We start from the raw sequence: 72,089 nt of genomic DNA on the forward strand, positions 1-72,089 counted from the left end.
ATATTCATTTCATGTTGCTTAAAGATGTGAAAAAGACCAAGCCGACCAGCTTCTGGTGTTTGACAAACCAGACTGCTGTTGGATCATATTTGAACAGACAGCTGTGTCTGAGTGTGCCAGGGAAAGACTTCCCAGGCAACCGAGTAAGGTCAGTATAAATTCTCTAGCCTAGTAAAGAGCTGGGATGTATGTTACCCTCTGAAAACCTAGTGGAAAGTTAAATGCACTGCTGATTCTTTCATATGCACATTGATTCATTCAGACATCATCCATTCATTGGTCACTCAACAATTACTTCCGGAGCTCTAATCTGTGCCCATCTCTGCTGCTGGAGCTGGGCACACACTGTCCTGGCCACCACAAAGCCTGAAGGCCAGTGGTCAATTCTGCCCATACCTGGACTTTCTCATGCACCAGTCAGAACCTGTCCTGAACAACCTACTGGCTGAAATTCTTGCTAATAAAACAAGATTGTTCAAATTATTTTTTAACTACAAAATAAGCAGGGAAATGAAGCATGTATATCCTGAATTTTAAGTCAAACAGAGGTTTCTGTCTAACCCAGGGATGGAGCTAACATTGCCTAATATCTAGTCTCATCCTCCCTCCATCCTTTTGCAAGAGCAAGCCTGTATAAAGCACCATATCCCTATAGTCAAAGAGAATTTAACTTAGATTCTATCTAGAAATAAAACAAACAAAGCAATAAAATCACAATCCTATAAAAGGCAATACTTTGTTTTCTGGATAAAGCTTTAACCTACCAATAAATAAGGGCAAACAGTATCTGAATTCCAAGTCAACTGACCACTTAGTCCACTGAATGCAAAGGCACCTGTCTTCCTGACATACTGATCACAAAACAGTTGGTCAGTCAGAGCCTTCCTAGCTCTCACTGCATATAATTCTTAACAGCTTATTTACTTGACTGTTTAGAGGACATCAGATTGTAAACAACAAACTAGTAGGAGGGTGAGAGAAGCTTTTAAGTCAAACATGATGTCAAGACAAGTGCAAGCTGATAATGTGGCAAGAAGAACTGGCATTAGGCACACAGCTACTCTCAGCCATTAACCATCTACTGCAACCTGAAACCCAACCTGTTTATACCCCTTCACTTGAGAGATGAAATAACCAAAATCCACGAGAAGTCAAGTTCTAAGATGACAAAATATATGCTACATTTTCTACAGATTTCCAATCACAAAGAATTTTAAATAAAATTCACATTTGGGTGCATTTTCAAGTAATGTATTTCCAAATAGTACCTTACTGTAGAATGATGGTTTGTAGAGTTTGTTAAAGTTCTTAGATGTTTATCAAACCCTTCAATCCTCATAGCAACCCTACGAGCAACCCTCGCAGCAACCTCTACTTGAGGCAAGTAGATACATGTTCATTTATTTTGTCATTGTTTGTTCATTTTTTTCATCTGTGGTTTTTTTTTTTTTTTTTTCCATTGTACTGGATCTTCACTGCAGCATGCAGGCTTCTTGAGCTGTTGTGCATGAGCTGAGTTGCTCCTCGGCACATCAGATCTTAGTTCCCTGACCAGGGATTGTACCCATGCCCTCTGCATTAGAGGGCAGATTCTTAACCACAAAAGAAGTGTCAGTCAATGAACATTAGTGCAATAGCTTCCTATTCCAGGCATTGTGCTTGGCTATTATCCTGTTCTCAGCAGCCCCGAGCCACAGGTAGCCATTAAAATTAACAAAATCTAAACAAAACTACACTTTGAAGACTACATGTTGGATATGGTGGCAAAGGAGATGAGGAGCATGAGGGTATCTGCCTGTCCTGATCCAGAAGATGGCCCAGTATAACCCCTGCTCCACACTTAATCCCTTCTCTTGTTAGTCACTTTTGTTCTGTATCTTGGGTACATCCCATCCACCTACCTGCAGGTAGCATACTGCCAAAACCAGTTAGGCAGGTGACTGTCTCTCCTTCTCACCAGTGATTTCCAGGAACCCCATAGCCACAATTGGTAACCTATGCTAAAGTTCTACAAATGGTTTGAAAACTTCCTTTGTTGTTGTCAACTGAGAACATTCCTATTGAAGCAACCTAATTCCCTTTCTCTTCTTTGCCTGGACCTTCAGTTTTCAGAGAGAGCATCAAGACAATAAAACTCTCATTTCTCAAAGATGCACTGCATCACCTTTCACCCCAGCTATGTTCACTGCTGCTGCCTTCCTCCAGAATAAACCTGCTACCTGATGCACCTCCCCAGGGAACACTCATGTCTTTCTCTCCACCAGGAAATCACATGTTGAAAAGGAATGGTCTTTGGTAACTCAGAGCTTTGTGAAAGTTTAATTTCTTTTTTCTTTTTTAATCTTTATTGAATGGTTGTTGGTTTTTTTTTTTTTTTTTATTTTTGCCTTACCATACAGCATGTGGGATCTTAGTCCCCTAACCAGGGATCAAACACATGCCCCCTGCATTGGAAGCACAAAGTCTTAACCACTGAACTACCAGCAAGGTTCAAAGTTTAACTTTTTAAAGAAGAAAACAGAATCTGCATGCAGAAGAAGTATTACCATAGCCTAGCAAGAAAAAAATAGAGAAACTAGGGTAGGTATGATGTATTAAGCATCCCAGGGGTTAACCCTAAGGATAATTTGAGGATTTTAAAAGGATAAATGTAAAAATAAATAAATAAATAAAAGGATAAATGTTCTATATGAAAGAAATTAAAAAAAAAATAATAACAGCAATGCAAAGAGGTGATTCTGTGAGCCAATCAGAAGATGCTTAAAGAAACTATGAAAATGACCATCCTAAGCTCAAAGGAAAATGTAGACTCTGTTGTCACCATCAAAGGCTTATTATAGATAAGGACACTGAGGAAGTATGGCAGCCTCAGCCAAAAACTGAAACTGCCTGGCCCTGAATGTGAGTTCCGAGGAGGTCCACAGCAGATGGAGCCCACAAGGGGTCATTCCGCCCTGGGTACACTTCAGTCCACCAAGCTGAAGCCTTCCTTTCTCCTTCTTATTGACCAGCCACTGGTTTCCAGAATGTAAACCTGTTCCCTCTTAGACTACAGTCCCGTTCCTAACCCAGGTGATTTGGGTGTGATCTACATATACAAAGTATGCATCATGTATATTATACAGAGGAAACACAACAAAATCTGGGAGTGGTACGGATGACACAGGCCATCAGTGTCAGATAAATTTCTAGACCTGAAACCAAGTCTGTAGACACAACCTAAACAAAGCCTTGAAATGCAAAGTTTGATTAAGTATGGATACTTAAAATACTAAAACTTATCATTGAAGGAAATTTCCAAAGAAGACTGTAAATTAGTATAAATGGTATAGCCACTGCAGTAACAGTATATGTGAAATTTCTTAAATCCTATCATCACAGCAAGAGTTCTTTGTCAACGTGAATTATGACTCTGTATGTAAATAAACTATTCTCTGGTAGGAAATAGTCAGGACCTAGAGATGTCTGTTATTCTGTGGTCTTTCCAGTTTCAACATTTTATCATTCTATCACATTATATCATGCGTTTTGAAGATATACACAAAAAATATGCCATGCTTTCCCCCATAATAAAATGAAAACAAAATTCTCAAATTTGCAATTTGAGACAGATGGCTTGGTTATGCTTTACGAGCACCACTGTCCTAACTAGACTGTTGATTTCACTTGTGAAATTTGTCTCTGAACAATCAGAGACAGCTCTGGGATTGTTTCTTGTTTTTTTTTTTTTTTAAGTTCTGAATAATCCCACTAGAGTATCAAGTTATCAAACATCTTGGTCCCAGATAAAGTAAGATCAAAGACAAGTGCAACATAGACAACATGCATTTGTATCCCAGAAACCATCAGAGGCTAAGCATGCTTGTGCTTCAGGTCCTTTATTGTATTTGCTTCAAGACAAAAATGAAAGTAGTGTATCACCACATGAATTCCAGAAATGAGGCTAAAAAATCTCCAGCAGCCTTCAAAGAAGTCATTTCCAACACAGGATATACTAAGTTTCCAGGTTGGAAGGAACATTCAATTGCTCTTGTAGTACCTGAGAAGGAATTTATACCACCAGCACCTGCACACATCTCTCCTAAAAAGGTTCCCTTCTGGTGGCTGGAAGATGGTGACCAGGCTTTCTGCCAGCAACACTTAACAGAGCCAAGAGAAGGCTGAGTGCCAAAGAATTGGTGCTTTCAACTTGTGGTGCTGGAGGAGACTCTTGAGAGTCCCTTGCACAGCAAGGAGATCAAACCAGTCAATCTTATAGGAAATCAACCCTGAATATCCATTGGAAGGACTGAAGCTGAAGTTCCAATACTTTGGCCACCTGATGCGAAGAGCTGACTCATTGAAAAAGACCCTAATGCTAGGAAAGATTGAAGGCAGGAGGAGAAGGGGATGACAGAGGATGAGATGGTTGGATGGCATCACCGACTCAATGCACATGAGTTTGAGCAAACTTCAAGAGATAGTGAAGGACGGAGAAGCCTAGTGTGCTGCAGTCCACGGGGTCACAAAGAGTTGGACACAACTGAGCGACTGAACAACAACAGTCCAAACAAAAAAAAAAATATGCAATAGCATCAACTCCATCAGCTCAAAAAAATAAAAAATCTCTGTAATGAACAATAATACATGTGGCATACATAATTCCTACAGTCTGCTGAGAGGCAGTGAGCACAAGGTCCCTGCCAGCTCTATCCACTTGGTACAATAGATTTTTCGTGCTTTTGAAGCTGATATCCAGTAAATTGATTTTTCTTTTACATTCCTTTTCAATAGTCCTTTACAAATAATGAATGCAAAACCAATACCCTTGAAATGTCTTTATACATTCTTCCTTTAGCAAATTTTACCAATTATGATGTGATACAAATTCGAAAGGATTTGGCAGACATCCATGCGTTTTGGTTTCATCCAAGTCATTCACCAGAAACACACAACCATTTGTTATGGGGGCAGAGGGGATTACACTAGTGTCAGAAGTCCTGAGTATATTTACGGTGCCTCCACCCACTAACTGCACATTTCTCTAGCCTTTCCATGCCTCGGGTGCCTGAGCTAGAAAATGAAAATTAGCCTGCCTCACAAGCTGTTATAGGTCTAAATACAATCATCCTTTTGCAAATTGTAACTTATGTAGGGGAATGCATGTTCCATTAGTTAGAAAATTGAGACAACATGTAAAATCTCCAAGGTGGACCTACCTGGAAATGAGACATGTCACATCAACCTCCAGAATCAGGAAAAAAAAAAAAAATTTTTTTTTTTTTAAGTTCAGAGAGGTATGTTTGGTAACGAAGCAAATAACAGCTGAGCAGTCACTATACACCAGGCTTCTACCTCCCCCATGCATCGTCTCATGGACTCCTCCCAGGAACCTCCAATTTTATAAGAAAGATGATGGAAGTTTAATGAGCCCAGACATTCTGCCCATGGTCACTTCCCAGTAGGCAGGTGAGCCAGCATCCAAACCCCGCTTATTGTTACTCTGAGATCCATACTCTCAACCATTCTGGAGCTGTTTGCCTACAGAGCCGTGGACTCATGAACTCAGGCCCCCAGTCAAATATCCACCCTCCCCACCCTTCTGCATCCTCTCAGTGGCTGCCTCCAACTCTACACTTTTTACTCTTGTTCTTCTCCCTTCCTGAATTAGTCCCCTCTGCTTCACTGAATCGCCTGCATCCTGTCTTGCCCACTGGAAGCCTTGCCTTTAGTACACGTCTCTATAACAAAATTCTATTTCACACTGATCACGCCCTGTCACATTCATTGGTCAGTCAGGTCTTAGAACCATAACATACTTTGCTTGGCTTTCCTGTGAAGGCATAGAATATGTAAACGTGTCTCCTTTCTCTTTCCACAAGTTCCCAAGACAATAGGAGGTTAACAGAAAACTTATCAAATAATTACTGGGAAACATTAACGAAACCTGTCTTACTTGAGTCTAGCCTGGGGATCCCACTCCTGATACTATTCCACAGCAAAGGGCGCCATAAACACCTCCTGTGAGCTGGTGAGCAAGACAGGGCCCCGTCCTTCCCCGATCTGCTCAGCTCATCAGAGAATACAAAGAAGCGACTCTGTTAGGTTAAGAGAAGCACAGGTACTGTAGACAGAGCAGCAGCTACCCCAATCTATGGGGTGTCAAGACAGTTGTTTGGTGAGTTTGGTACCTAGCATGAAATTTTAAGAATTATGTAATAGCAACAATCAATGCATTTTAAAAGTATCACTTCGCCTAATCCTCTCACTCCCTCTGTGAAGCAGATGTTCTCATTATTCTTTTCTACTGTTAAGAAAACTGGGGTGATGGAGAACAATTTGCCCAAGGTTGCTAGTCAATGGTAAGAAGGTCAGACCCAGGCAGCCTGGCTCTCAGAGACCACACCTCTCACCAGTAGCCTGTCCTTCTGCTCAAGTATCGAACAGATGAGTTGTTTAAGAGGGACAGAAAGAATGGTCCAGCCAAAGGCCCCGTGGATATTAACAACTCGTGGGGAGTTTAAGCAGTCTATGTGGATAAACTGAAGGAGCTTGATATGGGTTCTAAAGTTCCAGGTGAGTCTCTGGTTACTCTGAAATGGACTTCTCCCAGTTGGGCCATAGGAGAGTGACTGAGCCCTGGAGCAGCCAGCCTCTCTCTGACGAGAAGCCTTTGGTGAGCTGGGCCCCCAGGGACTACGCTGCCTGCCTGCCTGCCTCAGGGGCCAGTGGAGTCCTCCCCACAAGCGGACCTCTGACTCAGCCTGCCCCCATCCCATGGAATCAGGGGATCTTGTATGATCCCGGGGGCCACTTTAATTCATCCCTCTGCTTCCAGGCAGGATTTTATTATACTGTCAGACTCCTACGAAGATTCCATAACCCATCAACACCCTTTTCCAGGTCAGACGGTCCTTTCCATGACAATATGCTTACTTAGGTCTGATCTAAACCCTTCACGCTAACAAGGCCTGAACTCCCAGCTCTGCCTCCTTGTGTGGTAGCAATAGATCATCGCTGAGAAGACTCCCTCAAATACCTGTGACGTAGCCACACTTGGACCGTGGAGACAGGATCTGCCTCTTGGCTCTAGCACTTGGGGGCTATGTGATATTAGACAAATTCCTCAACCTTCTACAAATTCAGCTTTCCACCTGCAAAATAGGCACAATAATAACACCAACACATGGATTTGTTTTGAGGATGAAATATAGATAAAAGGCTGACTAACACACTGCCTAGCTTATCATACATGCTTATCAAAATTTAGCTTTAAAAAGAAGGTGAAAAACTAATTTCACCTGCATCTTAGGTGAATATGTACACAACACAGGGACACATGGATCTCTGGTCAACTGTTTCAGGTTAAACAACAATAACAACAAAAAATCAAATGCCTAAAAATAGGTACTATACTTTTAGTCTTATTTGCCTCAAGTGGGCAGAAGACTAGAAATCCACTTTTAAATGGCAGCTCTATATCGGTTATAAAAGTGTTAAATAAATCCAGAAAGGCAAAAAGGCAAGACAGCAGATAGGAACCATCCCACAGTTGCCATGACAACGAGGCAGGTTACCTGGACAAAGATTTTTGGAAATCTCTTAAAAGAACAGCCAGAGATGTTTCTGTATATTTTGGGAAGGACAAAGTCTTCCTTTATCCCTGGCTAAAGACAAACATCCACTTGTTTGCTAAGTATCTCCCAATTAACGCAGGGCAAGATCTGAGAAGATCTGGGATGTGGTAACAGGCAGGTGGACTTGGCAGGGGGCTGCAAGGTAAAGGCAGTATCGGTGGAAAATGCAAGATCAAACTGCCCAGGATCCCCATTGTTTCATTTCAAATGCCCATGGAGCATTCATTAAAAAGCATCATTCTCACGCACGGAGACCCCCCAATTGCTGCAGATTACACTTACAAGAAATTGAATTCCTAACCAATAACACTTAGATTTTTATTAACAGTACTGACACGAAGAAAGTGATAAAAAACTCTGGTGGGCAAGACTTTCTCTGAAAGTCACTTTTAATACGTGAAGGAATAGAGAGCTTCTGATCCACCACAGGCGCCGTCTCTCCAGCTCCTTGGGTGTTGCACATAGGTCGTGCGTCCCGGTGTGTATGTGTTTCCCCGCAACAATCTGCAGTTTACACTTAACATAATAATCTTGCACACCTCGCTCTCATTTTTCCGTTAATCGATAGTATTTTTAAAGCAACAAATAGGGGCTATTTGTAATAGTTATTTCCTTTAATTGCATATTTTTCAAACATGAGACTATTAAACTAGCTGCCTATGAAAGCGGTCATTCAAGTCTCCTCTGAGGTGCCCCTTCATTCTGAAAGGGCCTCCCTCATCAAACTCAATAGCATCTCTTGGCTGCCTGAGAAAAGCACTGGAGGGAAAAAAAAAAAAGAAGAAAGAAAGAAACCTATTTTCCAGATCAAAGTAATCCCTCCTTCATTGCCATGGCTCCAGACGTCTCTTTCTTCTTTTCATTGACCAGACAAGGTTCTTCTCAGCAAACCTGCTTCATTTTTTTTTTTTTTTTTTTTTTTGCCTGAATTTGTTTTCTCGTTGGGAAAAGTGGTCATTAAAGTATTAGTTTAGGTTGATTGGTTCTTCAGCGGCGGAAGAGGCTTCTGATGCTTTGTTATCTTTGACATGATCTCAAAATAGTGCCCTGATTATTATACAATATAGAAATAATAACTCACGGCAGCAGGCTTGCCTTTGGAAACCCACGCAGGGTGTCGGCTGTATGATGATGCCCCTCACCTACTGGTATTTTCATGGATGCCTCTAGGGCCTGAGTGCTGGGCCATACCTCTGGATGCTGCTCCCAACTTCCCCCTCCCCCATCCCGGCCATGGAGCCCCCCTCCCATGGACCAGAATTCTCCCCAAGTTGTCGAGGCTGCGAAACACTTGTCTCCATTGATATCGACCAGTGGTGCATTCAGTAAGAAGAATGGGGACAGGGAGAGGGCCAGCTTTGATGTCTCCAGGGGCAGGAAATCACTCAGATGATTCTTCCAGGGCCACTTGGCAGCAGGTAGAGGGTGTGACAGCTGGTGGGAAGGCCGGCGACTGGGATGTGACCACTGAACCGTATCGGGGAACTGTGCTGCCCTTGCAAACAGAAAAGTTCATTCCTCTAGTCTGGTGGGGGGTAGGGATGAGGGAGAAAGATCAGAAGGCCTGGCACATTACCACCTGGGAACAAGAGAATTCAAAATTGTTCAACAATGACATGTCAGAAGCTTTCATTACTTTGCAAGACCAACTGGCCCAAGTCTTCAAGTCAATCTAACAAGAATGTGTGACTGTCAACACCTAACAGGTGGGATTCATTGTGGTTAATCCATGGACCTTGAATCAGGACTTGAAGCCTCTCTTTACCCATCTGATAAAATAGTTTATAACATATTTTTGTGAGAAATAATAATTACTACATACTCACTATGTGCCAAACACAGTGCATAACACTTGACAGGCATTACCTTACTTCCTATTTTATTTCCTTATTTCCTATCTTATTTCCTATTCACAACAACTCTACAGAATATTTACTCTTAAATGCCCTCTTTCCTTATTAAGAAATAGGCAGAGAGCATTGAAGTAACTTATCCAGAGTCATGCAGCTGGTAAGGAAGCCAAGATTCAAATCCAATCAGCCCAAACTCTAGAGCTCTATTAGCCACCACTTAGGAATTAAATGGAATAATATATAAAGTATTGATTCTGGTACCAGACACAGCAATATTACTGATCATTCATTTTACTTTGCCAACATCATTATTAAACTCCCTCTGTTGCTTTGTCCAAATGAAAAACAGTATATGACAGTGCTTCAAGAAGTGAAAGGGCTTTATGAAAGCAAACAAATTAAAAAAATATGGTGATAACTGGAGCTGGCCCACGGGAAAATTCACAGTATTTCTTGATCCAAAAGTTCCACGGAGATGATGCACTTAAACAGGACTCACTGGGGCAATGAGGGGAATGAAGGGCGCATGGGAACGGGGCTCGTTTCTAGAGGTGGCTCAGCCAAGGGTATGAAGGAAAGTGTCTAGACACTCTGGTATCATGCCTGCCTTAGCTGGGCGGAGGTACAGATGTAGGTGATGTTTCAGGGGTAGCCAGAGTTGGAGGGAAGGAGCTGACAATCCAGGGAGCCAACCACAGAACGTGTGAACACACTTGCACCACCCTTCACGCTTGGAAAACATACACTCCCAGGGACGAAATCTTCGCCCACTCTTACCTCAAGCCCCCAAGGAGTCAAATGTTACTGCCATCTGCAAATTCTTCAGGAGACTCAGAAATCTTCATTCAAAAGCCTCCTTCATTTCTTTATTGGATTAGTACTTACTGAGAACCTTCCACGTGCTGAGTGCAGCACAGAGGAAATGAATCAGGTTGATAGGTCTCTGACCTTTCATCACAGCTCTGACCCTATCACAGAGTGGGTAATGGGAGGAAGTCATCTAGATTCAAGGCTAGGGTGCTCTGTTGTCATGAGCGTTAGGGGCGGGCAGGGCACGCCAGGGGTGGGAGGAGATGGGGTGATGGCAAGCGGTGGGACCTGGGAAGTCTTTTCAGAGGAGCTGCCATTAGGGGTGAGGATGAAGGGTTTTGTCACTAAGGTCCTTCAAACTGAATTTGCTTCTGTCAAATCTGGCCGGCAGATTTCCCTGGTGACCCAGTGGTTAGGACTCCATCCTTTCATGCCAATGGCACAGGTTCAAACCTTGGTCAGGGAATTAAGATCCCGCAAGCCATGTGGTACAGCCAAAAAAAAAAAAAAAAATTAAATTATAAAAACACAAAAACTTTCCGGCCTGTTGTGTGTAAGAATAAATGTTTGAACACAGTGCTGCCTCAGATGCTAGAGAGGGCACGTAAATGAAGTAAAAGACAGTATCCCTATACCTCAAGAACATAAAACGTAACAGTGAAACCAAAGAAGTGTCAGTAAAATAATTAGATAACCCAGGTGAATGCAAGGCAATGCAATTACAATTGTGGTTTTATAACTGTATAAAACTCCATAACTTCTCAAAGCCCACATAGCAACACAGAGTGGGTATTCACCACAGAGCAATGTTTGATGGCTGTGGCCTGCTTTCACGGAGGCTGGGGAACATTCCTGAAGGTGTCAGTCAGCTGGCACTTAGGTGACATCTACTAAGAGCCACAGCAGTTAACAGCCATCACACTCTGCCACAGACCAGCTCTGCCACAAGGCCTTGAAGTTGGGCAGGTCTCCTGACCTCTCAGAGACCATTTTGTCTCACTAGCAAAATGAAGATAAAATGGCACCTATTTCTAGGGCTGAGGTGAGGATGAAATGAGATAAAGCAAGAAGATGATTGAGCCCAAGTCTACCAAGAGTAAACTCCGTGGTAACAATGAACTTCATGAAATTTTGATTATTTGTAACTTTATTTTTAAATAAATGTATATAAGAAATAATAATATTACTCATGAGCTGAGTGCCATGTAAATACAGCTAATGAACAATTTTAGACTCTTATCATGTCCCCATCACTGTCCCAGGCACTGCATACGTGCTAACTCATTTGATTCTCACAACAATATTTTCAGAAAGGTATTGTTACACTTGCTTCAAGGGCAAGGAAGCATGCATAGAGAGCAAAGAGTAATTTATTTCTGCAAGGTCACACAGCAGAACCAGGATTTAAACCCAGGCAGTTTGGCTCAGATGGCATTCCCAACCACTCTGCAATGTTGCTTCTTGTCATCAGAAATAAGATAGAGGCCTTGTAATGAATACTATAAAGCAAGGTGGCCTGTGGTAAGACTCAGGAGAACAAAAATCATAAAACTATGGAAGAAAGAGCTAATTAGAGCTGCCAAATCCTAATGGGAAAATCAAGGAGGAGCTAGCAAGAGTGAGAAGACGTAGCAGCTAAGAGAAGCAGCAGAACGCTGTGTCATAGAAACACAAGGAAAAGAAGTTATCAAGCTAGCAGGTGAATCATGTGTCACACACTACAGGAAGGAAAGGAGGGTGAGCCTAGAGAACAGCTATGTGGTACACAGTGAGGAGTGCAATCGAGGGAGCTCAGACCCCATGAAGGGTGGAGGATAAGGTCAAATCATGAGGGATGGTGGAAGAGCGATGCCACTGCATGCAGACTCACCTTTCAAAAAGTTGGTAACAAAAGGGAGGCGAGAGATGGATCTTAGTTCAAAGGCACTTTTCCCCTCCCAGACAATGCCGTACCTTGTTCATCACAGTGGAACTTGTAAGCAGAGGAAGAATAGAGATGTGGGAGAGAGCCGTGGCCAATCTATGAATGAGGATAGAACCTAGAGAGCTCATTTGGCTCCAGTGGGAGCTCCAAGGTCAGCAAAGAGGAAGACACATCCTCCTCTGATTCAAGGAGAAGGGTGGGAAGAGAGGTGAAGATTGGGAGGAGTTTGGATATGGAGGGAAGTTGAGGAAACTCACATCAGTCAGATGGTACCCACCTTCTTAGCAAGGAGGGTTCTAGGAAAGGAACCAAGGATGCTGCTAGAGATCACTTAGATAAGTCATAATGGAAGATGCCATTGCCCTATTTTGGCTGCCTGGCAAACTCCTACTAATTCTTCTAGGCTCAAATCACCTCTCTAGCTCCCTAAGTGCCCAAGCAGAGATGGAGATTCTGTCACCTGCACTTGTTTACTTACTCCTGTCTGATATATCAGTCACATGATATAATCACTATTTTTGTATATGTCTCTCTCTCTTTCTAGACTCCAGAGCTCCATGATAGAGCTGTGTGTGCATGCTCAGTCGTGTCTGACTCTTTGCTATCCCACAGACTATAGCCCTCCAGGCTCCTCTGTCCCCAGGATTCTCCAGGCAAGAATACTGGAGTGGGTTGCCATTTCCTCCTCCAGGGCCATGATAGAGACCACATCTTAATTTCTCAAACATCTAACCAATACAAAATGGTATTTGGTAACTGTTGGATGAATAAACAAATTACTCCATAAGTCACACATAAAAGAATTGCAATTCAGATCCAGAAAGGCTGGGGAATAGCATTGTAGAACTAGCATCCTAAATGTCTGGGTTCATTTCAGATAGAAACAGTCTGCTCTTGGGCAATTACCCTAACTGCTCTGTATCTAATAACCCAGGCTCTGAAAAATGGGAACCGCAGTCCATGAAGCTGGGAGCTTCATTAGAGAATGCCAGTAAAGGGCTTTCTAAGTGGCAAAGCAGATGATTATAGAAAATGCTTCTGAAGGGAGAAGGATGACAAAAATGTGTCTCCAAGACAATGTAGCAACTTCCTTCCAGGGTTTCCACCACACTGCACTCTAACACAAGCAGTTACAGAGGATGCAGGGCTCTCTCGGAGTCACTGGCACTGCTAGTTCCTGAGGTTGTGTGTTCACTGAGTTCAGGAACTGCTGTGAACGAGCATTTGTGAGAAAGTGCAAGAGCCCTGCCATGCGGTGCCTCCCAGCTCGGGGCCACCATGCTCCCTGGTTAACTTCACGTGCAGCTTTTCCTATTGTTCTGTCCTGTGGCTCCTGACTTCCCCCTTGAGAGAATCGCCAGATTGCTGAAATGCATTTGACCTTTGGAAATACATGTGCGCTCCTGGGAAGTACATAATCATTTGTCACTGCCATTCACCAAGTGTTAGCTAGATAAATAGATACCCAGTAAGCCCTGGAAGCAGCTACCCGTCCATGTGCACAAGGTGTGATACAATCTAGTCCAGCTGAGCTGCAAAAACAATATGACACTAACCAATAAGACGTGTTAATGCATGGGTATGGTCCGAGGCTTTATAAAACAACAAATTTATGACTGACATATTCTGTCCTCATTTCTAAGGCTGTAGAAATTGAAGATATAATGTACTTCAGACGGCTGGTCCTAATACAGAGGAGCAACACTATGGGAAAAGTTTAGAGAGATGGTAATTCTAAATATCTGTTTTATAACTCAGTTGGTAAAGAATCCGCTTGCAATGAAGGAGACCCCGGTTCGACTCCTGGGTCAGGAAGATCCACTGGAGAAGGGATAGGCTACCCACTCCAGTATTCTTGGGCTTCCCTGGTGGCTCAGCTGGTAAAGAATCCGCCTGCAATGCAGGAGACCTGGGTTCAATCCCTGGGTCGGGAAGAGCCCCTGCAAAAGGGAAAGGCTACCCACTCCAGTATTCTGGCCTGGAGAATTCCATGGACTATATAGTCAAAGGGGTCGCAAAGAGTCGGACACGACTGAGCAACTTGCACTTGCACTTGCACTTTCTATGCACACAAATACATGCATGCAAACCTGCTTCTAGGGTTGATTTTGCTTAAGATATACTCATAATTGGCTGTCTCCCAGTACACACATTCCAGGTTAACTGTACCTGTGATAAAACTGGGTAAAGGATGGTCTGGGATTTTTAATTGTCAAGTTAATCACAAGGTATCTATACACTGGGGAACAGATCAGAGTTGAAAAGATCAGTAGGAGAAAAAAATGGGATTAGAGGAGAGGAAAAGAACATAAAGCAGAAAGAGGGATAAGCAGCAGAAAATATTGGTAGCTGTGGGTTTCACAGCTGATTCCTTCCCATATTTTTCATCAATATTCGTTCAAACATTCCCAGAGTAGGGGCATTTCAGATTTGAGGACAGCCTTCAATGACCACATACCTGATACTGAAGATCCTTTGACTTTCTGAAACTCTAGATTCTGTTTCTTATTAATAAAGCAGTTAAAAATCAGTGGTTACTCCCCAACATTAAATGCAGAATATTTGACACCACCATAATTAAAACTCTGGTTGGTATCTACATTAGCTAGTTGATCTCAATGTTAGTCGCTCAGAGCTCTTTTCAAACTTACAACTAGCTGGGAGAGAGATAAAATGACAGGATTTATTTGTTATTGATATAACTTTGGGGTGCACACAGAGGCTGAATACTCTTTAGTCAAGAACACTTAATAGAAGCACATTGGAAAGTTAGAGTCAGTGACTTTGAATAGCACTTCTAACTGGAAAGTTGTATGATTGAATGACTTCACAAGAAAATCACCACTATTATTCTATGATATGGACATCACTGCAACATCCCATCCCTGCTGGAAAGGCCTCTTGTTCATTACATAGAAGAAACTGTTAAAAATGTACAATTATACTCTCACTCAAACACCCTGTAGGGCTCCTTTATGATGTCTGGGCCCCCAAGGGACTGACTTTGCCATGAGGCTAAACTCCCCTGGCCCCAGCTCATCACTCAGACACATTTGTCTGCAGTGGGTCTTAGTGTGTGTCCTTTTCTGGCCAAAGTCAATGTAGATGCTTTAGAGTTCAGCATTATCTTAGAAATTTGAGGTCACCTATCCCATCAACAGTCAAACAGAGAACATAAAACTTCATTTAAAAGATTAAATTGTTTAACTAGTACATCACCAATGTTACAAACGTAAGTTAAAAGAGTTAGGAGGCATTTGTCTTTTTTGAGATCTAGGACTTAAGTTCAAGCACTGAACACAAAAAGATTCAAATCCAGAAGAGAAAAAAAGAAGAGGGTGAAAGGAAAACTAGCACTTAGAGAAAAAGTCAAGTGGAAAAGCTACATCATGATTAAAATTTCCATTATGCAACTAATCAAATGTGGGGTATATCAGAGGCAACTGGAATAAAAACTAAAAACACTCACATATACCCTTAGAATCCAAGACCTCTAGAAAAATGTTAACCATTTATATAGACTTATAGAAACACAGGCTCAGGCTGCCGAGTGACCATTTTAAATTTTTTAGAGAAGCAGAAAGTAAAGTGATTATCTCAGGGAAGCTTATATTTATTACTTTTTGGTCTATGACTTTTAATATTTTATAAAATACTATTTTAGAGTGAAGGAGCAACAAAGCCATGACCAGAACTTAAGGGCCAAGTTGTGCAAACCAAGTTAAACTATGAAATTCTCTTTTCTCCTTAAAAAGCTTTCAAAGAGAGAAAACTAGTTAAATGGCAAAATATATCAAAATGTACAGTATTCATAGAGAGGGGTTTTGATCCAATTGTCTAAACAACTGCCTCCATTTCTCCTGCCTGTTTATGCATTTAAATTCATGCTTCATCAATTATTACTTTTGTTGTCTCCCAAACCAATCTCCAAATACTTGAATGCGTTGCTTTTATCCATCTTAATCTCTTGCCATGTCTACCATGGTTGGCAAGCATCTCAAAGAATCACTGAAATGCTTTGAAATCACAAAAACCCAACTTCTGCTTTTCCTTAAGTAAAACAGATTACTTGAAGTGCCTCATACAAATGTCAGTAGAGAAATTCTCCATTTGAAATCATTACTCTGTTCTGTCTTTCATTTGTATTGAAGTCTTTATAATTTTTCAAAGCATTTTTACAGTGACCACTGCATTTTGGTCACATTTCAAAGAACATTACAGCCACAAATCCTTTATCAATCACCTCACCCACCAATGAAAGTTATGTCTGGAGTCTTGGAGCCTTTTAGTAAACTTATAACTGGTCATTCTCACTCCAGGCAAGTAGGTGTCTATTCCAATTTACCTGGCTGGAACACAATAGTAGTCAGCACTCAAAAGATACAGTGCTCAAGTGACAAGTTATATCAATTCAAACTGTAGAAGAATCCAGAAAGTCAAAATGCATGCCTTCTTAATCCTTGTAATGTTGAATAGAGGTCAGTGTCCTTCAATGACTCCCCTCAAGTAATATGTCCATGGTGTATGGCCTCTTCCCATCCTGACACATCCTCATAATTTAACATTCCTGCTAAGGCAGAAATGAAAACTGAATGTTTCACTGGAGCTAGGTCATGCTGACAGTGATAGCAACTGACAGGAGATTAAAGGAAAGCAAAGATACTGTGTTGAAAATGTCTCATCAAGGTCACCCACTCATGATAAGGCAAGTGGAGAGTGAGAGAGAAAAACAGGCTTATCACTTGAGAATCAGCAGAGACAACTTTGCTATCTAGTTATTCCTCTTCAATCCCATCTCCTCTAGCCTTCCATTCCCACATGCACTTTTAAGCAAGTCCATTATTTTAAAACTGCTAGAGGCTATGCCTCTTATGGGCTTCCCTGGTGGCTCAGTGGCCAAGAATCCATCTGCAAGGCAGGAGATATGGGTTCAATCCCTGGGTCAGAAACAGGCCCTGGAGAAGGACATGGCAACCCACTTCAGAATTCTTACCTGGAGAATCCCATGGTCAGAGGCACCCAGCAGGCTACAGTCCATGGGGTCACAAAAGAGCCAGACATGACTGAATGACTAAACAACAATGAACATGTCTCCTTAGCAATGCAAGGTACCACTGCTGAAATGGCACTGGCACCAACCTCCCCAATCCTGCCAAGTGGAAGCAGGCTCTCCCCATGGCACCCAGCTCACCTTTTACTACCGCATGACTTTCTCCCCCCAAACCGTGAATCTTCATGTGTTTGAAGCACAGCTTCCTCTTCTATCTTCCTGCATGTTGACAGAGCTAGCCAGCTACCAGTGAAAATTCATGATGCTCCTGCTCTCATAGAATTACTGCTGACAAACTCCCACCAAGCCACAGACTACATTTTCCAGGTCCATTTATACCTAGTGGCAGCCACATGACCTAATCTCAGCCAATGGAAAATGAGAAGGTATGTATTTCCCTTCAAGGTGTTTACAACACAACACATCTCCATGCTGTCTTCTGCCTGCTGCCAGCTACATGCCAAGGCTGAGAAGGGACTCAGGAGCTGGCTGAGCTGTATGATGGAAAGAACCTGGGTCTCTGGATCACTGCCCTAAAGAAAGTTACTGTCACCAAAAACAGAAGTCCATGTGCCTGATGCACAGCAAGGCCAAACTATACCAAAACGTTGGTCTGGAACAGAGAAAGGTTTACTGCAGTGCCCTGCAAGAAGAAGGATGACTCATACCTTGAAACCCCCAAATTCCACAAAAGCCTTCAGCAAAGCCCTTTTCTAGGAAAGGTGAGGGAGGGGCATGGTGAGTTGCTGCAAACATCTTGACGTAGATCCTATGTTCTTGAGGTCAGGTCATGGTCAGGTAATGATGTGCCTATAAATCTTCACCAAACAAATGTTATCCTCTGTTCTGACAAGAAAGGGCCAGGTCTCAAGGCACAACTGTCATCCTGTGAGGTCCCAATCCTGGCTGAGAGGAGGAAGATCTCAGCTGGCAGCTCCTCAAGGTCAAGTCTCCAGACCCTACCCAGCTCTCATCACTGAGGGATCCAGGTGCCCATGACTCAACTGGCTCCTAGGCTCCTCAGGGTGCCCAGACGGTGGGGGAAGACTGCATCCTGTGAGGACTGCCTCTGCCATCAGGTGATGGGAACGGCAGACAGGGTCACCACCGCTTCAAGGCCTGGGCCCCACCAGTGGGCAGCTTTGATGAGGGCTCTGGATTCCTGCAGGACACATCCCTCAATTTATTCCCTGGGCCGCCCCCAGGTCACCCACTGACCTGAGGCAGATGAGCTGGAGGCCCCCAGGAGAAGTCCAGGATCTACCTCTTACCTCACTCTGCCTGATGACCATCACTCTGCTGACCACTGGCTGAATCACCCACTAATGGTCACTCATTGACAGTTGATCACTTGGGGAAGGAGCCCACTGTGGTGCTGACCAATGGCTAAGCAGGACCACTAACTGTCACTCATTGGCAGTTGGTTGCCTAAGGGAGGGGCCCACTGTGGCATGTACCAGTGGCTGAGCAGGACCATTAATTATCACTCACTGATAGTTGGTTGTTTGGGGGAGGGGCCCACTGTGGCACTGACCAATGGCTGGGCAGGACCACTAACAGTCACTCATTGACAATTGGTCGCTTGAGGGAGGGGCCCACTGTGGCACTGACCAATGGCTGAGCAGGACCACTGACAGTCACTCACTGACAGTTGGTTGCTTGGGGGTGGGGCCCCCTGTGGAACCAACCAATGGCTGAGCAGCACCAGTAATGGTCCTGGGGTAATGGTTGCCTAGTAACAGGCTGTAAGGTAATGGTGCACAGCAATGGCTGTGTGTTAAGGACTGTGCAGGGCCACACTCTACTGCACTAATACTGACTAGAAACAGTACACTGGATTACTACAAAAGAAAGAACTGTACTTCCATTTTTTAAAAAAACCATACTTTTGAGTTGTTTGTTACTAGAGAGCACCCTAACTGATACATGAGTCTAATGCAGAGGCATACAAGACACTCAAAAGATAGTGAATAGGGCATTCACCCATTTGCCTATGAAAGAACCTGATTACACTGTACTTTACCAGGAAAGATTAACTATGGATTGCATCTTATGTCATTATATGCAATAATTTTTATTATGAAAATCATCTCAGAACTCCATACGAAATAGACTGATGTTAGTAGAGTTTTATTCAATCTTATAGTTGTTTCTTCAAATTCATAGATACATATTTAAATTTTGTTGCTCTGGGAGAATGCTGAGGTTGTCATGGCAACAAGTTTAAGCAACAGAGTATATGTGATGTACTGGGATGCCTGGTGCTAGCCATGCCAGCAAAAACATAAAATAATTATATCTTACCAAAAGAACTATACTAGGGGTAATGTGTGATAGTCAACTACTTGTCTTTCACCTTCAAGGGACCATAACTTAACACACAGATTTGTTAACAATTTTGATAATATTGCCAGTCCTAGTACAAAATGAAATTTAGACTAAGGATGAGATTGGTAGAGGATCATCACTCAATTTCCAGCCACCTAGAAAAATACACACACATACACACACAAAGGAAGTCAGGGGAGAGAAAAGAGGTGGTGGGGAGAGAGAGAGAAACTGACAGAGGAGATTGGACCTGCACAAGTAAAATCTGATAAACTTGATGAATTTAGGGGACAATAAATCTAAAGTAAGCACTCAAATTAAACCCCTCCTGAGCAGAGGTTCTGGAGAAAATTTGTTCAGTAATTACCCCAGCTCTCTGATTTACTTCATCTTGCAAGCCAAACCTTTATTGATCCTCTCTCTGTGGACCAGGGGCCTATTTCTCTGCTATATATTTGCTACTGATTTAAGTTATCATCATTCTCTTATGAAAATTAAACGTTTCAAGCAAGGCTATTCTGGGTTCCCCAGGGTTATTATTACTCTTCTCTCGGAGTGACCTCAGGGCTTCAAAAGAGTCCAGAAGTCATCACTGTGAGACAGCACAAACAGTAGGTGTCTTGTATTATCACACAGGATCCAGAATAAAAGAGAAAAAAACAGGCTTGAGTTCATGAGCTGTGGTAAGCTAGATCAGGGAATTCTGATGGTCCAGGGAGGTTGAGGGAGTATAATATTTTGAGCTGGCCTTTGGATGGGTAAAATAAAACAATAAACAAAAAAATTTCACCTGGCTTCTCTTCTCACTAAAGCCCTAGAGATAATTCAGGAAAACCTTCAATTCTAAGAAAAAAGAAGGAAAGAAGACAGCACCCCTACTTTTAGTCTTTATTCTCCTTTCCTTCCCACTTATGCTACCATTTCAGTTTATATGCACTCATTAAATAATATGTTCTCAGAACTTTCTGGGTGGTCCAGGGGTTAAGACTTCACCTTCCAATGCAGGAGGTGCAGGTTTAATCCCTGGTCGGGGAACTAAGATCCCACGTGCCTCGTGGCCAAAAAACCAAAACATAAAACAGAAGCAGTATTGTAACAGATTCAATAAAGGCTTTTAAAATGGCCTACATTAAAAAAATCCTTAAAAAACAATTTTATATAAATAACATTTTCTTTCGTCCCCTCCTAGTTTTATTCAGAAACTATCCTGACCAACTTCCTAGAGAACAAATCCAAGCTTCAAGAGCGCTGGCCAACTTGGGACAACCTGATTCATGCAGGAAAGAGAGTCTCACCCCCCAAAGAAGTTGTTACTATACTGCAAGGTGTGACGCAAAGGAGGCAGGCTCTGGACCCCACCTGCAATGGCACAAGCCATTTCAAGACAGAACAAAAAAGGCCTTTGCAAACATCAAGAGGAACTGAATTCAATCCAATGTCAGACAGTCTCGGGCAGCTTCTCCACTGCTTGTGGTGCAAAGCAGGGTCAAAGACATCTGACGTGGCTCAGCAGACAGAGGAGATCAATAATGCTAAAGAGGATTGTCTGCAGTGAGAAGCAAATCATTGCAAATTTAGATAAAATGTCCTCCATGTGCAGGGCTCCTGATGCAAGCCCTACCTCTGCCATATCGACCTTGTCACTGGGACACCCCTCCCTCCTTGGGAGGGGAGAATGAGAGACAGGCAAAGAAAAAGAGAGCAGGAGCCGAGGGTGGATACCACGTTGTGTTGTCTTTAACAGAGAAGCCCCGAAGACTGCAGTGCCCATCCGGCTAATCCAAGGTGTAAACACTGAGCATGTGAATTATTTTTAGAATGATGGGTATAAACTACATCTCAGTCTCAGAAGAGACTCAAAGGTAGCTAAATGAGGTTACTAACAGCAGGATAAACAGAAAGCAAACTTCTTTAAATGACTGAAATGTATTGAGAACTTATTGCATGAGCCAGATACAGTTGACTAATAAGGAAACTAAAGCTTGAAGATTGTCAGCAGTAAATCTAGGACTCAAACCAAGGCCTGCCTCATTCCAATGTTAAACAGTCACCTGCAAATACAACGTGTTTCAAAGCCATCATTCTCTTCTTCAAGATATTCATCATGTCGGGGTTACTGGCAAGCTCTTGACCTGTCTGGATTCACAGGAACAAGAACAAATACCTCTAAAGGTGACTGAGTTATTTAGGCAGAGAGTTGAGGCATAAAATAATGGGTTATGAAGAAATGTAGAAAGCAAGGAGATTTCAGCCTAGTACTCTACCGTTTGCGTCCCTTGACTGAGTCTGCTTAGAGAAAATTGGATTGTTGCATTAAAGCAATAAGCTGGTAAATTCTACTGTGGGTTGCTCAAACCTCAACATCTTTGTTGTTATTGTTGTTGCTCAATATATGGCCTATCACCGTGAGACACTGACAGGATCAGGAATAATATAAGAAGCAAAGAGTTGATTGTCTGGACATAAAAAATTCCATATTGGGAGCACATTCTCAGGACCCTTTTGTCAAGGTAAATGATCTGAATGTCCTCAACCCTCTCAACCCATTTCACAGATGCTACACAAATAGCAAAAGATGGAAAAATTGTAAATGACTAATATCCACTTTGTTTTACCTGTGTTTAAAGATTAACTTTCTGATTTATGAAGAAAACTAGGATTGACTGAGCAGGTACAACGCACATCCCCTGCACTAGGTAATGGGTACACACGCTATCTCACTGACTTTTCACTATGGCCTTTTGAGGCACCACATGCCTATCTAGCAGCTGATAGAACTGAAGGTTATAGTGGCGGTATATGCCTAGAGGCAGGACCTGTGGGTTGCATTGGGGGTTCAAGCCAAAATTCTTAAGACTTTCTAAATCAGTACTCTTTCTTCTATGCTCTTCCTTGGTTCTCTTTAATGATTTATGTCCCTGCCACACTTCTGGGTCATCATTCTAAACTCTGGAAGTCATAGTTCAATAGAGTGGAAGTATATATTATTGAGCTGAAAAAAAAAAAATGTACTGAAAGAAATGTACATCCAAGAAGCAAATGCTTTGCTAAAACGTTTGCCTAAACTATGTGGCTTAACTCTCCTTTGTCTCTTTCATCTAATATTGAAATATATAAGAATCATTCCAATTACTTGAGGCTTTGGGTTAGTTGATTCCAGATTTCCAGAGACTTAACGAGAAGTTTTTCATGTCCAAAGGATCTTTCGTGGATAATGGCTATTTGGGAAAGGATCTCAGATGAGCAGATGTAATGCTTTCACAACTGGTCCACCCATGGGAAACGCAGGATGAAAGGGAAAGTGGGGGTCATCCACATCTGAATGAGAACCATGACTTCACAACTGGGTGAAGCTGAGCAAGTCTTTTCCCTTCTCTGCACTTCAGTTTTCATCTTTAAAATCAGAATGATGCTATCAACCTCAAAGTGGTACTGTGAGAACCAACTGAGATGATCTGTGCAGAAGGGCTGGCACACAGACGTACCCAGTCAAACTAAAAACTAAACTTCCTAACAAACTGTTAGAAATGAAAAGCTCAGTTCCCTTCTCAATCCCTTCTTTTGTCCCTCAATTCCTTCTGATATGGCTGTTTATTGACATAGCTGCTTATTATGATTGAATAAGCTGGGTTAAGGGGAACCTCCCTGATGGTCCAGTGGTTAAGACTTTGTGCTGCCACTGCAGGGGGCACAGGTTCAATCACTAGTTGGGGAACTAAGATCCCACATGCCACATGGAATAACTAAAAAAAATTTTTTTAAAAGACAGGATGAGGGCATGCAAGGTGCCTACTGCTGGGCCAGGGGAGAGTCTATCCAGGGAGGAAAGGAGGCATCCACTGTTTTGATTCTCATTTTCTGCAATTTTTACTGGCTGGAGGAAGAGGTAGTTTATAACCTTGCCATTTATGACCATGGTTACAGTGGTGTTCATGGCCAGGAGAGTGGCATTTCAAACAAAGAGTATCTGTCACTCATAAGGCCCGGTGATTACTTTACTATTATTTGTTGTGTTGTGTAACAGATCCCCACACTGTGTCATTCGGAGTCTCTCACAACTGCCTGGCTCCCACAGATGGTGTCTCTGCTTTTATTCTGCCCTACTTTCCCAGAATCTCAACATCTCCAGGGCCATTTACTGCCTCCTGACTCTCTCACACTTACCCTATTATGCTATTATCTTGCACCCAGCACTGGCTGTTTAATTTTCCACTTTCTGCCACAATATTATGGGCTCTGAGTTGCAGTTGCTTAGAGCAAGTCTGTCCGCTTGCTGTCTGTGTACTCCGCTGGGGAAAAGGGAGGTGGGGAGCATCCTTTTGTGTACACATTATCAGAAGAGAGACAATGCCAAAGCATTTCAGGGAGCGGGGAGCATCTTGATGGGAATGCCACTGGCAGAGGCAGAGGTGCAGCACTCCAGCTAAAATAATTAAAACCTATGGTTTAAAGTCACCACGTACCCTAATATGTACACAATCCAGACTGAAAGGGAACATTAGCAATTAGCTGGGAAATTATCTTTACATGCATTTCCCCTTAAAAAAATCACTTTGGAGTATTCACTTTCTAAAGCGGCTGTCTACACAGAAGTCTCTGCCTCTCTCACAACTGTTTTTCTGTGTAGACGGAATAGAAGAGAACCTGACGGTTGTTCAAATACAGTTCGAATTAAAGCTTGATTTCTAGGCAAAATTGTATCACCTGAATTATAGTCTTAATTCTGCAAACAATCTACCAAACTATTCAATGTCTTTGGGCTTCCACTTCCTCAACTATAACATGGGAATAACACTGCTTATCTTGCATGGTTTGGGGAAGATAACTGAAATATGTATAAGCTCAGGAAATCATGCTTGGCATCAGAGTAATAAATCTTTGCTCATCCCCCCTCCATTCCTTAAAACTCCAATTGGCGATCAATTCACACATAACTTGATCATGTAATTCCAATGGCTCATCCTTCCAGTTAAACTGGTTTCCATGGGGCTGGATCCATCCTATGTTATTCCATCCAGGGTCTCAGAATAAGGGCTCAACAAATATCAGTGAAATTAGGGACAAGTGGAGTGATAAGCCTATAGAACAATTGGTGAGTTCAAAGGAAGAGAGGATCCTAGTTTTTCAAACTAGATTTTTCAGCCATAACCTCAAAGGATACCATAACCTCAAAGGATACCATAACCTCAAAGGATACCATATAGTACCCTCTTCCAAAATGAGCTCTGTCTTCATTTTAGGTACAGGAAAGAGAGGGACAGAGGGGAGGGAAAAAGAAAAGGAGAAAAAAAGAAGGAAGGATGGAAGGTGGGAGAGAGAGAAGGAAGGAGGAACAGAAGGAGAGGAGGAAGACAGCCAACCCCTGGGAGCTTTGCATTACAAAGAGCAACCTCTCACCACGCATCCTAAGCACAGTGCTCACAGAACAAGAATTAGTTTCACTACTAACTACTCCTAAAGATATTTAAGAAGGAAATGTGATTGGGGAAAAGAGGGAGGAGATAGCCTCTAACCTCTAACTTCCAACAGCTAAACAGAAATGACTTTCAAATTCTCTGCCATTTTAATATAAGTGTTATTATTTACATTCTGGTAACAAAACACAGGGAAAGTTGACGGGGCTTTGCTGGATGTCCAAGAGGATCGTAATCAGGCACCACCTTTATTTACTGAGCACCTACTATGTGTTCACAGCTCAGCAGCCCAGAAACTAATTCAGATCAGCTTAGCCCCAGTGGGATAAAGTTGGAGCCATCCGTGATAAAGCTTGAATTAAACGCTTTTTTAGGAAGAAGGAACAGGCAAGCCGCCTCGAAAGGAAGGGAAAGGGCACCAGACCCCATTTGGGGAGGGACGTCTCGGTCTCCCCTCAAAGGAAGTCTTCTGTGTGGAACCCAGGTGCTGCTGAGGGGGGCCTGGCGGGGCAGTGGGGGATGAAAGGCTTTCTGGAGGCCCTCTGACCCCAGTCGTCCCACGGGAAATGAGCCAGGAGGCTGCTGGCTGGCAGACAAGCAGGTGTGCCCTTAAGAAGCCATGGAGATTAGCTGGGGCTTATCCAAACCTCTGCAGGAGGCAAATCTCTCCTGGCTCCTCAGGAGACCCCAGCGCTCCTCTGGCATCAAATAAGCCAGACGCAGAATGGACATCAACTTGGCCTTTTGTGAACCCAGGCCCCGGCGCGGAAATCTGGACACCATCACACTCACCAGGGGCCCCAAGAAGGACAAGGTTTTGAAGAGGATGATTAGAAAAAGGAAGAGAGAGGAAAAGAAAGGACTGCAAGGCCAGAGCACGGGTAGATGAACCTCACTTGTGCTTGGATCTTTGCACTGGGATTGTTTTTGTCCCACCCCGGGTGGCTCAGACGGTAAAGAATTTCTGCCTGCAATGCAGGAGACTGAGTTTCGAGCTCTGGATCAGGAAAATCCCCTGGAGAAGGGAATGGCTACCCACTCCAGTATTCTTGCCTGGAGAATCCCATGGACAGAGGAGCCTGGCGGGCTACAGTCCATGGGGTCACAAAGAGTCAGACACGACTGAGTGACTAACACTTCATCCCACCTACCCCACTCCCCACCAAATGTAACCAAAAGTTACTTCTTTCACTTGAAAATATGGTTGCAAGTTCCCTTTCTCAGGAGCCCTAGGGAAAGCAAATCAGCACTGTGACCAGAGGCAGGAGAGGGTGAGGGGGCCCCCATCAGTGAAAAATGCACCCACTTTACATCCAGGTCTAACGACGTGGGGAAGGCACTGGCTTCAGACCCAGCAGATGTGCACTGCAGTCCTGATTCTGCTGCGCATAAGCTGTGTGGCTCTGGAATAAGCACTTCACCTCTCGCATCAATTTTGTCATAAGAGGAGTCTAGTAGCGGCTCCTTCATGGAGCCATTTGAGCAGTAAACAGGATCATTTGTATAAATACATAACACAGGACCTAGCACCTAGAATGTCCTCAGTAAAAGCTAGTTTCATCCCTTTCTTAACAACCCAATTCTCTATATAAAACAGCACAGAAAATCTCTACTTTTTCACACTTGTGGAAACCCATTCCTAGTGAGGGTAAGTCACTTTTTCAAAGTATTCAGATGGAAATTGTGGAGGCAAGAACCTAGATCTCCCCAACGCCCTTGCTGGGCCTTGTTGATTGACTGGCACCATGAAGATGACCCAATATCCAGATTCAGACAGGTCCAGTGATGGCCTTGGCAGAGGCAGCCTCGGAGTCAGATATCAGTGCAACGCAGTCCACCTCCTGCAGGATGTTTACCAGGGAGGCTGTAGTTGTAACTGCCCCTCACTCGGTGGAAACTGGCCCAGGAAACATGTAGGATGTATGGCATTTTGGATGTAGCATGGCATTCATCGTGTTAGCCAATGGTATAAATAGGAGCTCTCACATCTTTTAAGCTGGCTGTGCCACACACACATACAAGCATGAGACAACTGGCTCTGGAATACCGAGTTGCAGAGATGATGTCCTTGATTCAGACCACACAGCTATAATAGGAATTTTGTTTTCAATTCATCCTCTGCCCCTGTTGCCTACATGTGTGGCACAAGCAGGAACCTAACTGCAAAGGTGGCACAGTGGCTCTCTCTACCTGATCCTCAGGTCACTTCTCAGGCAGAAAGGTGCGCAGGAAGAGGCTGGATGCTGGCGAATCTTGTCTTTATTTCTTCCCAGAAGTGGCTGAATTTCATCTCTTTTTTGAAATGTTCCACTGCCAGTACCTGGGCTTCCCAGGTGGCGCTACTGGTAAAGAACTCACCTGTCAAGGTAGGAGATGTGGGTGTGATCCCTGTGTCAGGAAGATCCCCTGGAGGAGGGCATGGCAATCCATTTCAGTATTTTTGTCTGGAGAATCCCATGGAGACGGAAGTCTGGCAGCTTGCAGTCCATAGGGTCACAAAGAGTTGGACATGACTGAAGCAATTTAGCATGCACGCACACACTGCAATACCTAAACTTTCATCATCATGTTAGGACTAGAAGGAGTGGTGGCTAAGAATACTCCTTGCAACAGAGGAGAGGTGGGTTCAATCCCCGGTTGTTCCCCAACCAGGGATCCACATGCCACTGGTCAACTAAGCCCTCTCACCACAACTACTGAGCCCACACGCCATGGCTAGAGAGTCACTACCACAATTAGAGAGTCACTGCCACAACTAGAGAGCCCTTGCCACAACTAGAGAGCCCTTGCCACAACTAGAGAGTCACTGCCACAACTAGAGTCACTGCCACAACTAGAGAGTCATTGCCACAACTAGAGAGCCACTGCCACGACTAGAGAGGCACTGCCACAACTAGAGAGCCCTTGCCACAACTAGAGAGCCACTACCACAACTAGAGAGCCCTTGCTATAACTACAGAGTCACTGCCACGACTAGAGAGTCACTGCCACAACTAGAGAGTCACTGCCACAACTAGAGAGTCATTGCCACAACTAGAGAGCCACTGCCACGACTAGAGAGGCACTGCCACAACTAGAGAGTCACTGCCACAACTAGAGAGTCATTGCCACAACTAGAGAGCCACTGCCACGACTAGAGAGGCACTGCCACCACTAGAGAGCCCTTGCCACAACTAGAGAGCCACTACCACAACTAGAGAGCCCTTGCTATAACTACAGAGTCACTGCCACGACTAGAGAGCCCTTGCCACAACTAGAGAGCGCTTGCCACAACTAGACAGCCTGCAGGCCGCAATGAAACATCCCGCATGATGCAGAGAAGATTTCACATGCTATCACTAAGACCCAAGAAAACCAGGAGGAATCTTACACAAGTTCTCATTTTAAAAATGAGAAACTAAGGGAGAAACAGAGGTGTGGGAATAAGCTTCTCAAGGCCAGTTAGCAATCCAGTGCCCACCTCCTTCAGTAGCTGACGCAGGATTTTAGGGACCCACATGGATGGCAGAACATGGGTGCTCAGTCACTCAGCTGTGTCTGACTCTTTTTGACCCTATGGACTTTAGCCAGCCAGGTTCCTCTAAACATGGGATTCTGCAGGTGAGAATACTAGAATAGGTTGCCATTTTCTCTTCCAGGAGATCTTCCTGACCCAAGGATCGAACTCATGTCTCCTGTAGCTCCTGCATTGGCAGGCAGGTTCTTTACCACTGCACCATGGATGGTAGAACACCTTGTCTAATTGTTTCATCATGATGGAGCTCACCATGTACAGAGCTCATGAGAAAGGAACTAGAGGTCAAGTGTGATGAGAACACAATTAGTGTGACAAATATCCAAGCGTACTATTTGACATCCTCAAGGAAAAGTAAATAAATACAATACCAAAAAGTCCTTGAAACCCGTTTGACATTTTTATTTCATAGATTTCTTTATGGGTCTCCAAGACAGTCTGTTCTAATTGTTGTTATTATTATGAAAATCACAAATCACTATAAACATAGGCCTTAGTTTAGTCTCATCATATCTGATAAAGTTGCTTCATTCAACTATAATTTACTGAGTACCTATCATGTGTCAGATACACCCTAAGCACTAAGAATATAAAAATGAACAACCACAGTCTCTGTGCTTAAGAAATTCACTGAACAGGAAGGGGTGAAAACGAGCACTACAGAAAGTATATCAAAGACCTAAATATAAGACCGAAAACTACCAAACTCTTAGAAGAAAATATAGGGAGAAAGTTTCAAAACAGGATTTGGCAATTATTTCTTGGATATAATACAAAAAGCCAAACAGAAAAAGAAAAAAATTAATCAGACTCTATCAAAACGAAATATTTCTATGCATTAAATGACATGATAAACAGAGTAAAAAGGCAACCCTTTGAACGGAGGAAAATATTTACAAATCACATATCTGATAAGGGATCCAGAACATATCGAGAGCTCCAACAGCTCCATCACAAAACAAAGAACTCGATTCAGAAAAGGGCAATGGGCTTGAATAGGCATTTCTCCAAAAATGGCATACAAATGGCCGATAAGCACATGCAAAGATGCTCAACATCACTAATTGTCAGGGAAATGCAAGTCAAAACCACAGTGAACTACTAGCTCACACCCTTTAGAGTGGCTACTATCAAAAAATCCGAAAGCTTAAGTGTTAGAAAAGATGTGGAGAAATCAGAACTCTTGTGCACCGTTGGTGGAATGCAGACACAAGCCAGTGTGGGAAACAGGGTGGTGGCGCCTCCACCAAAACTTAAAAATAGAATTGCCATTTGATTTCACAATCTCACTTCTGGGTACAAGCCCAGAAGAACTGAAAGCAGGGTCTTGAAGAGATACTTGTACATCCACGCTTATAGCAGAGTGCTGCAAGATAGCCAAAAGGTGAAAGTGAAGCAAGTATCCACCTGCAGATGAAAGGATGAATAAAATGTGATATATACATACAATGGAGTATTACTCAACCTCAAGAAAGAAGGAAGTTCTGATACACGCTGCAGTGTGGGTGAACTTTTGAGGACGGTGTGCTAAGGGACATAACCCAGCCACCAAAAAAGCAAATACTGTCTGATTCCAGTTCTATGAAGTACTTAGAGTACCTGTCATTCATAGAGACAGAAAGCAGAATGGTGGTTCCAAGGGCAGGAGAGGGAGGAAGGGGTGGTACTTGATCCATAGGAGCAGAGTTTCATTTCTGTGGGATGAAAAGAGTTCTGTGGATGGACTGAGGTGATGATAACAAGGCAATGTGACTGTACTTAATACCAGTGAGCTGAACAGAAAAATGGTTATGATGGTGATTTTTATACTATATGCATTTTACCAAAATCTTAAAAAAATACAAGCACTGTAATAACCATCATCAGCAAACTCATCAGGAGGCAATTTAAGCCTCTGGTGCCCCAGCCGCACTACAAGAGATCAGGCTAGGTGAGGGCCCAATAGAAACCACTCAAAAGAATGTTAAGACTCTAACCGCTATGGAAACAGTATGGAGGTTTCTTTAAAAATAGACCTACTATATAACCCAGCAATCTCACACCTGGACATATACCCTGGGAAAGCCATAATTTAATAGATACATGCACCCCAACATTCATAGTAGAACTGGCTATCTACAATAGCCAGGACATGGAAGCAACCTAAGTGTCCATCAACATAGGAATGGATAAAGAAGATGTGGTACATATATACAAAGGAATACTTCTCAGCCATAAAAAGGAATGAAATTGGGTCATTTGTAGAGACATGGATGGACCCAGAGAGTGTCATACGAAATGTAGTCAGAAAGAGAAAAAATATATATATATATACATATATACACACACACATATTTAACATATATGAAATCTAGAAAAATGGTATAGACGATCTTATTTGCAAAGCAGAGAGAGACAGATGTAGAGAACAAATATATTGATACCAAGCAGAAAAGAGAAGGGGGTGGTGGGAGGAATTGGAAGACTGGGATTAACACAAATACATGATTGATATTACGTATAAAACAGATAACTAATGAGGATACACGGCATGACACAGGGAACTCTACTTAGCGCACTGTGGTGACGTGAGCGGGAAGGAACTGCGAAAGGGAGCAGATATATGTATGTATACATGTATATGTATGGCTGATTCATTCTGTTGAACAGTAAAAACTAACATAATAAGCAACTCTATCCCAATAAAAATTAATTTAAGAAAAAGAAGGTTAAGACTCTCTGAAAGTGTTGAACACTGAGAGAAGGGGGGAGTCCATGTGGAATAAAGCTGGTCACCCGCAGAATCCTGTCAAGTCTTCCTTGCAGACAGTAAGCCTCGCCAGAGGTTTATAAAACCAACCATGTGAAACTTCTCCATTAACAGTCAGAAATCATTTCAAGTGTCATCACCACAGGAGAGACATAGTAGGACAAACTAAAAAGTTTCAAATCATTAGCTTTTGCTTTTGACTGTTAAGAGGTTTTTGCTTTGTGTCCTCAGATGGGGACAACAGGTACTGAGAATCTCTAGTTCTTTTCTTTTAGAAGCTTGCTGGTAAGGACTTACCGGTCCTTTCTAAGAGGTCCTCTAGGCTGTTGCTTCCACTTCAGTAGGGAAATTTTCCTGGAGGGCCACAGTCCTGGAGAGATGAGACCAACAGGATGTGGGACACCAACATCTCTATTGAGAGGGAAGAAAAGAAAGACAAATTACCAAAGGCAAAGCTGAAATGGCTTCCCTGAAGAGTCAACATTTATAAACTTCATGCAACTTCACAGGTGCCCTAAAAAAGCCAAACCTCTATCCACAGTGGTTACCAAGCTCCCTTCATCTCTTGTTTGAGCTGAGAGCTGGGCTGAGATGGGGGCATAGAGAAATAAGATGCAACCCCTGCCTCCGACAACTTGATATCCTTATGAGTGAAAAGTGAAAGTTGCTCAGTCCTGTCCAACTCTGCAACCCCATGGACTGCAGCCTGCCAGGTTCCTCTGTCCATGTGATTCTCCAAGCAAGATACACTGGAATGGGTAGCCGTTCCCTTCTCCAGGGGGTCTTCCTGACCCAGAGACTGAACCCAGGTCTTCCACACTGCAGGCAGATTCTTTACTGTCTGAGCCACAAGGGGAGTCCTCATGAGTGAGAATGCATGAAGTATGAATTGCACTGTTACCATCCAGGATACACCTTCCCAGGTGGCTCAGTGGTAAAGAATCTGCCTGTCAGTGGAGGAGATGCAGGAGATGCAGGTTCCATCTCTGGGTCAGGAAGATCCCCTGGAGGAGGAAACGGCAACCCACTCCAGTGTTTTTGTCTGGGACATCCTATGGACAGAGGAGCCTGGCAGGTCACAGTTCACGGGGTCACAAAGAGTCAGACACGACTGAGCACACAAACACACAATCCAGGATATACTGGGTTTTTGTCTGCATAAACTATATGAGTACCTCTCCTCGTTCCACTGTCAGATGAGAAAGATAAACCTCAGAGAAACAAAAGATTACTCGAGAAACGAGCTCCACATCCTGCATTTTGCTTGCTGAGGTGGCTGTCTCAAATTCTTGTTCCCTAGTAGCGAGTGTCCTTCTCTGTAGATGCCCAGTCTCTGTTTGGACTTGGTCAGAGCCCAAAGCTGAGGCTGACGGCACAGGATTCCCTCCCTTCCCCAGCCGGTCAGCCTCCCAGGAAGGAGACACTCCCTGTCCCTCTGGCCACAGAATACGCAGCCATACCTTTGATCGGAAAGGCCAACAGCCTGCGAGTACAAATGGCGCACCGATCAGCGCCACCATTCAGACAGCGCTGTCTTCACGGATTAAACATGACACATCACAGTGACGATTCCGAGGCTCAGACAGACCTCACTGCCTGGCAGACTGGGTCAGCCGACTTCCCAGCCTGTTTCAGACACCCAAACAAATTAACACATGTTCCGTGGTGATACAAAATTGCGTTTCTCTGTGTGAGTGTGTGTTTCAGAGCCTCCGTGCAAGCGCACGATTGTCAATTAAATATTTATCAAACTCCTGCTGACCTACGAGAGGGAAGCATCATCCACTGGCTCTCAGAGCATCAGTATCAGCTGTTTTTAAAAGGCAGCTTCTCTTCTTGGTCAGTGGAACCTATTTAAACCTCAGTGAAGAGCCCTCACTATCTTTTGTACTGGATCCATCTACCAGGCTGAATGAGGCTTTTAGAACCAGCAAGAACCAGATGGCCCTCCAAGAGCATTTCTGAATGTTTGGATCTGAGTCATTTGTATGCGGATGTCTTCACAAAACAGCAATCTGGGTAACAGGCTCCAGGCTGAGTCCAGCTTTCCAGACAGCCCATCTTTGCCCACAATTGAGAAGACAAGCACAATATTGTAGGGTACCACAAAAATATTGCAGCGTTTCTTTATATGTGTAGCATCAAATACAGGAAGAGTCCCCATCAGGCTGTCACGACAATGTTAGTTCGCCACAACAACATCCCTTCCTGATAATTTTTCTTTTTCCCATTGCACCTACGATTTCTCCCCTGGCTCAGGCATAAAGCCAGCTTTGTAAATCAGCCAGCAGAGGGCACCTCAAAACTGGTGCAATAATCCAAATCACTGCAAACTCAGAGCTGAAAAAGATCTTAGACTAATCAAAATGGGCTCCGGCTTTATGATGTGCTGGGAGCTCCTAGCCAGAAAGAGGAGAGCCAGGGGATGGAAGAGATGGAGCCAGAAATGTGTTAGTTGATGGACCTGCTCATCTGAGGAAGAGGGAAGGCTGCAGAGAGAGTCCAGTATCAGAAATCCAAGGGGAGGGATAAACCTACTCCAAAAGTGGGAAATGATCAAAATGAAGGGGGTCAACCCAGCACCTCAAACTTCTCAGCATTTTCCCTAGAGAAGAGAAAACGTATGTTTTCACAAACACCTGCACATGGATATTTATAGAAGTTCTGTTTACAGCCATCGCAAACTGGGAACCATCCAAATGTCCTTCTCCCAGTGAGTGGATAAGCCAAATGTGGTATATCCATACAGTGAAAAGCCACTCAGCAATTTAAAAAGGACAAGTTACTGATATATATAACAACATGCGTGCTGTGCGTGCTAAGTCACTTTCAGTCGTGCCCGGCTCTTTGCAGCCCCATGGACTGTAGCCCACCAGGCTCCTCTGTCCATGGAATTCTCCAGGCAAGAATACTGGAGTGGGTAGCCATTCCCTTCTCCAGGGGATCTTCCCAACCCAGGGTTCAAACCCACATTTCTTGTGTCTCCTGCATTGGCAAGCAGGTTCTTTACCACAAGTGCCAACTGGGAAGCCCTACAACAATATGGATGAACCTCAAAGATATCACATGGAGTGAAAGAAACCATTCTCAAGAAAAAGTTCCATTAGCGTGATTCCATTTGTGAGATATGTTCAACATCTCAGCATTGCCAAGGGCTGGGGGGAGGGAAGGGGATGACTACAAAGGAAACAGCACAAAACAATTTTCTGCAGTTGATATAACTGCTCTGTCCTGCTTTTGGTGATGATTACATGAGTGTATACATGTGTTAAAATGCATTAAACTGTTCAAGAAAGTCTGTTTCACTGTAGGTTAATTAAAAAATAAAAAAAAATTTAAAGGAAAAAACTGAGCCATAAAAGAAAATCAAAGGGGTAGAACTTGAGGGGCAGGATGAGATGCACAGATAAAGAGTGAGAACTAGGGACTTCCCTGGCAGCCCAGTGGTTAAGACTCCAAGGTTCCACTGCAGGGGGTGCGGGTTTTATCCCTGGTAGGGGAGCCAAGATCCTGTGTGCCACACCATGTGGCCAAAAAAAAAAACAAAAAAAAAACTTTTTTAAAGAGTGAGATCTAGTAATGTCTAGGTCCTTATCTAGAATGTAGGTAAAGCGCAGAGGGACAGAGCAGAGTTGGTCCCTGAGGACAGGCTGCTGGGGATCAGGTAAAAAGATCAGGTCCCCACTGCCGATAGGTTGAGGTGGGGTGTCCGCTGAACACCAGCAACACAAGCAGAAGGGAGCCGAGGAGCCAGCTGGACCCACAAGGTGTGACTGAGCACAGAGGCTGGCACTCAATGCTGCTGCAGCCCCCAGGGGCCTGCTCAGCCCCAGGAACCCCCATCCACGGCAATGCAGAGCCACCCCAAGGCACTGCCCCACCCCACTCATGGGTAAGGAGACTCACTGACTGTGGGCAGAGGCTTAGCTGAAAGGGCCAGTGATGGACAAAAGCTAGACAGATCTGCTCTAACCCCCAATACACAGATAAGAAACCTGAAAATGCAAAGCAACAGGAGTTCCCCAAGATCACACAGCTTGTGAGCATCCCCGGACCCCAGCCCTGGACTCTTTTCCGTTACCCATTGCATGACTCCCTCATCAGTCCTCTAGCCTGGGATGGCATTTCTTCTCATCTGCCCCAGGCAAGTGAGACCATGTTTTCCATTTAAAAGAGAGCAAAACACAGGTGGCTCCATAGCTTTTCATGACGACACATGAAAGAACTCACTACCTCCCTGAACCTCTTTATTTGTTGCTGTTACATTTATTCTTTTTTTCAGATGAAATATTCACTACCTCCTGTGTCTTGAGTTCTCTGTCAGGCTTCTCTGATCCATGTCACTAAATCCAATGATTTCACTGGATGATTAAAAAGACAAAGTTCTTACCTATCAAATCAACTCTTATGTCCTACCCACATTTCTCATTTCCATCAAGCATTGGAGAGCTCAGAAGAGGGATGACTATCATGGTTCCCTTGGATTGAATGTTATAAGAGAAAAGCTTTGGTGGAAGAAGTTGAGGCCAAGGTTACTGGCCCAGCTCTGCTGATAACTGGATGTGAGATTTTAGGTATGCCACTTCCTTTCTTGAGACTGAATTTCCTCCTCTATACAGTGAGCTGGTTAGACTGGAAAATTATTAAGATACTTTCCAGTCCTGTAAAGTTATAGATCATGTGTAGTCTTTGTGTGTGTGTTTGCCTAGTAGTGTTGGACTCTTTACAACACCATAGACTGTAGCCAGCCAGGCTCCTCTGTCCATGGATGTCCCAGGCAAGAATACTGCAGTGGGTTGCCATTTCCTCCTCCAGGGGATCTTCCCAACCCAGAGCTCGAATCCACATCTCTTGCGTCTCCTGCATTGGCAGGTGGATTCTTTACCGGTGTGCCACCAGGGAAGCCATTTAGTCTTAAGAGTAGATAGCAAACAACTAAACTGATATACAAAAGAACGGATACATTTCAATAATTCAACAAAAGTTTTTTGTGAACCTACTGTCTTTTCAGGCTACACATTAGCCAGGAGGTATTTAACAACATATAAGAAATGATAACTGCCTTTAAGGACATACAATCTCATGGATCAAAATAAAAGTCTAGGTTTAAAGGAGCCACTCTTTCACTTGTCCTTATGTGGATCATTTGTTTAACCTCTCTGAACCTATTCCTTCATCTGTAAACTGTGAATAATAATGGCTCCTTCTAGGAGTGAAAAATAAATGAGAGTATATTACGTTTTATTATTAAGTCATTTATATTACTGTCCTGACCTCTTGAAACAGCATTTTTCTTTCTTACCCCATACTCTTTTTGCAAGTAGCCTCCATTTTTAATCTCCTCATCGCTTGAAATTGAATTTTCTATTAATGCTTTGAGATGCAACTCAAAGTTCATTTTTTTTTCACAGAGATGTATCTGCCTGCTCCAGCCAACACAAATCTCCCTTGTCTCTGGTTTTCTGTTGCCTTTTGAAAAACACCAATGTGGTGTTTTCTGTTGCCACATGACTGACTTGGGTGTCGGTAGTTTAAATTCTCCTAAACTCCAGCTTGGGCTTCCCTGGTGGCTTAGATGGTAAAGAATTCACTTGCAATGCAGGAGACCTGGGTTCAACCCCTGAGTTGGGAAAATCCTTGCAGGAGGGCATGGCAACCCACTCCAGTATTCTTGCCTGGAGAATCCACATGGACAGAGGAGCCTGGCAGGCTACAGTCTGAGTCTACAGACTCAGACATGACTGAACAACTAAGCACACAGGCTCCAGCCTACGTTACCAGCTGCCTCCAGTGACCTCAGACTCTACATGTTTCAAGCAGAATCCATAATCTTCTCAAAGACCTTGCTCTTCTCCATGGGTTCATTTCAGTTCATAGTTTCTCAGTTGCTTATACTAGATACATAAGTATTTGTTATGTTTCATCTCCATCACAGCGTCCTCCTATCCATCCCATTAATTCCAACTCTCATGCATCTCACATCATCCTTTCTCATCTCCATCATCTCAGCCTTTCTGGAGCCTCTCTTGATTAGATTAATGCAATAGTGGAGGGAAGAATGTATCAACATCACCCAGTAAGCTTTTCAAAATACCCCTATTAACGTTTTCATCTGCCCATACAGCATCTGAAATTTTAGTTGAGGGAAAAGACAGAAGACTAAGGGAAAAGCTAGGCTTGAGTCTCCTGCAAAAGTTTCCAGGTTATTCTGATATATTGCTCATCACTGATGAGAACCACTGTTTTAACCTTTCTCCTCCAATCCCTTCCCCCTCTACTCCCCTATAGAGTCCATGGAATTCTCCAAGCCAGAATACTGGAGTGGGTAACCTTTCCCTTCTCTGGGGGATCTTCCCAACCCAGGGATTGAACCCAGGTCTCCCGCATTGCAGGCAGATTCTTTACCAGCTAAGTCACAAGGGAAGCCCTCTTTACTGCTCAAATTACTTTTCAAAACCTCCAATTATCATGGCTCCTCACTGCCTTTCAGAAGCAAGCAAACAAACAAGAGATTCTTTAGCCTGGCTTTCAAGTTCTGGTTCCAGGCTACTTTCCTGGCCAGGATTCCCCCACTCCTTCCATGTCCCACGCATTCCAGCTGAAACAAACTCGGCCTTGTTCCTCTAGACATGCCAGGCCTTTTCACACCCCAGGTCTTGATTCATGCCGCCTCATCTTCTTGGGATTCTCTCTTGCTCTCACCTCACTATCCTTGCCTGGGAAAATTCCACATGACGTTCAATGTTCAGACCTGTGCCATCTCTTCCACAAAGTCATGACCAATTTTTATCCTCTTCCAGGCAGAATTAGTTCTTCCCTTCTCTATATCCCATTTCAATCTATCCACAGTGCCCATTTATTGAATAACAGCTCAGGAAGGCCACCTTTTTTGACTCTCTCTGAAAGGATAAAAGTACCTCCTCTGGTCCTCTTAGTAACTGTTTACACCTGTTTTATACTTATACCCTATTCTATTCCATGTGTTCGGGGGGTTGGTGGTTCATAATCTGTTCCTCTACTAATATAGACCATGAACTCCTCAAAGATAGATACCATCCTATCCTTCTTTGATCCCCAGCACAAGCAAGAGTATGGAATTTTACCGGGTGCTAGACAAATATTACTCCAGTCAAGATCCAGATTGGAGGGTCCGCCCTGGTGGTCTAATGGTTAAGACTCTGGGCTCCCAATGCAGGGGGCCCTGGTTCAATCCCTGGTCAGGGAACTATATCCCACAGGCTTCAGCTAAGACTCTGCAGGCCACAACTAGGGCCCAGCACAGCCAGATAAATAAAAATATTTAAAAAGAAAAGATCCAGATTGAATCTCGTTCTCTCGGTAAGCATTTACAGGCTCTAAGAAGTAGCAGTGCCTTCCCTCTGACACCACAGGATGCTACCAATACCACACCTTCTACTGTCATTTATGAGTTCATAGCCTTACCTAAGACAATAAGTGTATCAGGGGTGGGAAACATGTCTTTATCTTTGTCTGACCTGTAACATGTTGTTCAGTGCCCAACAAATAGCTCTACCCACCAAGCTTCTGGAATAACTGAACTGAATTTACTGGCATTTCTTTCCAGGTGATAAGCTCTTCAAAGACTCTCACTGCATCTTTTATTACTCCCTCTCACAATTTCAATATCTCCTCCAGTCCTGGGTTGAGAGCAAACATTCAGCAAAATATTTATCCATGGACGCATTCTTCTTGAATATTCCTAAATAAGTTGAGGCCTGCTTGAGAGGGTGCAGTGTCCCTACTGGTTGTGTTTCCAAGAAAGGAGGAATTCAGTCTTGCAGTGACCATCTCCTAACTCTAATTGTCATCCTGTATATATCCTGGTATTTCATCATGGTTCATCATATCACTAGAAAGGTCACATCTGTCACTTTGCAATTCCCAGCTTATTTCCCTGGTCCAATACCAACCACCTCCCTTCTCTCCATTTGTCCCCATGTGTTCATCAGAATGGCATGCACCATATTAACTTCAACCAGGAGTGAAAATAATGCCTACTGATGTGATAAGTTCTAGTCCAACGAAGCTGAGGGTGGGATCACTGTTCAATGTATTCATAATACAGAGGCCAAATGGATAATGAAAAACATTCCTTTATCTACAACTGAACATTTTTGGAGTTTTGTTTTTAAAAACTAAAACATCGCAATACTTATTGAGGTTTGACAGAAAACAGCAAAATTCTGTAAAGCAATTATCCTTCAATAAAAAAATAAATTAAAAAAACAAACAAAACAAAACAAAAAACAACTAAATATCTCATTATTATCAAAACAATGAAGACACTGCACGGTATGTTTTATTTTAGGTAGTAAAAATAATCATGCTTTTAAAAAGCACTAACATGATAAAAGTTCTCTCTTTCTCCACTGTTTAAATAAAACAACACAAACATGGTCCTACAAGTTCATAAATTGCCCAACCATTCTCAAATGCCTAGGCACAACTTAGCTAACACCATCATTCAAAACATTAAGTTAGGAACCGAAAAACCAATGAGGAAATAGTTTTTCTGGAAGTTGGGAAGTTATATTAACTTGAGTTAAATAAAAAGAACAAACTCAACATTGATCATAGCACATCAACTGAGAAGAGAGATGCCAAGCAAGGCTGCCACCATCATACATCACGATAGCAGAGATGTCAAAAAATTTTAGAGTTTCTTCCAGATAGGTCTACGAATGAAATTACTTGGAAACAGAAAATAATGACTGTGACATGGGATACTGGTGAACTTTAATCCACATTTTATCACCGTATTTAAGCATCCCCAGAGTCATGTCTATTTTAAAATTCTATGATCTAGGATAGATAATTTTCTTTCTGCAGTGAGATCATTTGTGTTATTAGCTGCAATGCAGTATTCTAAGACTCCATCAAGAAGAATGAAAGGAAATCAGAAATTGAGGCAACAGTGTAGACTTGTCTTGTAAAATCTGACATTAGAAAAAGATTGCTCTGGACTTGAATGATTCTGACTGATTATCCGTACAACTGAAATTCACTGGTATAAGATGGAGTGATCTTGCATATCCAAAATGACTAGTCCTAACACAAAAAGGAGGTCACCATGCTGCAGACTTGAGCTGTCATTTCAGATCATTTCTCAGATTTGCAGGAAGTGAAAAGAAATAAACATTTTGAGAGGTTTCAACACCTTTAGCATTATCCACTCTAATGTCCACTGGTCCTACTTTGTTAACACTTTATGTGCAAAGAAAGCTCAAGATTACTCTAGATGTCTCAAGTGGACCAAACAGTTGATTCTCTCTACCAGGAAATTGGTTCCTGAAACCAATGAAGTGCATCATATTGAAACAACTTTTCCTTTTTATTGTGAGCTTCTTAGCACAGTCTACATCAAGGATCCCACCAACTACCCCAGAGCAGCCACTAAATTCCTCTACCATCTCAAGCATAACCTTGAAAAGTGATACATGCTGCCATAAGTCGCTGAACTGAGAAGCTAAGGTCTTTGTCTTGTGATTCAGCAGGATTTTTTTTTAACCCTGGACAAGCCAAAGCTCTCTCTGGTCCTCGGTGCTTCCTTATGTATATTGTGTGTGGGGGGGGGGGGAGGGGGGGGGTGGGGGATGGGGGGGGGGGGAGAACAGTACAAAACTCTTCCAAAGTATGAAGATGAATTAGATTGTGATAGTCAAATGACTTCAGCTTTTTGGGAAAAGATTTTGCAGCAGTAACAGTAACCTGTTTCCTCCAAGCCATGGAAAAATTTTTCTATGAGTTCTTGATTTCTGTTTGGGTGAGCTGGTTTCATGGGGGTCATGGCACTGGTGATTCCTGTTGGGCTTTTAGTTCTACTTTGCAAGTGGCTGGGGCAAGGGTGGGACAAGAAAACCCAAAGGGATGGGGACTAGCAAAAGGGACTGAAGGGTACAGAGGCATTACAAAATTACTCCCTTTTTGAGGAAAGGCTGATCTCAGATTCCCTTTTAATTTATTTTATTGAAGTATATAGTTGATTTCCAATGTTAGGTTAATTTCTGCAGTACAGCTAAGTGATTCAGCTATGCATATGTATACAGGCTTCCCTGGTAGCTCAATGGTAAAGAATCCGCCTGCAATGCAGGAGACCTGGGTTCGATTCCTGGGTCAGGAAGATCCCCTGGAGAAAGCAGTATAACCCACTCCAGTATTTTTGCCTGGGAAATCCCATGGACAGAGGAGCCTGGCAGGCTACGGTCCATGGGGTCACAAACAGTCAGATATGACTAGCAACAAACACTTTCATTTTTTTTAATTTTCATATATATATACACATACATATATATATACACACACACAGACACACACACACATAAATATATATATACACATACATCCTTTTCATATTCTTTTCCATTATGGTCTATCACAAGACACTGAATACAGTTCCCTGTTTAGCTTTCTTTCTAATACCCTCCCACAAACTTTCTTTGCTGGCAGTTCTGGGGCAGGCATTTTTACACTTCCTCTTCCATCCTTCCAGACTGACACTTAGAGAAGTGAGTACAGGAGGAATTGTCTCCAAATCATCTCTTCCACAGAATTTCACATGGGGAAAAAATCCAATCCTGTGGTAATGTTCTCTTAGGACATTCTTGGGAGTTTTATGCTGTCCTTAAAACACCAACTGTCAAAATAAGATAATGGTTTTTCAAGGAAATCCCAAACATCCACAGTTAGCCTAACAAGTTTATATAAATGGAAGAGAGTCTTCATGTCCCCCAGCTAAAAAAATATATCTGGGGAGAAAATAGAGCTTCATCGAAGCATCATTCCATATCGATGAAATCCTCATTTTCCACATTTGCTTATTTTAAAATCCAACTCCTTTAAAATCCAACACCACATCCAAGTGCTACCTCTTTGCTATTTTAACAAACCCTTATGAGCTTTCTGTTTGCTTCCCAAAATATCACAAGAACAGTTTGTTGTGCTGGTTCATTAGCAAAACGAAGACTTTCTTCAGTGCTAATGTGTGTCACGTTTCTTACGAGGACTAGGAACCCTACATTGCAAAGGAAGTTAAATGAGCATTTTCTCTCTAAAGGCCTTATACAGTTAAGTAGAGGAAGGTGTGCTATTTATTTAAAAGTGGGGCAGGGCTTCCCTGGTGGCTCAGTGGTAAAGAAACCGCTTGCCAATGCAGGAGAGGCGGGTTCAATCCCTGGTCTGGAAGATCCCATACGTCATGGAGCAACTAAGCCCATGCATCACAACTACTGATTCTACACTCCAGAGCCCAGGAGCCTCAACGACTGAGCCCACGTACCACAAATATGAAGCCCTAAGGCCCTGGAGCCCATGCTGCACAACAAGAGAAGAGCATGTGCAGCAATGAAAGACCCAGCACAGGCAAACATTAAGAGGTGTGTGTTGGGGGTGGTAAAGGGGAAGGCAGCTCCACTTTGTTCTCTCAATTTGGAGGGGAGAAAACTCTGAAAAGGTTTACAGAGTGATGAACCCTGAAAGATGTGTCAGCTACTGAAGTGTAGCATCTCAACGGAGTATATGCTTCTGAAAAGAAACTGTTTTAATGAATGAGGCGGTTGTGGGTGAGTTTCATATTTTGGACCATACACTGCCATTTTAGTGGTTATTTTAAATCAGCCTGCAGGCATACGGGTAAAGAGAAGTAGAAGCTACATCCTACTCTAGCTGCGATATACACACACCTGTGACCCTTTGTTTGATTCTTGTTAGGTTGTTCTAACATGCCAAAGATGCTATTTTTCCCCTTTAGTTTTTAAAGATGTTTGTATTTTTAGGACCCGGGAGATTTAAGACACAGATAGTATTTTGACCACATTGTGCTCAATATGTAACATATGAGAAGTAGGGAAGTTTCCATTTTCAAGAAAAGCCCAGGTTGGGTCTTCTGCCTGATTTGGAAGTTTAACATCAACTGGAGCAACTACAGACTATTGTGTGAAATATTTGGATTAATGGCTGAACTTGAACCTGTGCCTTTAAAATATCTGGAGACTGACCTTGGCCACAAGCTTAGCTGTTCCTTTTAAGTTGATCCAGCAGGAATTAGCTATCTGCAGGGGGCACAGGCTGAGAGATGGGGTGCTCTCCAAGTCTGTTCTCCCATGGGGATGAGCATTCCTCCCAGCTCCATGGAGAGCTACGGAGTGCCGCAGTCCAAAAGGGACTGGTTTGTACTACTTCAGTCATTGAGACCCTGAGCCTTTCATGAACCTCTTTGTCTTTGGTATTTTCAAGTGGAAATGCTAGCCAGCCTTTCGATACTTGTCATTTTCCCTTCATTTCCCCATTTACCAAAGAATTGGTCACAAGTTGGAGCTCTCCGTTTCTTTCTGTCCAAATCGCTCTGAACAAGTTAGCAACACCAGTTTCCCAGGACACAGGCATTGGCAACATGTGTTTAAAATTTGACTTTGGAATCAACCCCAAGTGGACTGCTCCTTGGAAAAGATATGCTTTATCACAGATAAATTCTCCTTGTTCACAATTCCTGGCCTGGAGTTGCTGTAGGTTCATGTAGATGTGTGCTGGAAATTAAACAGTGTGCCGCCAGGGTGGCCGCAATTAAATTCAGACTTGCATTCAAACCATGGCCCGCGCTGCATTTCTTGGAGAAGTTAGATTTCTATAGACATTTCAGAATGTCTCTTCACAAAAGAAGGAGGCAGGGTGGCTGGGCCCGAGTCCCCTAAATCAAGGCAATGAAAATGGGCAGGAAGAGAATGTATTTGCAGGGTGCCAAAGTAGCTGTTCATAAGAGTGAAGGTCTCATACTTCCAATTTAGGGTGTTTTCTTATGGAACCCAGAAGGTATTCTACTCTGACATTCACATGCAGACTACAATCATTATTTGGAAAAGAAAGAAATCATGAGCTCATACTGAACATCAACCCAACAGCATGTGTCATAAAATGGAATGGCTCTTCAAAAGAAAGAACAACCTCTTCTGCATGCAGATATACTCCCGTTAGACTTAAAATACATTTTGGAATTGAAATGCTGAATTGTAGCAAATTCTGACAACAGTCAGGAGTCCTGGGCTCATGCCAGAAGTTAGATGGCTTGAGGGAAAAAAAAATCAACTTAGAATAACTTTTTTCTAGATAATTATAGATAGTATAGTATTTAGAAGGGGGAAAAAAAAAACTATGGAGAACTAATATAGGTATGTGATTTTTCTAAGCTAAAATAAAGGCAAATATGTTTTTTAGCAAAATTTTGTGAAAATGGAATTCAGATTTAATCTGCCTTCTGATTCCTTCTACATGGAATCAACTTTCATCACTTTTATTTATTTGAAGAAATACAAATTATAGGAAGCTAAAATCCCTGGGAAAAAGTCCCAGGATTTTCATGCTATGTCAAATGCCCATTTGAAATACTGTACTGAAAATCTATTTTGAGAGTGTGACTTTGTAACCTTTGAAAGCTTTGTGAGTTATCAGAAGAGTTGGCCCAACTAGAAGGCAATCACTTGGGCATAAATATCACCCAAAAGAACAGCTATGGTTAGTTTAGGTGCAAAACAGCATAACCCCAAGATTTATAGCCATACAAACGATAGTCAAAAACCAGTTTTTGTAATCTACATTGGAAAAGTTACTATGTACATTTCACATGCAAGCTTAAAAGACAATCACCAATTCAGGCTGAACTGATTTCAGCATCTGAGTAAATCCCAAACAGCAGATCTGGCCTGGCTTAAAATGTCCATCCAGTTGTGGAGCCGAATAGAAAATAAACACGTGGAATGCCTGACAGAGACATGAGTCTTGTCTCATGATTTTTTAAAACTGAAAATGCAGCCAGAAACACACACAACCATGGAAGTCCTTGTGAAGAAACTGCCTTTGGCATCTAGGCTGGAGCAAATGAGCTCCGAAGACCCCCGTCCCTCACTCTTCCACCAGAACCCCCCATTCTTGCTGTATTTCCTAATTTTGTGGACCGAATTGCTAAGCTGTTTCTTAGAACAGTATGCAAAAGAAATACCTGCCCTCTGCTACTCTACGGACTCTTGCAATTTTTTCCCTCCTCCTGGACACAGGCCACTAGTAAGGGAAAGACTCAGGGAAAAAAAAGCAGAGCAGTGAAAGCAAAGAAACAATAGACAACAGTGGCTTTGACAAAGCCTTCCCTCGACCCTCTTTCTGCTCCTGCTGTGACTCTTGCTTTCAAGAGTAAGGGCGGCTGCCACCGGATGCAAGGACAATGCATGGAGGAATACAAGGCAGGGGGGAAAAAAGGAAATCAGGTGAATTCAGAGCTAAGATGGCAGGGCTCTCACCTTTTCTTGGTTTGCGTGTGTGTGTGTGTGTGTGTGTGTGTGTGTGTGTGTGTGTGTGTGAATACTCTGGACGGAGACTTCCTGCCGAGAAGAAATAAAAAAGGGTGTCTGCATTGTTGGATGATTCTGAAGGCTTCTACATTTGTACATGCATTTTAGAACTATTTGCAGGGGTATACTTGTTGTCAGCCATCTCTCTCCCACCCCACCCCCATCCTCTTCTACGTCCTGTGGTCTCCATCGCACCTCTGTTAGTATGAAGACTTTCTGCCCATGTAAGTGCGAGTGTGCATTCCTTAGTGTTTGAATCAAGACCCATATCTGCATGCAATTCTAATCTTCGGAGCCCACAGTGGTTAGTAAGACTATCAGTTAGTCAGCAATAGCAGAGACCCTCATTGCCTCTGAAGGAACAAAGGTAGGAAGACAAGCAAATACTCCAGCACCAGGATCTTGCTGGATCCCGGGAAATTGCTGGCTATGAATAACAGCATCTTTCCCTGTTTAACTCTCAAATCCATGTAACATGACAGGATATTAATGTATCCAGCTGCATAATTAGGCTCAGAGTGTCTAAAGGCATACATGTTTCTTTGACACAACTGGGAATAAAATGTATTAAGCTGAACTAAAAGGAAATACCTGATTACAAATAAGAGTTTATGACACATTTGATCCATGCTCCATTTCAATGAACTGCCACTAGAACTTAACTCTACGGTAGAGTTCTTTGTCCATTTCAGTGCCTTCTATGAAATAAACCAATAAAGTAATGATGAAAGGAGGAGAAGGAAGTGTTCAGCCATGGAAAAGTATATAAGAAGACTAATTCTTCTCCACAATAGATGAAACTGTTCTGGTTTAAATTCAAATCTGGATTCTGTTTAACATTGGGTGGGTTTCTTTTGGAGCGTGTATATGTGTGTGTACATGTGTGTGCGTGAGTATATTTTTTCTCATTGCACATCTTGTGTATACCAGCTTATACTGGATGTATCCTGCTAACCATCTGAAACAATAGAAAGAATTCTTTTCTCTCATTTTGCAGAAACCTCAAAAAAAAAAAAAAAAACTAATCTTTGGAAAGGCAAGGCTTTGCCTTTCAATTTTCAAGGCCATCAAAATATTGTTAACTTGAATATGTTAGAGGAAAGAGGGAGGAATAAGTAACCGTTGATCTTACTCACTTTTGCACAGTGATCATTGCAAAGGGAGTGGTGTACTTTGTTTCTGGTGTGATCTGTGATTTTACTCTTCTTTTCTCGCCCATAAAAAGCTGCATTTCTTTCCGCAGCACTTGTTAGAATTGAAATTATTTTCCAGTAAGGTATGGGAGCTGTCATGAAGGTTAATATATTTTCCTAACTCTGTAAATAAGACACGACGTCTCACCTGAAGACATACATTTGCAGCCACACTGTGACAGGGTCTCCAAGAATCCACCTGATTTCCCTGTGCTATGGATCTCTTCTCAGGACTATCACTCTAAAGAGTCATTTCTGTTTTCTTTCTTCCTGGACAAAATTATTTCAACAATCATGTTACCCCCTTGTAACCTGGGAGGCGACTGCAGAAGCTGAGAAATTTCGAGATAACACTCAAACAGAAAACCCCACTGAGCTGCAGGAACAGCATGAAGAATCTAGCAAGCTCTGGAAATGAGGAGAGGTGGTAGAAATCAGGAGAAAGCAGGTCCCCATCAAGATAGAGCACAGGTAGTGAGGGAGGCTCATGACCCACCCCCCAACACACACACACCACCACCCATCAAACCCTGTGACTTAAGACAGAAAAAAAAAAAAAAAAATCCTAACCATGTCGAGAGAGGGGAAGGGAAATGGTGCTAAATAGCTGGAGAGGTGACCCACCGTCCTGTTTGCTCCTTGGCTCTTGCCGAAGGGAGTAACAGCCACCGCAGTGACAACGGAGTTGAAATGTGCCAAGTGCAACCTCTGCCCCGCGCTCTCTGCCTCCCGAAAAGGCAAGAAAAGCGTGGCTGGGACAGAGCACAACAGAAGGAGCAGGCACCGTCAGCAAGTCACGGACTCCATCCGCACCGGCTGGTCTCTGAAAGCCCTGCATCGGGGGTCCCGTTCACAGGCAGCGAAGTAGCAGAGACAATGGCAAATCAAAACCCTGGCAGGGCTGCTGGGATCATTTAATCTCTCACTCCAGCATCTAGACGGGGACAGCAAGGAACACAGGCGACAGCTCCTTCACACCGAGGCGCGAGCATATGCCTGCCTCTCTGAGGATATATTTTTAGACACAATATCGGGGTAAGGCAGTCTGTGCACTCAGCGGCAGTATTCACATCCGAACGTGGGAGCAGCCTCTTTCTCACTCTCAGAGGAGCTGAAGATCAGAGGAAGCAGCCCACGTTTCTCACCAAGCCAAAGGTCAGTGAAGAGGACCCCGAACCGCAATCCATTGTCTCTGCACTCAGACCATGAAATACATTTTCAAGATGTGCTCCAGAACGAGGTCACGCCATGGGGCCATTTGCTCACTTCATATCTTTCCACGGATGCCTTATTCTACCATCCAAAAGTACAACCAGAAGCAGCATTTGCACCTTGAGAAATACCACATCTGAATGCCACAAACTAAGGATGAAAAAATATTTGGCAGGACATGTATTATGAGTAACTTGTCCTAAACTTCAAAACTTCTCCAAACAACGTTTATTAAAAGCAAGCGACAAGACGAGTGATGTCTTCTGTCATGTCGACGTGCTTTGAATCTGAGTGTTCCTCCCGTTCACGTCAAGCTTCAAACATTTAAAATAATAAACAGGAGAGAAAAATAGCCCAGCTCATTAAAGCATAAGCAAGAAAGCAAGGAGACCAGCTCAGCCTTTGCAAACAAATCAGACATAATCTGATATGCTTTTGTTTGAGCCTGGGAATTTTTCGTACACATAGAGGATTAAAATATTTTAAAAGATTCCTTATTAAATATGTATGTGGACATATCTGTACATGTATAAAATTCCCAAGTTAATTTAAATTTATGGGAGAAATTCAAGGGATTGCAGGTCCAACAACCCCGAAAGAAAATAACCCTAAAAAACAATCTCTGACCACATAGCCAGTCTCTGAAGTTTCACACACCACAAAAATGAGGTGGTTGCAATGGTGATGAATGAAAATAATGTTTCACAACCACAATATTCCAAATAAAAGTACTTAAAACAAAGAGCAAAATGTCCACTTCCTTATTTTTGAGTCAAAATTTGTTTCTGTCAGAATTGTTCTTTTTTTTGTAAATGTCATATATGTGGTATCTATAAAAGGGAGGTACAAAATGGATTCTTGCCAACTCTACAAATAAGCAACCTGAGTGTTGGTTTTCCTTTAAGAGTAGAAACAGTTTATAATTTCACGTTGTAAATCTCACTAGGGCTGAGTGCTCTCACAAGGACTGACAAAGAAAGAAGAATTCACGTCAGACCAACAGGCCGCTTTCGGTCAGTTTCCTGCAGCGTTCTTCCAACAGATTTGGGCCAAAACAAACATAGAACCCTAAGCTGAACCATCCATCACATTTTCCCAGTCTTTCAATTAATGACACTGCAATCAGATCGATAGGATGTAATAAGAAAAGAGCTTTGTATTTCTATACCTATTAATTCACTGAGTAACTCCAGCAGTAAAACGTGACTTGAAAGGAAAAACACTCAAGGAAAATGAATTCTCTTAGCATATTGAACAAGGGCTCCCTGACCCAAAACTGAACACTGATGTTTCTACCTTCCAACCAGGGTTACCAGCATCCAAAATTAGTCTACTTGGTCAGAAGCAAGCTTAGTTTTTTTTCTAAAGAGTCTCTGAAGTATTCTCACAAGGCCACAGGTTGGTCTAGTTAAATTGGTTGTTTCAGAGAGTTTTAGAACAAACATCCTCGAAATGCAAGACAGAGACAGGGCAGCCATCGCTCTCTGCTTCTTAGCCCAACCAAACTGCTAAATTTGTGGTCCTAGTTTTTGAGGGCATTCTGTAGAAAGGAATTAGACTTAGGGAGAGGGAGACAGGGAAAGAATGATGAGAATGCTAATGATGGTCGGCATTATTAATCCCAAATCACTGCCTTGGTTGGAAACAATGTGAACAGCACCAGACAGGAATAAAACACGGTGCCCGATCCTCTCTGTTTTTCACCACAGACAGAGGACTCAAGTATGAGTTCTCTGTGGGAAGGAGGCAAAGAAAGCTTGTTCTAGGATGTTCTCCAGATTCACGTGCATATCTACATCACAGGGTTAGTAGGGGTGAGCAGTGACTCCCTGAACTCAGGAGTGGAGAGTGAAACCATAGTTCCCAGGGCCTGGGGGTCAGGGAAATGGGAAGAGGTGAGTCAAAGGGTACAAACCTCTAGTTAATTAGACAAGTAAGTTCTGAGGATCTAATGTGCAATATGGTAACTATAGCCAACAGTACTGTACTGCATACTGGAAATTTGCTAAGAGAGTAGACCTAATTGGTCTTACAGACAAAAATGGTAAATATGTGAGGTGATGGATATGTTAATTAGCTTGACTGTGGTAACCACTTTATAATGTATGGATATATCAAATCATCACATTGAGCACCTTAAATACATATAATTTTTGTCAGTTATACTTCAATAAACCGGGGGGGGGGGGGGGGGCAGGGGGCGGGGGGAAGAGAGCAGAAATCAGTGACTTCAGTCCTAAGAAGTAGACGCTACAGAATAAAGGTTACTATGGCATTGAATCAACCACTGGTGTAGTGAGAGGAGCATAGGTTTTGTTGCCAGACAAACCAGAGCTTGAATCTCATTTATATTATAGTAAGCATCTCTGAACCTTGGATTTGTATTGGTACAATAGAGATCCTACCACTTACCTCCAGGGCTGCTATGAAGTTGAATGAGATAATGTACCTAAAGCACATGGCACAGACTAGCTAACTCTTTCTCCTCCCAGTTCTCAGACTGCTGCATGTAAAATAGCAATAAAAATGTAAGCTTACTGGGGGTTCCCTGGTGGTCCTATGGTTATGAATCCACCTTGCCAGGCAGGGTGGGTTTGATCCCTGGTTGGGGAACCAAGATCCCACATAACACGGGGCAACTAAGCCCATGTGCCACAACTACCAAGCCCATACACTCTAGAGTCCATGCTCTCTGGAGCCCATATGCTACAATGAAAGATCCACATGATGTAATAAAGACCCAGTGCAGCCAAATAAATAATCTACATGTTTAAAAATATACACATAAGCTTACTGTACAGATTAAATGCAATAATGTATATAGGACATTCTATAAACTGTTCAGCATAACAGAAGGGTATTATTGTTATCATAAAATAACAACAATGCTTTTAAAAATAAACACATTATTTAGCATAAGACATAGAAGATGAGGAATATGGTCCAGCATCTCCTTGTGTGCACAATTATGTATTTCAAATCCACAGGGGAGATCTCAGCAGTTGCCTTCTACAGGAGAAGGTGTGTCATGAATGGTCATCACCAACCAGTCTTCCAGTACATCCTCTCTTCATTGCAGATGGCAATGTTAGAGGGTGGAAAACAAGATTTTTAAATTCCCAGATAAAATTATAAGAAATCATCTACCAAAGTGTCAGAGACACCTCTGCTAAGACGTAAGACTATCACAACTCAGGGTCCCCTGTGTTTGTAATAAAACAAAAAGGGACCTAGTCGTTCATTCAAGAAACACTTGTATGTCAGTAAAATATCCATAAAGAGTAGAACAGGTAGGAGGGCTAGTAAACAGTGCTTGCCCTCAGAGAGCTTAGAGTCTAGAAAAGGAAACATTTAAATCATAAAATGAAAAGAATTACAAAGCATTGAGTGAGAAAAATACTACAGGTCTCGGAGTAAAATTTTGTGGTAATTGGTATTTGACATCTGAAATATTAGAACTATTTTTAAAGGACCCTTTTTATTACTTTGTCATAATTCTTAACTAATGAAACAATATGATAGATGAGAGAGATTAAAATGCTGCAAAATAACAAGCTTTATGAAGACATCAAGTTCATCATTTAGGCACGGTTTTGGTTAGGAAACATTGGGAGGCATACAGAAACCAAAATGTACTAATTCCATAGCTGCAGTTAACTGCAGAGGATGTCTGCTGATTTTTGGAACAAAAATAATAGAAGCTATCATGCATATATCACTTACACTGCCAAGATAAGTGCTTTATGTGTCATAATAATCCACTTAAGCCTCCCAGCATCCCTTTGAGGTACATTCATTCTGTTGTTATCATCACTCCTTGCAGATGAATAAACTAGAACACAGAGAGGTCAAGTGACCCGCCCAAGATCACACAGCGAGCACAAAGCAGAATCAAGTTCAACACCCAACCAACTGCACGCCTGAGCCCACACTCTTGACCACTACAGTCAATCACCTCTCATCCTGTTCCCCGCTTAGATCCTCATCAATTCTGATTTTCAGTACAAAGTGGGACCAAGTGGACAACAAGTTAAATCAGCCATGGGTAAGCCCTGAGAGAAAAAAAAAAGAGATGGGATCTACATAGTCAAGTAAAACCTACAGCCCAAACCAGAACATTAACAGTGTGAAGCTGCTACAAAGCCAGTCTTCTGTTTATCCTCTAGTTCGGTTCCCAAGTTCATTCATCCACACTTTCAAGTATTATCACTGAGCATGACTCTACCAGACAGAGTGGGTCCCCAGCCCAACAGAGCTTACAGGCTGGTATAAGAGCACTGTCACAACAATGACAATACACGGAGATGAGGGCTTTGTTAGAAAATCTAGAACTGAAAAGCTGGACACTTGCTTTGCATCTAGGACAGCTCTTAGGAGAGCAGGTTTGTGAGATTCGGTATGTCTGGATCCAGAAATTTCTCAGAGAAGTATTTTCATCTGGTTTAATGCTAACCACAATCACTCTTTTTCATTTCTATCTGTATTTTTTCTGGCCTTGTGTGATACAAGCTGATGTAAGCTGCTCACCAGGACCCCCTTTCAACTGCCCTGGAGACCATACATCCCCTGTGTGCAAACAACCTGCTCCAACCCAGATCCTACAAGGAAGGAAAGGAAGACATCTTCCCGTCTTCCTCTCTTGCCTCAACTGGAACAGAGGCTCAAAAAAATGTTTTTTCAAATAAGGCAGGGACACACAGTTTAATAATGTTTATTACTTTTCCTGATCATAACAGTAACACAGAACACAGTCACTATCAAAATTTTCGAAAAAAATAAAAATTTAAAGATAACAATTAAAATTATCCATGATAATAGTAATTAAAGATAACCACTTCTGGTATTTTACTAGAGTTCCCTCTAGTCTTTTATGTATTTATGAAGGTGTTTATATATTAATATTTGGCTTTTTTTTTTTACAGCACTTGGATCAAAATGCAAATAATTTTGCCTCTGATGCTCTTAGTTTAACACCACATCAGAAGCACTTTTGGTGCTTAAATATCCTTCAAAAACATATAAAAATACTATGTAATATTCTATTCTACAGGATATGCTATTTAACTACTTTCCCAATATTAGGCATTTAGATGTGTTTAGGATTTGTATTATATAAAAGGGTATAAAAACCATCTTATTATGTAACTATGTGGCTACTTTTCTTAGTACAGATTAGGAGTAGGGTTATTTGATCAAAGTGTTTTTATTAATGTCTTGCTCGATTGCTTTTTAGAAAGCTTCTGACAATTTACATCTTTAACTACTGGAGAAAATTATTTCTCCATAATCTCACCAGCCTTTAGTTTTATTTATTTTAGTATCTACTTTTTAGTAGTGCTGTTTAATTTGTATTTATTTGAATTCTAGTGAGACTGGACTGATATTTTAAGAATTTATTCATCACTTATTTTTTTTATTAATTACCTGTTTATCTTTTTTCATTTCCTTACTGTGTTTTTCCTGATTTGCATGACTCATAATATATATATCTTCTAGACACATAGATATACATATATAGCTTTTGTCAACTATTGGAAATATATTTTCTAAGACATTTATGAATTTTTGGTTTGCAGAACTTTTATATTCTATATGCAAATTTATTGATATCTTCCCTTGTGATATCATCAGATGTTTTTATATTTTGAAGCACCTTTCATTCAAAATTATTCACCTATATTGTCTTCACGTTATTTTACATGAAACATCTTTGCATGTAGTATTACGAAGCTTCACTTGGTGCATTTTGTGAGATAAGGATATAACAGGAAGGTTTTCTTTTCTCTTCAACTGGCGATTTCTCTACCTTTCATCCTGATCTCCATTGATATTTTAAGTATAATGAAATATATATATTCAAACTTGTTTCAGGACTACCTATTCCATTCAGATGTTTATATTTAAATTCTTTCTAATGTATGAAACTATCAAAGCATTTTCTATTTCATCATCTCAGGAAAGAGTTCTGCCATCAGAGAGACAAAAATATCCTATTATTAAGGATTGGGCCAATCACATTGCTGATGTTAGGTGATAAGATTGCTGCTAAAACCAGCTGGGTCTCTGGATGAGCCTTGATGACCAAAGAGCTGAAATTGAATTCAGAGGAGTTGAGATTAAGGCAGAAGATTCCACCTTATGGCAACAGGGGAAGGCAGGAGTCATAGGGGTTAATCAAATAAAAATCTGCAGGAGAAAGTCAAGACCCAGGTACTGACAAGAGCACTTAGAAATTAAAGTTTGAAGAGATCAGCCAAGTTTGAGCTCATCCTTATAGAGCCAGATGAAGAGGGGAGCCAGAACATCTTGAAGAGAAGATAGACCCTGTAAGGGGATGGGGGTGGGGAGGGGATTCAGCTCATCTCCCGAGCAAGCATAAGAATGACGCAAGGTTCTTGGTCAGAACCAAGAAGCACAAGTTCATTTGGGCATCTAGTTTGCAGAAACTTAACTACTCTGTGTGTGTGCATGTGTGTGTGTGTGTGTGTGTGTGTGTGTGTGTCACTCAGTCGTGTCCAATTCTTTGTGACCCTGTGGACTATAGCCCACCAGGCTCCTCTGTCCATGGAATTCTCCAGGCAAGAATATTGGAGTGGGTAGCCAGTCCCTTCTCCAGAGGATCTTCACGACCCAGGGACCAAACCCAGGTCTCCTGCATTGCAGGTAGATTCTTTACCATCTGAGCCACCAGGGAAGCCAGCTACAGTTTAGGTTTCCCCAAAGAAATATGTGATGAATTAGTTAAATAGAACTGTGCTGGGTCATTTAAATTTCCTTACTTTTCACTGGTACAGAGTCTGGTCCAAAATTAAAGAGAGGGATACCCACCCCAGGTCACCTTGTCCCTTTGCAGTGCCCACATAAGTTCAGGTGGGAAGGATGAAAACTTAAACAGCTCATTTACCAGTGGTGTGCTAGTGTTGGAAACATGGAGGGTTCCAACCAGGGAAAACAGGTCAATTGACAATGCAGGGTCGTCAAAAGAAAGAACGCTTCCTCTTTTTAAGGTAGAGGGGGAAAAAAGGCTATGGCATATGGTAGAAAAATTTGTCGGCTTTCTGCTGCTATTGCCTGGTACACAATTAACTAGTCCTTCCATGCTACCACATCGAATGGCCCACACGTAACATTTCTGGGACTGTGTAGTGATCACGGTGCAGTGGCTGGAAACATGGCCTTTAGAGGAAAGCCAATGCTTGAGGCTAACTGTGCCAATAACTAGCTGTGTCATCTTGAGTAAGTTCCCTATCCTCTCTGAGCGTCAGTGCCTTCACCGGTAGCATGGGCAGAGCAGCTGTATTCACCCCATAGGGTGGTTATAACAATAAATAAGAAAACACATTTGGACGATATATGTGGATCTGTTACATGGGGAGCATTAGAATATTAACCTTTTGTTAGGAGACAGGAAAGGGAATGCAAGGTGGAAGATTGAATCTGGGCTCAAACGCCAACTCTATTGTTTGTTCTTTTTTAAATTATTTATTTATTTTTATTTTTACTTTTGGCTATGCTGAGTCTTTGTTACTGCACAGGCTTTCTCCAATTGCAGCAAGAGGAGGCCTCTATCCAGGTGTGGTGCACAGGCTTCTCATTGTGGTGGCTTCTCTCTCGTTATGAGCATAGCTGTGTGGTGTGTGGGCTCAGTAGTTGTGGCATATGGCTTAGTCGCTTGCAGCATGTGGAATTTTCCTGGACCAGGGGTCGAACCTGTGTCCCCTGCATCGCAGGGCATATTCTTAACCACTGGACCGCCAGGGAAGCCCCCTCTGTGTTTGTTCTGATGCCTCCCCCTCGCCCCTCCTCTACCAAATGGGTATTTGATTACAACTTTACTTACTCCAAGTGCTTAGTCACTCAGTCGTGTACAACTCTTTGTGACCCCATGGACTGTAGCCTACCAGGCTCCTCCGTCCATGAGATTCTCCAGGCAAGAATACTGGAGTGGGTTGCCATGCCCTCCTCCAGGGGATCTTCCCAACCCAACGATCAAACCCAAGTCTCCCGCATTGCAGGCAGATTCTTTACCAGCTAAGCCACCAGAGAAGTTCAAGAATACTGGAGTGGGCAGCCTATCCCTTCTCCAGGGGATCTTCCCAACCCAGGAATCAAACTGGGGTCTCCTCCATTGCAAGCGTATTCTTTCCCAGCTGAGCAACCAGGGAAGCTATCTACTCCACAGGGTTGTTTTGAAGATTCAATGAAATGACATACATACAAACTTAAACAGTTGTACCTATCTATAAAAAAAAATTGGCTGTTATTGTTATTGTTTTAAGTACTCAGAATGCATGGCAGAATTCCCCAGGTCAAAAGTCAGTAAGAAACTGAAAACATAAAAGGAAATTTCTTTCCCTCTGGAAATATAAAGATTAAAGGTAAAAGACAAAGAGGGTGGCAGAGGATGTGATGTTTGGATGACATCACTCACTCAATGGAGATGAGTCTGAGCAAACTCCAGGAGATAGTAAAGGACAGGGGAGCCTAGTGTGCTGCAGTCCATGAGGTCACAAAAGAGTCAGACACGACTTAAATGAAAATCAACAACCAACCTGATTTTCTGAGCTGATTGCCCCATTGTTAATGGAAAATCTGCACTGCAATAAAATGGATTCTAGTGGCAACACTAGAGTATCCAGCCTGTAGTCACAGAAAGGGTAACACCTCTAAAACAGCTGGGATGGCAGTTCCAAGGGTCTGCTGAGTTAATTCAGAGGGCACAAGGATGACATTTCTCTAGACTGCCACAGCAGGCTTCTTTCTCAACTGCTTTATTTGAGGCCCTGTGGGCGATTTCAGAGCTAGCAGCCTGAACCTTGCCTGTGATAGTCATCCCAAGGTCTCCTAATTCCCAGGACCATACATCTCTACCCACTCATGCCTTTATTTTTAAATTCATTCCTCCAACCATCAAACATTTATTTCTGCACCAAGGCTAGGGGCTGAAGCGTATAGTAGTGAACAAGACACACTATGCTCCCGACTCATGGATCTTTCCTCCTAATGGGAGACTCAAAAGCTTATCTGGTAACCACACAGGTAAATACATTATTACAAATCATGACTGGAGTAGCACAGTTGAGAAGAGGAGAGAGATTATGTGGATTTAGGGACAATCTCCCTGAGGAAGTGTAACTGAAGCTGACATCATGATATAAAAGATACAACACCAGCTTAGAGTATAAAATTTTCATGAACATTGGCTGGAAGGAAGCAGTCCATGAGGCTGATGAAATTTCCAATACTGACCTTTGGAAACTATACTATAAACAATGGGTCCCATGCTCCGAAGTGCAAAAACCCTATCTTAGTTTATCAGTCCTTCGTTGGAGGGAATAAAGGTAGAAAGAAACATCATTCTAGTATTGCCCACCAGTAGGGAAGAAGAGCAAGGTGGGCATTCATTGAGCTTTGTCCATGGAACCAAGTCCTCCTATGGCACCTAAGCTGCATCTCATAGACAGGGCCCTGTTTGGAGAAAAGCCAGCACAAAGCTCTTCCAATGTGAGTAACAAAGGTCTTGGTGGTAGGTGCAGGATGGAGAATATGAGTTATAAGGTTGATGGGATGATCCCTACATCTTGCACAGGATCAGTCACTAAGGAAGAAAGAAATGGAATCCTAAATTCCTATACAGTCTATACAAAAGGTCAGATGTTTCTCCCAAACCCTCACTTTCTATCAACTGAAATCCATTCCTCAAAATCAAGACTGGCCTTGCTCCTTGACATTTTCCTCTTTCCCACAGCCTGTGGCATCACCCTGCTCCACCCGCCACCCCAGGATCCTATTTCCACTGCACTGGGCTGCACTGTTCTCTAGACATTTCATGAATTATTTTCTTGCCTCTGCAATGTGATATACTCCTCAAGGACTAGAGCTGTTCCTTTATTTCTTTTGTATTCCCCACAGCACTGCATTTAGCACTGTGCCCACTCTAGGCACTTAATGTATCAATACCTGTTGGATAAATGAATTATTTAATTAATCCACATATCTATAAGATTCAGTAGGTTAAAGAAAAAGAAAAGGAAGTGTTCTGAGAACACACAACAACATGGAGCCATTCTTTTCTAGGTAGGGCTGAGTAGTCATTTCAGAAGTATGTTTAATACTGTATATTAGTTCTTATTTAAATGAAGAACATAGGGTACAATAGTGGAGATTTTCATCTGTGGCTTCCCCCAAATCTCTCTGCAATGCAGGAGACGCAGGTTTGATCTCTGGGTCAGGAAGATTCCCCTGGAGAAGGAAATGGCAACCCGCTCCAGTAGTCTTTCCTGGGAAATCCCACAGACAGAGGAGTCTGGTAGGCTACAGTCCATGGGGTCACAAAAGAGTTGGACACAGCTTAAGAGCTAAACAAAAGCAGCAAGATGGGCAGCTGAAGCACTTCTCAGCTAGTGACATGTGATGGACAAGAAAGACCTCACAAAGTCCTTTCCATGTACAATTCTGATTCTATAGATTCTGATTTGTTACCATCTTAACCCAAAGGGTCCATGATGTGAGTATGAGCCAGTCCTTAGAACAACAGTCCCTGAACCATCTTATTTGAAAGATACCCTGCATACGTCAGATCCTCTGGTACGTCAGATAGCTCTGGAATGGAAGACCATCACCTCCACCACCACAACTAGTGTGTTAACTTAACTACCACCACCATCATAACTACCACCATCTCAAGCACCACCTCCACTATAACCACCACCACCATAACTACCACCATCTCAAGCACCACCTCCGCTATAACTACCACCACCACCATAACTACCACCATCTCAAGCACCACCTCCACTATAACCACCACCACCATAACTACCACCATCTCAAGCACCACCTCCACTATAACTACCACCACCACCATAACTACCACCATCTCAAGCACCACCTCCACTATAACCACCACCACCATAACTACCACCATCTCAAGCAACAACTCCACTATAACTACCACCACCACCATAACTACCACCATCTCAAGCACCACCTCCACTATAACCACCACCACCATAACTACCACCATCTCAAGCACCACCTCCACTATAACCACCACCACCATAACTACCACCATCTCAAGCACCACCTCCACTATAACCACCACCACCATAACTACCACCATCTCAAGCACCACCTCCACTATAACCACCACCATCATAACTACCACCATCTCAAGCAACAACTCCACTATAACTACCACCATCATAACTACCACCATCTCAAGCACCACCTCCACTATAACTACCACCACCACCATAACTACCACCATCTCAAGCACCACCTCCACTATAACTACCACCACCACCATAACTACCACCATCTCAAGCACCACCTCCACTATAACTACCACCATAACTACCACCATCTCAAGCAACAACTCCACTATAACTACCACCATCATAACTACCACCATCTCAAGCACCACCTCCACTATAACTACCACCATCATAACTACCACCATCTCAAGCAACAACTCCACTATAACTATCACCACCACCACCACTGCCATAACTACCACCACCATCATAACTACCACCATCTCAAGCAGCACCTCCACTATAACCACCACCACCATAACTACCACCATCTCTACCACCATCTCCACCATAACTACCACCACCACCACCACTACTTCTGCCATAACCATCACTGCCCGTCTCCTCTGCCCGTCCGTCCATCACTGCCACCACCACTGTCAAATTGAAGCATATTCTCAGAGGACCTCAGAAGGCAACCACTGTTTTGCATTCACTACTGCTAGACTGACAAGGAGAAGAAGAGATTGTTGCCTTAAATACGTGTTTAAAAACAAAATGAGGAAAATTTAGGCCGGAGTGCAACACTGTTTTACTCTCTTCATGTCTTCACGGATCCTGCATGTGGTAATCTTTTTTTAAAGAAGGGCTTGGAGTGATTTTGCTGTGGTTTTACCATTATAATCAATCAAGAGTCTCAGTTCTGGTTCTCCATTAGGATTAAAGGGCTCCTTTCTACTTACTTCTAACAAACTTTAATAAGAAACATAGGAACATATGTTCCCATGCAACATATTGGGCTTCCCTGATAGCTCAGCTGATAAAGAATCTGCCTGCAATGCAGGAGACTCCAGTTCAATTTCTGGGTCAGGAAGATCCCCGGGAGAAGAGATAGGCTACCCACTCAAGTATACTTGGGCTTCCCTGGTGGTTCAGATGGTAAAGAATCTGCCTGCAATGTGGGAGACCTGGGTTTGATCCCTGGTTTGGGAAGATCCCCTGAAGAAGGGAAAGGCTACCCACTCTGGTATTCTGGCCTGGAGAATTCCATGGACTATATAGTCCATGGCGTTGCAAAGAGTCAGACATGACTGAGGGACTTTCACTTCACTTCACAGGAACATAAAGTTTGCCCCTCTGAAGATACCAATAGCCTATCAAATCTGATGTCACTGCTCTGAAGACACTGGAACAGAAGTCCAGGCCCCGCCCCACCAGCCGGTCATCCCACGGGGCCCAGGAGCAGCAGAGCCACAGGACAGGCTGCTCAGAGCCTGCTCGGTGCATACAGCATCCATCACTCCCAAGACTTGAGCCCCAGCACAAAGGGCTGGGTTTGCTCTCACCCAGCAGCACCGCGTGCCTTCTCACAGACCTCAGTCACACTCCGTGACCTCCTCGGCTGGTGTAGTCTTTGTTGCCTCCTCTCGCTGTAAAATGACTCAGCCGGCACAGCATGGAAGCCCCACCAAGTTTTCATTTTAAATGTTGCCTCTCTCGAGAGTCCTGGATGAGTTTTCTGGTAGGCAGTGAGATGCTTTCAAGTCAGCAGAAGGCACCATTTTCATACATCACATCACCTATAGGCAGGAAAAAATGACACACAGCCTTCCCATCAAGAAACTGCACTGCAAGTCCCAAGATGGTTTGGAATTATTTGGACTTTTCTTGTCCCTCTTAAGTCCCACAAACCTAAAACCCTAGTCAGAGCCCAAGGAAATCAATTCACTGATGAAGGAAGAAAATTTTTCAGAGACAGATTCTATCACCCACCCACCCCCCGCCCCCCACTCAGTAGAAACTGCAGCATAAATCACCAGTAATGGTATGAAGAGGTGGTGAAAAGCTCTGTGAACTTCTTAATCCATTATGCATTCAGCCTGGAATAATGACCCCTCATTTATTTTAGCTACATCACTCTTCAGTGGGGATGCCCTTAATCTCACTAGGAACATTTCATAATACTTTTCTGTTGTTCATCTTGCTTGCCTTTAAGCTAGTGAATCTGACTTATTCTCTATCTGTTGAGTAATCAACTCAAACATTTCCCTCTGCGCAACCCTCTGCCCCACCTTGCATTTTTCACCTCTTCCTACCATCTCAGCCTTATCCTGCCCCTCTCGCTCATTCAGCGATCTTTAATTTCTCCTCTGCCCGTCCGTCCGGTTGCTTATGTTTGGGGGCAGACAATAGAGGTGATATAGGCCATTATTCATGAGTAGCTTCAAGAGTAACGTGAGAAATGCCTCATCTCCTGACCCCTCTTAGCATAAGAATTGCTGATAAAACTCTGGGCTGAAAAAGAGAAGCTCTTCGGAGAAAAATATCCAGAGAGCTACCCATTCTGGAATAGCTTTCTGGAGAAAGGAACTTGGGGAATGGGGGTTAATTTCTATATGTATATGTGTGTGTGTGTGTGTGTGTATAAAACATGCCTCACACAATAAAAGAATATTGACCATAATTAAGATGGCCCATTTTCCATTTTCCACCATCCCTAACAGCATCTGCGAATGGAGACACACATTCAAGAATAACTCGACAGCATAATGGTCACCAACAGTTGAAAGGGTTCATGTCCAGTCCTCATGAACTATGGGTCTTTCCCATGTAACCCAGTGGACTCTTCTGCTTTTTCTCTCCTCGTTTTTATTAGATTCAGTCTCAGAAGAGCAGTGATATGGCAGAGGTGAGCAGTGGGGAGGAGGGAGCCTCAATCACCTCCTGGCTGTCTCATCACTTCCTGGTCACTCTGAGAAACATGCAGCCCCAGTGAAGTGCCTGAACCTCTGCTTCTTAGCAGAGCTTCATTCAACAATCTCATTCATGGGGTGAAACTTCCTGGTCTCTGCAGACACAGGGAACACAAAACAACTTCTCACTCCCATGCTCCCATTCTCCCTGGGCCGTCTCTGCCATAGCCGAAGCCACAAGTCCTTCACACTTTCCTGATACTGCTCACTCACAGTCCCTTTGTCATTCTAGGATTCTCTCCAGAACTCCAGGCACATACTTTCAAAGTCCCCCAAGACTTCTTTCAAAGACCTCCAGGAAACTAAAACTCAACATCACTTAAAAAGAACTATTAAAATCACCAGTGAGTGTCCTTTTCTCCCGCGCTAATACATGACATCTTATGGCTTCTGCCAACAATGGCCAACCATCCACTCTATCACCCAAGCCAGAAACCTGGGAGTCAGTTCTACTTCATTCCTCTAACTTCTTCTCCACTCCCAATAAACAATCCTCCCAAATATCTCCAAAATAGCTCATCAACCTAGAGGCAATTTTCCAAGGTTGCAGTCTGATTCTGTATCCAAAGTCTCTCTTACCTAAAAGGTAGTAGTAAAGAAACAAAGAATTTGACTTCCCAAACAGATTTTTCAAGGGGCAATGTGGGGTTTGCACAAGCAGTACCTGAAATCGTTTCAAGCCCAGCACTTTGCACACAGTAACCTAGTCACCAATGAAGTCTAAATTCTACGATGTGTCAGAACCATACCAATCCTGATTGTAACTGGCTCAGCAGTAAAGAATCTACCTACAAGGCAGGAAACACGGGTTCAATCCTTGGGTGGAGAAGATGCCCTGGAGAAGAAAATTTGGCAACTCACTCCAGTATTCTTGCCTGCGAAATCCCATGGACAGCGGAGCCTGGCAGGCTAATCCGTGGAGTCACAAAAGAGTCAGACAAGACTTAGTGACTAAACAACAACAAAAAGTCTCCTAAGGTACTTCCCAACATGACTCAGAATTGTGCAATTCATATCTAGACCAAATAAAATAATTTTATTAAAAAGTAAACCTGCTTCCAGTAACTGCACTCTCCAATTCTCCCCCACATAAACACCGGAATACTCTTAAAATAAGAGAACATGCCATTTTTCAGTGGTTCAAGATCATGAAATGTTACTCTGTTGCCTTCAAGATCTGGGCATACACACTGAGGAAACCAGATCTGAAAGAGACACGTGCACCCCAATGTTCATCGCAGCACTGTTTATAATAGCCAGGACATGGAAGCAACCTAGATGCCCATCAGCAGATGAATGGATAAGGAAGCTGTGGTACATATACACCATGGAATATTACTCAGCCATTAAAAAGAATTCATTTGAACCAGTCCTAATGAGATGGATGAAGCTGGAGCCCCTTATACAGAGTGAAGTAAGCCAGAAAGATAAAGAACATTACAGCATACTAACACATATATATGGAATTTAGAAAGGTGATAACGATAACCCTATATGCAAAACAGAAAAAGAGACACAGAAATACAGAACAGACTTTTGAACTTTGTGGGAGAAGGTGAGGGTGGGATATTTCAAAAGAACAGCATGTATACTGTCTATGGTGAAACAGATTACCAGCCCAGGTGGGATGCATGAGACAAGTGCTCCGGCCTGGTGCACTGGAAAGACCCAGAGGAATCGGGTGGAGAGGGAGGTGGGAGGGGGGATCGGGATTGGGAATACATGTAAATCCATGGCTGATTCATATCAATGTATGACAAAACCCACTGGAAAAAAAAAATAATAATAATAATAAAAAAAAGAAAAAAAAAGATAAATGTCCATCCCCTTACGTGGTACACAGCCCCTTTGCCACATGAGTCCTACCCTCTTCCTCAGACTCCATTTCTGTCAACCCCTCAGGCTCTTGCTGGGCTTCAGGCACACAGAGGTACTTGCATTCCTGGGTGTGCCGTGTTCTCTCACGCTGTTTCCTCTGTAACACCATTCCCACTATTTGTAATGCTCTTCCTTCCTCCAGCGTTTTGTATAGCAAATACCACCTCATCACTCAGAACTCTCAGCTCAAATATAACTTTGCCAAATTTCCACGAGCACCTGGGTGCTTCCTTCTTTATTCACACCAAGGCATCTTGCACCTGCTTTCATTATTGGCTTACAATAACATTTTTTGGGGACTTCCCAGGTGGTCTAGAGGTTGAGACTTCACCTTCCAAGGCAGGGGGTATGGGCTTGATCCCTGGTCGGGGAACTAAGATCCCACATACCCCACAGCCAAAAAACAGAACATAAACAGCAGAAGCAATAATGTAACAAATTCAATAAAGACTTTAAAAATGGTCCACATTTTAAAGAATGTTTTTAAAAATAAAATAACCTTTGTTAAAAGCCTGGCTCACTGTTTTTAACATTTCTATCTCACAGGATACATGTGAGTTCTCTGCACACACAGACAGGGTCATGCTTATATTTGAGCCTCCACAGTGCCTAAAACACAGTAGGTGACTGTAAGACATATTGAGTGGGTCCACCGAGTACCCACAGACCCAAGATCAAAGTCAACAGTCCATTGTTTGCCCAGAAGAAATTTTCCTTCTAGTTTCTCTCCCAGACCTTGAAAAACAGGAGACTGTAGGAGTAAGAGCACTTCTCTCTGAGTTGAGCACTGAGGTTCCAGACTAGCTCTGTCAGCAGGAACATGTAGATCTGGAGGAAGCCACCAAAAAATAGCTGGCACATGCTCAACACTGATTACGCCGGTGGACTCCCTGCTCACCACATTATGTGCATCAACTTATTTCTTCCCCATGGCCTGTTGAGGAGATAGACACCAATATTATGCACGTTTTTCAGATAAAGCTAAATAACTCAAACCTATGCTTGATGCTGCCTCCATTCATCTGGGTTACTGAGAGAGAAAATGAGACGCAGTGCACAGTGGATAATGGGGCTTTATAAACCACTGAGAGCTACACAAACTTAGGACAAGTAGAGAAAGCATGAAGGTTGTCTAAGTGTAATTGATGCTTTGTGATTACAGTGAAAAATAAGAAATAAAGATCCTACAAGATGAAGATCCAGCTCATACCCCTGAATTAAGGAAGACTGAGTAGAAGTGGACCCCCAGATCAGAGAATTATAAAAACACAGACTGAGGAATGCAATGTGTCCAGCCCCTCCTCATTTTGCAATAAAGGAAAACGAACATCCAAAGTTGCAGAAAACCATATGCAAAACCACACGCAATCAATGCACTTCCCTTTCCTATCCATACATACTTGGACATTGTAGATAGGCCAGGACTCCTGAGTTGATACTATGCTATTTTTTGACCCACCTTATAGAAAGAGAATAGGAAAGTGGGAGGATAAGACCAGTGAATCTGAGTATTCCCTTAACAGAGCACCTGAGTATTTCAGTTGTTGTTTAGTCACTAAGTCATATCCAACTCTTTGCAACCCCATGGACAGTAGCCTGCCAGGCTCCTCTGTGCACGGGACTTCCCAGGCAAGAATACTGCAGTACTTCAGAACTGCCATTAAACTCTCAACATGCTCCTGACATCTCCTCATAGGCAATTTTAATAACCAGGTCTGCTTTACGAGGTATCCAACAGTCCACATTCAACAGAGGCAACATACAAAAATCAGAAACAACATGTGTCCACAAAACTGAGCTTAATAAGAAGAATCAGGATGTACTAGAGAGAGCAAAGGCTTTTGAGTCACACAGGTGTGAGTGGAAATTCTAACTCTACCATTTACTGACTCCTTGGTAACTGAACAAACTACTCTTCTGAGCTTCGGTTTTCTTACTTATAAAGTGAACAAAATGATGCTTTATCATTGAGGAAATAAAATCATAGCCACAGTGTTCAATAAATGTTGGCTTCTCTTCTATTCATTACAGGCTGCTGATATAAGACTTGGCCAATTTGCCAACTCACAATATAACTTTACTTCTCTACTTTTAAGAAGTGAAAATGTTTGTCTGGTGTAACTACACCTAACTACAGACATATCAAAGACACAAACCATGTTTCTCCTCCCTCCTATCACAAGTATCAATGCTTCATCTAGGCAACTTGAATGTGCTTGGCACATCCTTATTTTATTTTACTTTATTTTAGTAGTAACAGATATTAATTTACTTTCCTCAGATTACAACAGGTCAAAATATTGATATGGAAATAGAAGGGAATGGAAGACCTACATAATTAATAAGATATATCTCATTGATACATACTAAAATCTATATGCTGAAAACAGAAAATAAGCACATGTTTATTGAATGATGGACTTGGTGTGTGTTTACTGATGGTAAGTTCACCTGCAAAACTCTTCAGAAGTGTAGGGAGGATGATCAAATGTGATAAACAGTAATTAACATTGGTTTAATACGCTTTGATGCCAGATTCTACGAAACATAGTAAGTAAGAGTTTGGATCTGCAATCAGATCAACATGGGTTCAAATTTCACCCCATTAAATACTTGGACAAGTCTCTTCTCTTTAGATACAGAATTTCCTTATCTGTAGACTGGGCAGAAGGTGGCACCTGCCTTGAAGATATATGAGAATTACATTGAGGTTTTACAGAAAACAACAAAATTCCCTAAAGCAATTATCCTTCAATAAAAAAAATAAATTAAAAAAAGGTACATGACAATTACATAATCAATATATAAAGCCGTTAGCACCAGGCCTGACTTTAGACCACTGTTCAGTAGAGAAGAAAAATGTCAAAGGAAGAGATATAAACTTGATTCTGTTCAGAGTTGTGGTTTTGTCATCCTGTAGCTGCACTACCTTGATATCTGGTGTATAGAACTATATTGCTTTGCATGGGAGTTTCTCAAGAAGTTGACTTGTCCACATGTCCTACATTTGTCAATTGATAGCATATGTCTGGGAAACTCCCAAGTCTCAGTCTCTTTTTAAAATTAAGAAGTCTTTAAAACACCTCCTAAGGACTCCGCACTCCCTGAAACATTACTGGAATCACCAAAGGAAGAATGACAGCTTGTCCCAATCATGCCTTAGCAAAAGAGGTTCTGAAGACTTCACCATGTATCCAAGGTGCCATTAATGCACTTTCCTTTTGTATCCATACATATCTAGACAATGTCCTCTGTTCTCTTATCTGAAGCAACTATAGATTTGTAAATATTTCACTCAAGTAGGCATTAGATCTGGAGCTCCAATTTTGGCCCTCTGCTCACTTTTGGTATAGAGCCTCATTTTCCCCATATGAAAATGAATATATCACCCAGACAATGGAATATCTTTCAGTGCTAAAAAGAAGGGAGCTACAGGGCTTCCCTGGTGGCTCAGCAGTAACGAATTTGCCTGCCAGTGCAGGAAACACACGTAAGATCCCTGATCCAGGAAGAGCTCACGTGCTGCGGAGCAGGTGAGCCCGTGCCCCACAAGTATTGAACCTGCTCTCTAGAGCCCAGAACCGCAACTACTGAAGCCCCCATGCCCTAGAGCCTGTGCTCCACAACAAGAGAAGCCACTGCAATGAGAAGCCCACGCACCACAACGAGAGAAAGCCTGAGCTGCAATGAAGACCCCAAACAGCCTAAATAAATAAATAAATAATTTTTAAAAAGAAAAGAAAGAAGCTATTAAGCCATGAAAAAACATGGAAGAAACTTCAGTGTACATTTCTATGTGAAAGAAGCCAATCTAAAAAAAGGCTTCATACTATAGGATTCCACTTACATGATATCCTGAAAAAGGCAAAACTATGGAGAAAGTAAAAAGATCAGTGGTTGCCAGGAGCTGTAGTGGGGGGTTGGGAAGGGATGAATAGGTGGAACACAGAGAATATTTAGGGCAGTGAAAATACCCTGTATGTTTTCATGTGTTTGTTAGCCATCTGTATGTCTTCTTTGGAGATATGTCTGTTTAGTTCTTTGGCCCATTTTTTGATTGGGTCATTTATTTTTCTGGAATTGAGCTACAGGAGTTGCTTGTATATTTTTGAGATTAATCCTTTGTCTGTTTCTTCATTTGCTATTATTTTCTCCCAATCTGAGGGCTGTCTTTTCACCTTACTTATAGTTTCCTTTGTAGGGCAAAAGCTTTTAAGTTTCATTAGGTCCCATTTGTTTAGTTTTGCTTTTATTTCCAATATTCTGGGAGGTGGGTCATAGAGGATCTTGCTGTGATTTATGTCAGAGAGTGTTTTGCCTATGTTCTCCTCTAGGAGTTTTATAGTTTCTGGTCTTACATTTAGATCTTTAATCCATTTTGAGTTTATTTTTGTGTATGGTGTTAGAAAGTGTAACATCACTCATTATTAGAGAAATGCAAATCAAAACCACAATGAGGTACCATTACACGCCAGTCAGGATGGCTGCTATCCAAAAGTCTACAAGCAATAAATGCTGGAGAGGGTGTGGAGAAAAGGGAACCCTCTTACACTGTTGGTGGGAATGCAAACTAGTACAGCCGCTATGGAAAACAGTGTGGAGATTTCTTAAAAAACTGGAAATAGAACTGCCATATGACCCAGCAATCCCACTTCTGGGCATACACACTGAGGAAACCAGATCTGAAAGAGACACGTGCACCCCAATGTTCATCGCAGCACTGTTTATAATAGCCAGGACATGGAAGCAACCTAGATGCCCATCAGCAGATGAATGGATAAGGAAGCTGTGGTACATATACACTATGGAATATTACTCAGCCGTTAAAAAGAATTCATTTGAACCAGTCCTAATGAGATGGATGAAGCTGGAGCCCCTTATACAGAGTGAAGTAAGCCAGAAAGATAAAGAACATTACAGCATACTGACACATATATATGGAATTTAGAAAGATGGTAACAATAACCCTATATGCAGAACAGAAAAAGAGACACAGAAATACAGAACAGACTTTTGAACTCTGTGGGAGAATGTGAGGGTGGGATATTTCAAAAGAACAGCATGTATGCTATCTATGGTGAAACAGATCACCAGCCCAGGTGGGATGCATGAGACAAGTGCTCTGGCCTGGTGCACTGGAAAGACCCAGAGGAATCGGGTGGAGAGGGAGGTGGGAAGGGGAATCGGGATGGGGAATACGTGTAAATCTATGGCTGATTCATATCAATCTATGACAAAACCCACTGAAATGTTGTGAAGTAATTAGCCTCCAACTAGTAAAAAAAAAATAATAATAAGATAATAAAAAAAATTAAAAAAAAAAAATACCCTGTATGATACTATAGTGGTGGACACATGTCATCACACATTTGTCCAAACCCAAAGAATTTACAACACCAAGAGTAAACGTTAAGGTAAACTATAGACTCTGGTATGTCCATGTAGGCTCACCAATTGTAAGAAATGCCCCACTCTGGTGGAGAATGTTGATAGTGGGAGAGATTGTGTTTGGTGAGGAGAGGATGGATACAGGAACTCTGTATATTGTGCTCAGTTTTGTTGTAAATAAAAAAGTGCTCTAAAAAATAGTCTCTTTCTTAATGGCTGTAATATTATTACACAGGACTGTTATGAAAAAGATAAAAGAAGATAAAGCATGTAACCCTGCTTCAGAGAGCATGTAGAACAATGTGTGTGCTCACTAAACTTCAACCACCTCTAAATGTCCTTGCAGGTATACACATCTATATAGCTAGATTGCAAATTCCAAGCCATCACATGTGACCAAAGCCTTCCGGAAAACACCTAGCAGAAATCTAAAAAGAATCGCTGTTAGCATAAGGATAATGATTCATTCTATGGTTTTGCAGGCTACATTGTATACATTCATTACCTTCTTGATTTATGCTTCCTTAAAGAAACCTGTACTCTTTCTGGAATTGAGACAATGTTTAAACCATTTCATTTGTTACCTATATTTTACTCACATTAAAATAAAAGGAGGTAGAGCGGAGGCACTTGCCTTAGGCATAGACTTAAGATGGAGTCAAAATCTCAGTCATCAAGGTAAATTATATTTAAAATGGATAGCCTACAAGGACCTACTGCATGCACAGGGAACTGCTCAATGTTATGTGGCAGTCTGGATGGAAGGGGAGTTTGGGGGAGAATGAATACATGTATATTTATGGCTGAGTCCCTTTGCTGTCCCCCTGAAACTATCACAACATTGCTAATTGGTATACTCCAATACAAAATAAAGTTTTTAAAAAGACAATAATATTTCATGCATGCATGCACAGTTATGTCTCTTTGCGACCCCATGGACTGTAGCCCACCAGGCTCCTCTGTCCATGGAATTCTCCAGGCAAGAATACTGAAGTGAGAAGCGATTTCCTACTCCATGAGATCTTCCCAACTCAGGGATCTAACCTTCATCTCCTGCGTCTCCTACACTGGCAGGCAGATTCTTTACCACTGTGCCATCTGGAAAGCCCAAATAATAGTTAATGCAGTATTATAAAAATAAAATTAATGCCAGAAAATCCATGATGAACATGGTACTTTTTTTTTTAAAGACAGGATCAGCCAGTGTTAGGGATTTTGGTTTTGGACTTAGGCTCCAAATATGGGTTGGTATGACACTGAAGTGACACCCAGACACTCGCCTCAGATATCCCACAAATGTAAAACTTACGCTTTTCTTATTCAGGCACTTCAGCTGCATGAATATCACCAGATGCGTCGTTGGCCCTTCATTTTGAGTACCAGTCACTTCCACAATAATGTTCAGAACTGCTCTTTCATCTCCACAGGCATATCTATTCGAGGACATGTCTCAGATCATGACTTTAATAAAACACTAAAAACCAAAAAGCACAAAGCTATCTATATCCAATTTCTAACTCTGGCCATCATTTTCTCCCCGTTACAAGGTGGAATAGTTTACTGGCCTTTGTCATCTTCATCACAACCAAGAAAATATACTCAACCTGATAACACATCCTAGGTCTTCTGCTTGGGCAAAGGGTCCAAGGGCTTAGCCAAGTATTAGCATCAAAGTAAAATGAATGGCAGGTGTTCATGGTTCTGCTGTTTACTTTCTAAAGCACAGAGGCAGCAGCAAGACACAGGGAATAAGTAGTTCTGAGTGTGAATATATGTGGGGGGTAGGGTTTGAGGGGAAAGAGCTTGAAACATGATCTCACATTTCAGGATGATCCCTAGTCTCAGTTGTCAACAAACAAACCCTGTGGGGACAATGAGCTGGCTCCCCCTCTTTCCTGCAGAGATGATTCATCATTCATTCGAGAGATATTTCCTGAGCACCTGTTATGTGCAAGGCACCAAACTTCAAACCGTTCAGGATGCAAAGAGAAAGTACCTGTGCTGTAAGATGTAGATCTGGCTTCCTTTAGAACCTTATATCAAAGATAAAATATTATATATATATATGTATATATAAAATATAACAAGAACCCTCTTACAGCGTATAGTACTTTCACACAAATACCATTTTCACACGTGATCTCTACCATACTCTAACAAAGGTAAATAGGTAGCTATAACCAGTCCCACTCAAAGATGAATAAGTCATTTTTGTCAATGCTGAAACTAGAGCTAGGACCCAGGTGTTCTAGGTCTTCAAGGTAATGCAGTATGTGACAAGTTCAAAGTGGGTGGTATAAACCTACGTGTTTAGAGGAAGATTAGACATTGTGGGATCATTTCTGAATGGTATGGTACAAAAAGGAATTCCAAAGTAGGGTGAAAAAAGAAGAGTGAGGGCAAGCAGAAGGGTGTGGGGAGGGCTATAGTGCTGACGACTGAAATAAAGAAGGCAGACATTTCAAACAAGAGCCTGGCTGGGTGCACACGGACCACGGTAAACAGTACAGGTGGTCACAACCGAAAGCTTTTGCTTTGGAGGTAGTGTTAGATAAAGCAGCAAAATAAGTTGAGGAACAGATTTTGAAGTCTTAAATACATGGCTAATGAGTTTGAACTTTACTGGGTAGAAAAAAGAGAGACTGAAGTTTTAGACTGAAGAGTGGTATAAATATTACTTTTAGAAAGATTAATCCGTTTACAGATTGCATGGAGAGTGGTTTGGTGGAGAGGAAACTCTGGACCCTGGAAACATGTTCCAAGGCCATTTCAAGGATCTAAGTAATAAGATCCTGGCC

Source organism: Dama dama, chromosome 1, assembly GCF_033118175.1.
Source record: "Dama dama isolate Ldn47 chromosome 1, ASM3311817v1, whole genome shotgun sequence".
Lineage (NCBI taxonomy): Eukaryota > Metazoa > Chordata > Mammalia > Artiodactyla > Cervidae > Dama > Dama dama.